The following is a 72,089-nucleotide window of genomic DNA, read 5'->3' on the forward strand; positions in this document are numbered from 1 at the left end:
AGCTACCAAAGGCAGATTGACTGATTTGCAATTCCCTACATCCTCCTTCTTTCCTTTCTTAAAGATGGGCACTATCTTTGCCCTTTACGAGCCATCTTTACTCAACTTTCATAAGTTCTCAAAGAGGATAGCTAATAGAAGACTGTAGTGAAAAGGACAGGGTAGATTTTCACCCTATAGATTCTTGAACCAGAGCTGTAGAGCACAAGTTTTCACAAGCAGTTCACTTACTTCACCAGACATTACTAAATAGAAAACAATGATTAGAATACAAAGGGTAGGGAAGTGGGGCAACAAGGAGACGGCACTGCTGAGAGAATCAAGGTGGGTAGGAGGTTTTTTTCACTTTGCTTCACACCTCTTGGCTGATGCAAAAGTTGCACTCCCTGTAGATGTGCTCATTGCTATTGAGGACTGCCTCCTTCTACAGTGAGCACTCTCTGATGGCAGTTCACCAAACAGATTCCCTCCCCACTTCCCCTCCCACCTACCTTCTTCCCAGTTGCTACATATTTCTGTGACAGGAATAAATGGTTTGCCTGGTATATTTCTGTCCCCTGCCCCAAATGAAAAACAGTGATGGGATCTGCTTTAAAACCCTGTCAGGGAAGGCATGTGGACAGCCATGGTTCATCATGCCCATGTCCTTATCATCCACCCTGACATGATCTGGAGGTGCTACCTAGTGGCAGCAACACCATAATAAGCTTGCCTGGCCTGACATACTCTGTATAAGCTGTCCATCACCAAGAGAACTGGTGACCTCAAGCAATGGCTACTTTAGAGGGCCCTGGCCATGGGTACCACTTAAACAGCTGCCCATCCTTTCTGCAAGGAGGAAGTGGAGGAGACTCTCCCCCATGCCTTGTTGGATTTCCTCTGGCTGTAGCCACCCTCTGCTGCCCTCAGTGCCCTCTTTGGTGTGTTGGACTTGGAATTCTCCAAGGCTATTTACATTTCCCCTATCCTATACCAGCTGAAGGTAGCATGATTGTCTGGTAAAACTTCTTGCTTGGCCAGGCCATGATAATGACTCTGAAAAGCTGCAGAAAGTGGCCCATGGGTACCAGTTCTAACAGTGCCCTCCAACTCTTCTGCATCTTGGACCAGGCATGCATCACATTTGAGTTTGGTCACTTCATCTTGTGACACAATATGGCACAGTCCCAGGGGCTGCAGACAAGCAGAGTGGATTCCTTAACTCATTTGGCCTTCTAACCACTATTCCACGCTCCTCAGCCATGTGGGCACAAATGACACAGCTAGCTGGATCATGCATGAGTGACTACAGGGCTCTGGGGGCTGGTTAAGGGATTGGGGGCACATGTAGTTTTCTCCTCTGTCTTCCAGGATGTGGGCCACAGGCCTAGAAGAGCCGGTTTATTGAAGAGGTGAATCAAAAACTCTGGAGATAGTGCTTCCAAGAGGGATTGGACTTCCTTGACTACAGGACACTTCAGAGACACTTCTGGGAAGGGACAGTATCCACCTCATGCCAAAGGGGAAAGCTCTTTTCTCAGCCAGGATAACAGACCTCCTGGACAGGGCTTTAAACTATGATCACCAGGGGATGGGGGGAAGAATGAGCGGAGCAAGCCCAGGGACCAACAACCAACCAACCATTACAATAGGATACAACAAGAAGGACACCACAGCATTAGCTGAGGGAATGGAGCTTCTTCAATGTGACAGGAAACCAAGGACCTCCAAAGGAGGACTGAAATACTGGTATACAAATGCCAGGAGCATAGGGAACAAACAGGAGGAACTGGCCCTCCTGCTCTTCAGCAGGGACTACGATATCATTGGGGTAACAGAAACCTGGTGGGACTCTAACCATTATTGTATCATAGCTATAGAGGGTTACACCCTGCATAGCAGGGATTGCATAGGGAAAAATGGTGGAGGTGTAGCTCTATCTGTAAAGGAGCCATACAGCTCCTGGAAGCTGAAATTGGAAGTAAGGAAGGGCAACTTGAGATTGTCTGGGTCAAGATACATGAGGGACATAATGAAAGGGTCCTAACAGTCTGAATATGTTAAAGACCTCTGAATCAGGATGAGGAGGTAGATCTGGAATTCTCCAGAGAACTGGAAAAGGGTGCAAAAGCATGGGATATGGTTGTCATGGGCAACTTTAAGTACCCAGACATCTCATGTGAAGAACACCTGACCAGATCTGAGTGATTGCATTGTATCAATGAGCTTTACCTGTCTCAGGAAATATATAGACCACCCAGAGGAAATGCACCCCTAGATTTAGATTTAAAGGGGATGGCCTGGTGAGTGATCTAAAAATAAAGGGTAACCTAGGCTACAGTGACTAAAACACTATCACTTTGACTATCTATTCTAGGGCTGGGAAATCTGTCAGTAAGGTACACATTTGGTAGCATCTCACAAATATATCAGGGGTGAGCATGAGGGGAAGGCAAACAGCTATTCACCAAAATTCCCCAGGGAAAAACCAGGAGCAATGCTGACCAAGTTTGCTCTGTGGGGCTGGCAGCTGGGCAAAGGCCAGCTGCTAGGAAGTAAATGGTAGAGACAGCAAGGTAGGAATGACCATGTGGGGAGGGACTGTCCTGGAGCTAGTTGCTCTGAAAGGGTGCAGGCCCCCCCAGAATTGCAACTGGCTGAGCTAAGCAGCAGAGGAGGGCAGGCTGATCATCAGGCCCAAGTGGAAACCCCTATGTTTTACAAATGTATCAGGGGCTAGGTGAAAAACTATTCACCAAAGCCTCCCAGAGGAAAGTCAGGAGCAGTGGTCATAAACTCCTAGAAGAAGGTTTCAGATTGGATATAACGGAACACTTATGTGACCTGACTCTGGAACAGTGGTGGTGCAGGCTCCTACCTTGGAGATCTTCAAAAGGAGACTGGAGGCGCACCTAACAGTTTTTTTTTCCTGCCCAAAATGGGGAGCTGGACCTGATGAACTCATGAGGTCCCTTCCAGCCCTAAAGTGCTGTGAATCCATGAGTTGCACTGAGCCATCAAGGGGGCACTCTGTAAGGTAGAGAACAGACAGTCCTAAATTTTTAACCCCTGAAGGGCATGAGGAAAACAAGTTTAATCTCTGGTAATATGGTGTTTCATGCTCAGGTCCTGGGAAAGTACACACATTTCAATTTTGCCTTTTGTTTTTAATATTTTTTGAAAAAAATTAATAAAAAAGAAAAACAAAATCTTTCTATCTCTCTTCCTTCCTCTCCTCCCCCCATGAGTTGCTGCTACACTTAAGTTTTCAAAATTTTATTTTTTTTATCACTGGCATTCTTACACGTGATTAGCATTTAGTTGAGGATATTCTTAACTGGATACATATACACAAATTAACCAAGTTCTCTGTCAAAAGAAAAAAATATACAAAAATCAATGGAAGTTGGTACAATATGCATACAGATCTTTTAAACACCCCATATTCTTCACATATTGCTGTCAGTATCAGGTAACTGATCAACCACAGCAGTAGCCTTAAGGAGGACCTGTATTGCTGCTTTCCCTTCTGCATCTTGTCTCTAAGAAGGAGGAAGTTAAACATCATGTGATTGAAAAGGAGGGCAAGAACAAGCACTGGTATCTTGCCCAACAATCCTTCATTTAATAAAATCATATTTTAATGTCTACTGTGGTGGTTAGAGCGATTGCTGGGTGCAAACCTTCCAGATGAAAACTAATAAAAACAAATTGTATAGCTGTTCTGCTGTTCATATAAATTAAAAAAATGAATGGAGAAAAGCAATTGAGAGAGTTTACACGCAAGCTTTCCAATATTATCTATGATGTTAAAATAATGAAGGAAAGCAAGGATGGAAAACAAACAAAAGATATTAAAGTTATGCCAATACACATATATATTTTAAGAAGCATTTTAAATAGAAAGGGGGCTACACAAACCAGCAAAAACTGTACCCCTCCGTCATATGAGAGAGAAATGCTAGAGATAATGGAAAATGAACTAGTAGCTCCCTTCTTGAGTGCATAGGGTTCTTGGGTGGGTGAAATAAAGCAACCTAGCTTCATTGCAATCAATGATGCATTCTCATATAAATTAATGATCTGTTCTCCTTTATGTAAGATGGGTATATTTGGGACAGTAGCATAACAAGATGAGTTCATGGGGAATCAGGCTGAGGCACTGATTTGGATGGGTGGGTGCCAAAATGGCAACCCCTGGTGAGTCTGTAGCAACACAGCAACAGCCTGAACACAAGGAGCTCTCACCCATGTAACCAGAGCTCACATCACCACAGCAGTAGCTGGCACCATTGTAGTGTACGTCCTGCACTTAGTGAATACAGTATACTTTCTTTCAAAGTCAGGCAGCCTCTAACACAGGGGCAGGAAATTATTTTGGGTGGAGGGATGCTTAACAAGTTTTGATGAGGTCTCAAGGGCCGTGAAGATATCCCCACCTCTTGGCAGGTGCCCTGCCCACTGGTCACCATTTTGTGATTGAAAGTCATAGTTTCATAGTTTCTAGGGTCGGAAGGGACCTGAGCAGATCATCTAGTCCGACCCCCTGTCATGGCAGGAAAGAATACTGGGGTCAAACGACCCCAGCAAGATGTTCATCTAACCTCCTCTTAAAACCCCCCAGGGTAGAAGCCTGCACCACTTCTCTTGGAAGTTGGTTCCAGATCCTAGCCACCCTGACCGTGAAGTAGCGCCTCCTGATAGCTATCGTAAACCTACCCTCTGCCAGCTTGTGACCGTTATTCCTGGTCACTCCTGGCGGTGCTCGGGGGAACAGTGACTCTCCCAATGCCTGCTGATCCCCCCTGACTAGTTTATAATAGCCCACAAGATCCGCCCTCAGCCTTCTCTTTTGGAGGCTGAACAGGTTCAGGTCCCATAGCCTCTTCTCATAGGGCCTGCCCTGTTGTCCCCTGATCATACGAGTGGCCCTCCTCTGGACCCTCTCCATGCTGTTGACATCCCTCTTGAAGTGTGGTGCCCAGAACTGGACGCAGTACTCCAGCTGCGGCCTGACCAGTGCCGCATAGAGGAGGAGGATCACTTCTTTGGACCTGCTTGAGATGCATCTGTGGATGCATGACAAGATATGGTTGGCCTTCCTAACTGTCTCCCCACACTGCCAACCCATGTTCATTTTGGAGTCAATGATGACCCCAAGATCCTTTTCCGCCTCCGTGCTGACAAGGGGGGAGTTCCCTAACTTGTAGATATGGTGCTGGTTCTTTCTCCCAAGGTGCATCACCTTGCACTTGTCTGTGTTGAAACCCATCCTATTCTCATCTGCCCACCCTTGTAACCTGTCTAGGTCTGATTGTAGCCTGTTGCATCCTTCCAGTGTGCCCACGTCCCCCCACATCTTAGTGTCATCAGCAAATTTAAACAGGGTGCTTTTTACCCCCTCGTCCAAATCACTGATGAAGATGTTGAACAGTGCAGGCCCAAGGACAGAGCCCTGTGGAACTCCACTGCCCACGTCTTTCCAGGTTGAGAAGGACCCATCCACTACCACACTCTGGGTGTGGCCCACCAGCCAGTTGGTGACCCATTTGACTGTGTGGGTGTCTACACCACAGCCCCCCAGTTTCTTAATGAGAACGGGGTGAGAGAGAGTGTGAAAAGCCTTCCAGAAGTCCAGGAAGACTATATCCAGTGCTACCCCTGCATCTAATGATCTGGTGATCTGATCATAAAAGGCCACCAGGTTGGTCTGACAGGACCTGCCACTGATGAACCCATGTTGGTTGCCCCTAAGCTTGCAGTCCCCTGCTGGCCCCTCCTGGATGTGTGCCAGCATAATTTTCTCAAACAGCTTGCCTAGGATCGAGGTAATAGTAACTGGCCTATAGTTTCCCGGGTCCTCCTTCCTGCCTTTTTTGAAGATGGGAACCACGCTGGCCCTCTTCCAGGCCTCCGATACCTCACCAAGGCACCATGAGTGCTTGTAAAGCCATGCCAGGGGACTTGCAATGACCACAGACAGTTCCTTTAGAACTCTGGGGTGGAGATCATCTGGACCGGCTGACTTGAATACGTCCAACCCCTCCAGAAGCGCCCTAAATAAATCCTCACTAACCCATGGCTCAGGTGTGCCTCCCCTGGGGCCCAAGGGGGGCCCAGCAGGGAGGTGGCTGTTCTGGTCCCTACTTGGGAAGACGGAGGCAAAGAAATCGTTAAACATGTTAGCTTTGCTGTCTGGTGTGATGACCAAATTTCCCAATGCGTCCTGCAAGTCCTGTGCTCTAACCCCTGATCTTTGCTGCTGGGAGTCTCTCCCCCTGCCCAGGAAGTACTCCTTTTGAGGTGGAGGGCAGTTTGCTTGTATATTGGGTGTGGAGGGGTAGGGGGTGTGTAGTTGGGGGAGTATGAGGTTGGAGATGTGTGGGGTGTGGGTATTATGTAGGTGCAGTGTGTGGGGGCATAGGTTTATGTGTGGGTGTGGGGTGCATATGGGTGTGGTTGAGGTGTGGGTTGTGTGGGACTTCTGTGTGTGCGTGTGGATATGGTGCAAGTGGGGTGTGTTTGGGGTATCACATGGACATGTGTGGGGTGTGTGGAACTGTTGGATGTGTGTGTGGGTAAGATGAGGAGGTAGGATGTGTGAAAGGGTGTGGGTGCATATGTGGGGAGTTGTGTGTGCTTGAGATATGGGTATAGTAGGGGGGTCAGCACTTCCCGGAGTGCTGCAGCAGGGACAGCTGCTGCTGCCACTGCCCAGGGAAGTGCTGGGCTTCCCCATCCTCCAGCAACTCCTCCTGTCCCTGCTGCAGTTCTCTGGGCAGCAGGTAGGGAGGGGAAGCTGCAACATTGAGGGGAGCGGGGCTCTGCCTGACTCTCACTCTGGTCCTGCTTGTGCACAGAAGGGGAGTATGTGGATGGAATGGAGTGGGTGTGTGCAAGATTTCAGCTGCTCACAAAGCCCAGATGGGTAGGCAGGGACAAAAAGGAGGGGGGAGCAGCAGGAGGAGCCAGTGTGCACTTGGTGCAACCCTGCTGGGCAGGCAGGTGAGAGAGAAGCAACAGCAGGGGGAGCTACCACAGGCTTGGCTGCAGCCCTGCCAGGCAGGTGAGGGACAGAGACTAAGAGAGCTGATGATGCCAGGCTGGGCTTCTTGTTCCCCCTCCCCTCACAGAGGGGCTTTTGTTGCTTCTGGCAGTGGAAGCTGCTTTCCTGAGTTGCTGGAGACTGGGGGATCCCAGCAGTTCCCTGGGCAGTGGCAGCAGCAGAAGCCCTGCTCAGAAGCTGTGCCTGCTGGTGGGGGAGGCTGATCAGATGGCAAGAGAATAGGCTTTATGAAGAGAAGCTGGACTCAATGATCTTCCGAGGTCCCTTCCAGCCCTAATGTCTATGAAATCTGAAATACATTTGTCATACCTGACCAAGGATGAATCAAGTCCACGGAGAGTATAGTTTCACCCCACTTTGATTCCTGGCCTACCCAAAGTTTAAAACCAACTGCCTAACAATGGCAGTAGCACTTCTATTCAGGCAGCCAAGACACTTGGCTTTGTGGCTTATTATAGTCTACTTGATTCCTTCTAAACAGTTCTTTTCACAGGTTTTAATGACCATTTCTCCTTTTTTTAAATGGCTTTGATATTTTTCTAATTAAGCTATCCTTTCTTCTACAATTCTGCTGTGTTAGCTGTTCCTCTTAATGTGTATCACACTCCTCCTATTTCACAGGCCTACAAACTGTTTTTAACTCTAGCTAAAATATTAACTCTAATGAACATCAACTCAGGTGTGACTATAACTTGCAATGAAGCATTGGATGCCCTGTCAAGATGATCAAGAAGGCTACATTTTGTTTCATGAATCTGAAATATATGTACATTTAATTCTAATGCTTATAGGGCTAAAGAAACAACAGCTTTCAGTTCCCCTAATTTGTTGTGTTTTATACATAATATAGAATATAGCAAATGAACACACATACCAATAAAGTTATATTTGTTTTTGCTTTGACCGTGAAATTAATAATATATCCCTAAGTCTCTACCATCTTAGTATAGCTTCTAGCTTTTTTTTATCTGGAGAAAAATGCATGTTAGTTTGTAAGTTATGATGTACAACACCATCCACACCCTCTTTTTCAAAATCTTAGATCTGCCCATATACCTGACACACACACAGAAATCTTGACATATGCCACTCATTGTTTTGTGCAGTGTTGGGGGGGAGGGTGGAGAGGGAAAGAAGGGGGAATGAAAGTTGCTATCCAATCTAGCATATCATGAGAGAGATCTATATTCTATATTTTTTCTCAATACTACATTCTCTGTTCTATTTAAAAGTAAGCAAACAATATAAGCTTTAGGTAGGCAATGCTTTGATATCCTGCTTGCTACTTGTTGTTTTTTTTCCTTTTAAGGTGCTAAAAATAAACCTAAAAAACTACTTTGAAACTAAATACAAAAATGCAGAACAAGAAATGTTTGCTGTTTAAAAAATAAGTAAATTAATGTTTTCTTAGCATTTATAGAAAAATCTGTCTACTTTTTCAAGTGGCATCTTTTTGGGAAAAACAAAACACCACCATCTATTGAAGTTTTTAAGAAATGGTTGATGGGTGAAATGAAGATGAGAGAGCACCCTTAGTGACTGTAAAAGTTCAGTCCCTCATGTTGGGCTTTTCTTATACTCGCACAAGTAGTAACACAGGTAAGAATTAGTTGTTGACATTAATTTCCGTTTTACAAGTTTACTGAAAGAAAAGAGTAAATAAAATTCCATTAAGCTGGTACATATGTCATGAAGTGTGTATGCATTCAAGGAATCAGTGTGACATAATATCATATATAAATTGTGTTACTTTAATTTTCAAAAAATATATATTATGCTCATTAACTCTTTAGAACGTATTTCTGCATTTATAATTTTTAAAATGTGCTAATTTTCTTGTGGTTATCAAAACTTGAAATGATGCTCTAGAATTCAATAGATTACTTGAGTCAATGAAATCACATCTTTAATAACAGAGATGAATTTCACCTTAGTGACCAGTAAACAGCATTTTTAATCAGTTAATTATAACAGGGAATTTCTCCTTCCCTTGATCTGATGCAGGGACTTAAAATTTATTTGGCCCTTTGGGCCAAGCTGAGCCCACTTCTGGTGGCAGGGCAAGCAGTGGTGGTATTTGCCTTCTGGCAGCTGTGAAGATTAAATTGCCAAAAAACTGAATCCCCATCATAGTATCCTAGAAAAATATGGTTGGAAGGGACTTCAGGAGGTCATCTAGTCCAACCCCTGCTCAAAGCATGTGTTGACTTGACACACATCAGATCAACACTCGGGATTTCAATATTGTGCTGTTAGGCAGGACAGCATGACACAAAATTGTATACACACAAGCTACACCTATGACACTACATGTCTACATACATACAGATATACACAAACATGCACTTTGATAGTGGCTGTGTGTTAACACTAGGGGTTGCTAGGGGTTACTTGGTGCCCTGGGTGGAGAACCTGGGGGAAAAGCCAGGAAGTGGCAGATCAGGGAAGGAAAGCTGGGGCCAGAGAGCTGGCTGGGAAGCTGGAAGTCGTGGAGTGGGGGAGTAAACAAGGCTGAGAGGTGGTAGAGATGGGACTGGAGTCAACAGAGCAGGTAGGGACAGGGCTGGAACCAGCAGAAGAGGTGGAGGCAGTAGGAGGAAATCCAGGGGTAGAAAGTTGGGCCAGGGAGCTGGGTGATAGTGGGGCAGAGGAACTGGGAGGACCAAGGTGTAAGGCGGCAGAGCTGGGACAAGCTGGGGATAAAAGCCAGGGGCTGGAGCCAGGAGGGACTGGGGAGGTAAGACAAAACCCAACTCGGGGTTCCAAAATAACAGTTTTATTAGAGGGGCAACACACTATATAGCCCACAAATGTATTGGTTCCCATTTGCACACACACACACAAATTCCCACATACACTCACACAATGGTAGCAGGAGAGAAAAGGCCCAATGGAGGGACTGAGGTCAAGGTGTGCAGAGACAGAACTCAGGTCCCTTGCTTGAGGGAAGAAGGTGGGTGATAGCTACCCATCTGGGCTGAGTTGATCCTCAATGGCCAGTCATGGTCTTCCCTAGCAAGGTGTTGTCCAGAAGAGGTTGCCAGCAGGGCCTCTGGGTAGATACGTGATGTGGCATAGTGCTGGTCCAGATGAAGAGGGCATGCCAATGAGGTCACAGTCTACTACCCCTTTTCTGGGGTTAGCTACCTGTGACTCCAATGGGAAGGACATGCCCAGGTAAGGGCCAGTCTTGTTCAGAGGAGGCCATACAGTTCCTGGTGTCCTCATTGTCCAGTGGGATACAATGGTGGAGTTGCTGGTTTCTGTTCTGTTCTTTGTTTCCATGTTGCTGGTTTCATGGAGGGTCTTTATCTTTCAAATATTGGGTTTTGTCTCTGGTCCTGGGAATAGGTCTGTGGTTTCAGAGAGAGTCAATGCAAGGCAGTGGGCTGGTTGTTAAGTCGATTGTCTGGTCATTAAGCTGATGGTCTAGTCATTCAGCAGGAGCTATTTTTAGGCCTGCTATCATTATGTTTCAAGTACTCTCATTCATCCAGGAACCAATTTACATAGGAGGGGTAGGTATGAGTCATAATTGCTACATAATTACAATAGGGTATGCCCGTGCAGGACACAAAATGGAGACTTGACGTTACAAGATGGAGAATTGACATTACTTTGGCTAACTTTACAGAAACCAGCCTAAATCGTACAATGCCAATATGAAACAGCAAAAATCAATGCAAAAATAACAGAACACTATTTACAATGATATATGGACAATATAAAAGGGGCTTTTTACAACAGTGGCATACAACATTTGTCCTATGTTTTAACTTAACTATGGCTTATTATAACTACTTATAAGGGATAGCAAGGACAGAGAGACAGTCAGAAAAGATTGGGGAAGATGAGGGAATATATTTTTAAGTTAAAAGAAAAAAAAGGAAGAAAAACCTGGGGGTTTTGCTACACAGGACCATCCCCAATACATCATCCCAGCCAAGGCTTTATCTAGCCAGGTCTTTTTATAACCTAGAGGGATTGATATTCCAGAACCTCTCTGGATAGTGTTTTCCAGTTCTTTACTACCCTCTGAGTGAGAGTCTTTTTCCTCATATGTAACCTAAACTTCCCTTGCTGCCATGTGAGACCATTGCTCTTTGTTCTGTCATCTGCTACCACTGAGAACAATCTAGCTCCATCCCCTACTTTTCAGGTTTTTGAAAGCTGCTATTAAGTCCTCTTTCAGTCTTCTCTTCTCCAGACTAAATAAGTCCAGTTGCCTCAGTCACTCCTGAGAAGTCATGTTCTCCAGAATTTTCATTGCCCTCCTCTAGACTCTCTCCAATTTGTCCACATCCTTGGGTGGTGGTGGTGGGGGAGGTGTAAAATTGGACACACAATTCTACATGTGGCTTCACCAGTGCCAAATAAAGGAGCATAATCATGTCCCTTAATCTGCTGGCAGTGCTCCTACTAACGCAGTGGGCCATTAGCTTTCTTTGCTACAAGATTAAACTATTGGATCAAATTCAGCATATTGTCCATTGTAACCCCCAGGTCCTTTTCTGCAGAGCTGCTGCTTAGCCAGTCAGTCCCTAGCCCATATGGATGCATAGGATTGTGCCATCCTAAGTACCAGACTTTGCACATATCCTAATTGAAGCTCATGAGATTTCTTTAAGTCCAGTACTCCACTTTGTCTAGGTCTCTCTGAATCCTAGCCCTACTTTCCAGTGTATCTATTACTCCCACCATCTTGTTGTTATCTACAGACTTGCTGAGGGTGCACTCCATCCTATCATCCAGGTTGTTCATGAGGATATAGATCAAAACCAGCCCCAAGACCAAACCCTGGGGCACTCTACTTGATACTGGTTGTCAGTTAGACAACAAGCCATTCATTACTACCCTCTGAATCTGATGATTCAGCTGGTTTTGTATCCATCTTACAGTCCATTCTTTTAACCCAGGCTTCCTTAGCTTGCTTGCAATAATGTTTCATAGATTTCATAGATTTTCATAGACATTAGGGCTAGAAGGGACTTCAAAAGATCATTGAGTCCAGCCCCCCGCCTAAACGGCAGGAAGTCAGCTGGGGTCATAGGATCTCAGCAAGATAAGCATCCAATTTACTCTTGAAGGTGTTTAGTGTTGGTGTTTGAACCACCTCTAATGGCAGGCTGTTCCAGACCTTGAGGGCTTGGACAGTAAAGAAGTTCTTCCTTATGTCCAGCCTGAAACACTCTTGAAGTAATTTCTAACTATTTGACCTTGTCATCCCTTGGGGTGGTCTGGTGAACAAACTTTCCCTCAGATACTGATGGTCACCCCGATAAATTTATAGGTGGCCATAAGATCACTCCTGAGCCTGTGTTTTTCCAGACTGAAGATCCCTATGGCTCTCAGCTTGTCATCGTAAGGTCTGTTTTGCTGACCTCTGATCATGTGTGTGGCTCTTATCTGGACTCTCTCAAGCATCTCCACATCCTTTTTGAATTGTGGACCCCAAAACTAGATGCAGTACTCCAGCTGTGGCCTCACCAAGGCCGAGTACAAGGGGAGAATGATGTCCCACGTGTTGTGGGAGACTGTATCAAAAGTCTTGCTAAAATCAAGGTATATCATGTCCGCTGCTCTTCCTGCACCTATAGAGCAAGTCATCTCATCATAGAAGGCAGTCAAGTTGGTCAGGCATATCTTGCACTCGGTGAATCTATGCTGACTGTTCCTGATCACTTTCTTCTCCTCCAAGTACATACAAATGAATTCTTTGAGGAATCACTCCATGATTTTTCCAGGAACTGAGGTGAGGCTGACTGGTCTGTAGTTCCTTGCATATTCTTTTCCCTTTCTTAAAGATGGGTGTGTGACTGCTGGGTTTCGATTCCCTGCTCTTGGGTCATTCTAGTTCTGTAGGTAGATGATGCCCTTCTCTTGGGATGACTTCGGTATCGGAGCAGTTCTCTCTCGCCCAAGTCCCCAACCTTGTTCTCGCTCGGCATGACTTGATGTTCTTCAGTGTCAAGGTCGGTTTGTGGTACACTCCGTGGCCCAGGATCCCTCGGCAGTCACATCACGGGGCTCCACCACCCCTGCACTCTGGCCTCACGCCACCTTTAGTGCGTTCTTCTCCCACAGGTCCAGTTCCCCAGCCGTAGAATATTATTCCCCACCTGACCTGCCCCTGTCGTGGTGCTCACCAATAAGCTTGGCATACGGTCCTCCTTGCTTCCTCCTTGTTTGCCCCTGAACGCAGTTTCAGCGCAGGCTCTGGCCTCACTGAGACACCATCAACCTCCTTTCTGTGGGGATGCTACCTTAGCTCTCCCTCCCCAGCCGGGGACATCCAACAAAACAAAACAAACCTAAAAGCCTGCTACTCAGCCCCTTGACATGCTGAGCATCCGAACTGGACCTCACTGGTCCTTCTGGGCCATCCTTGGCCCCTAGCTTCCCTAGTATCTCCACCAATTGACTGCACCGTAGCTCAGCGGCGATACCCACCCCAGCTGCACCCTCTTGGGGCTCTCCAGGGGTCTCTCCCCCTTTGTGTGACTGTCTCTACGCGCCATTGCTCCGGCACTCCACCTGTGGGGCATGCTGTCTTCTGGCTTGTGATCCGTCATGCCTTCCGTGGCCATGCCTCCCACTCCTTCCTGAGCTGCCTCCAGCCACGCGGTCTGTCTTCGCCCCTTTGGAGCCTCTTCTGTCTCTCCAGCTGCCATGCAACTGGTTGTCACAGTCACCGCCTCTCTCACCAGGGCTATCCACCCCTTCCACTGCCGCAGCTGCCACTTTTAACTTTGCCAGCTGGTGTCCCTTTATGACGTCAGTGGCTGGGCGTACCCATATAAAAAGGCGGCTAACGTGCCATGTGGGTCCTTTCTTTGGCATCGCGTGCTCCTCATCAGGGTCTGCAGGTAAGTCCAGTTTACTATTTGGCTCCCTGGGACAGGGCACTATATTTGTGCTTTTCCTATCATCCAGGACCTCTCCCAATCTCCTTGTTTTGAAAGCTAATGGTCTGTAGCTTTGCAATCAAATTGTCCATCTCCCTCAGTACCCTTCAGTGCTTCACATCTGGCCCCATGGGCGGGTACATGTCCAGCATTTCTAAATAGTCCCTAACCTATTCTTTCACCACTGTTGGATGCTCACCAGCACCTCAAACTGTGCTGTTAGATGCAGTAGTCTGGGGGTTGACCTGGCTTCTGAAAATTGAAGTGAAAAAGGCATTGAGTACTTCTTTCTTTCCTGCATCATCTGTCACTAGATTGCCTCCTTCATTTAATGAGGATCTCAGACTAAGAATTTGGTGGTGGAGTAAGAATTGTGGCATTAGGGGTCCAGGCCCCACTGAAACAGTGACTTTGGAAGCTGTGGGGGGTTAATGCTACTATCAATCTTCATGCCCTACAGATTGTATGTAGAGTTGGGTGTGAGGGACCATAAGAAACACCATAAGCCAGATATCCCACTTTTTTGGTTTGACACCCCGATCTAATGTATTATGCATTGAACTGTGAATCATGAGATGTAGCTTCAGTTTCTAACTGAGCCTCAGACTTCTTCTGTGCAGTAAAGCAATCCACTTAATTTATCTTGTATTTTAGGTTTTCATCTGGAGGGGAAGAGGGGCCATCAGGGATAATGTATCTTTTCCTCATACAAATGATGTGAAGGTAAAATTCATGGATTATTGTTAAATTCTCAAAGAGTGTGGAGGGTCTGAAAGCCATGTACATAGACATTTGCTTAAGCATTTACTGAGCATGGTTTTCCCTTGCCATCATATTTCACATAACTTACAGATGAATGACAATGTTTCACCTAGTTTTCTCATCTTGCTAATGATTTTAATTCACAGGAGGATGATAAATACATGATGGAAATGTACTTCATAGGCAGACAGTGCTCAAAAGGGTGTGTGGGGTTAAATGTTTAAGCCTTATACTTCCTTAACATTACCAGACAAACAGAAAAAGGAAATTCAAGAAAAAGCAGTGTCATTTTTTCCCCAGCTCCAAAAATCCAATCAAATCAAAATATACCAAGGGTTGAAATACCCTCATCACTCCATCTATTACTGAAAATGGTTACTTGTAAAAACAAGTTGAAAATTCATCAATTTACATTCAAATGAAGCATGGAGGTATTAGTAAAACCCAGTGTAATTTTTCTACAAGAAGATTTGGGACATGCTTACTGCACAGAGAGCAAACAGTAAAATTATTGTGTGTGTTGTGACTATTTCTGTACCTGAATGTCATGGAAACAGGCTATATGAAAAATGTTATGCTAGGAAAATGTTCTCTGTATACATCCAGCTACTGTTTTGCTGTCAATGGATTTAGGCTAAGAAGGTTGAGTATCATTATGGGCTTTCCACTATATTATTTTATGTCATTAATAGTTCTGCCAAAACCCTGCAAAGGCAAATAGGACTGGGTCATTGAGAATGGTGAGGAAAGTACACATGTGCTAGAACCGTAGTTGTGAACAGGTTCGTATTGCAAAGCATGCACATGTATAGTGCATAGTAAAAAAAGATTTCAGTTCTAGTCATATAAATCTGTCATTTCCATCCAAAGGCAATGCTTTATAATCAAAATAATACTTATTTGGAAGGTGGCAAATTGGATAAAATTGCAGTGAATCTTCTGCCATCTTTTTAGTGTTTTGGACCTTTACTATAAAGTTTTCTGAAACTTCCATGCTGCCATGGTTTGTAAAACAAGTAATAAAGTGATAAATACTTACAGACAATTTCCGTTTATAGCTGTGTGTTATTATAAGCTAAACGAAAGAAAAAAAAAACCCTTTTGCTCCTATTACACACAAAATTTATTTTAAAGTATTGCTCAGGTTAGAGTGTTTATGGAATATTGATTACTTTGTATTTTTATGTTGTATTAAATAGAATTACTTTTCTGAGTTCAAGAAAACTAGTGAGATTTTTTTAATTAAAGTGTTCTGGATATCATTTTTTATTTTCTTTAGAGATCATTTTATAGTTCAGACATTCACCAGTGGGAATGTTTGTACACAAGAAAAATAAATACTCTACAAGTTCAAAGAGAAGCTCATACTATATCTTCTACTAGCAGCTGACAAGCCCATGCCAATCTAATATGGCAACTTACAGAAGAGGAAAAATCTGCAGTAAGTATAACACTTCAGAACATAAACCTAATCAATTAATTTTTCATTTACAAAGAGCTAATCCAGTGATTTCATAATGTAAATCCATTTTAGGAAGGTTAGCTAAAGAAAAAAAAATGTGCACCAGGGATGTCTTTCTTGCTTTCATAGTAATTTATAAGAAAATTCCACACTGGCATCATACTATTACAACCTACTCTCCTAATGATGCTGACTTTAAAATATTTGAACATTTCATTTCTACCAGCATTATCAATTAAAAATACTGTTTATCTCTTTTAATGAAATAAAATTCATGACATCTAACTGATGTTTTTACTGCATTTTACCTCAACAATTATATACCCTTAATGTATAAAAAGTGATAAATGTGTTGTGTGCACATAAATATTATGATAGCATAATAGAAATTTGTATGAAGTGAAAGCAATTAGGTGTCCATGCTCAGAAAGGCCTAAGAAAGGTCACTTGTTTATTACAATACTAAATTCAATAAAGATTAAGAGGAGGGAGGAGGGGATAATTAATGGCTGTCAAATGTATAGAATATATCCAGCCTAAAAACAGGTTCATTCTCCCTCCAAATTGTCACGTCACATTTTCCTGCGTTGACTCCATAGAAGATATTATATGATACCCAGTGGAACTTCACAGTTAGAAGAGAAAAAGAGATGAATTGCTGTCCTAGTCTAGCGACACACATCTCTTTAACAATCATTGTATTGTGTATTCTTAGTTGTTCACAAATTCCTAAACCTTTTTCTCAATACAGAGCCAATCATAATCGTGTTTTATAAATGCTTTGTCTCCTACTTGTGATTACATTTATTATGTAATTTCTCTCCCTTTGGAAATATGTAAATGGAAAAACGTTGAGAAATTACATAAACGAAAAAAAATATGGGAAACATGCTTAACATTTGTGACTGGTTTTTACTTATATTAATAGTGACAAACAAGAAAAGTATTGGGAACTTGTGACCAGTCAGCTGTCCATGAACCACAAATGAGTGTCTGTAGACCATCCAGGTTCAACAGACCACATTCTGAGTCGCTGCTCTAGTTTATAGTAATTTTAATTGGTAGCCATGTAGGTTAGAACAATGTACTTAAGTAAAGTCCTGTGTCTTCCTTTGCTTGAGTTGGGTTATAAGTGGATAGCTTTGCTTTTATATACGTATACATGATAGTATTTGATTTCGTATGTTATATGATTGCATGTTTATCAGAATATTTTAATATTTGATTATCTGTTACTACAGTGTTGCCTGTACCTTCAGATGCCTTAAGATTAGCTACTGAATTAATACTTCTTTCTCTGCTCTTTGTTTTAATCAATTTTCTTGTGGCTTTAAAAAAGTTTCTGATTGCTCGTTGTTCACATTTTATTTTTGAATGAGGCACTGTGCTCCCATAATATGAGTTGCCAGAAATACAGATTGGAGCACAAGGGTGTTATAATTCGTTCACATCTATGATATAAAGTAATACTTCATCAACAGTACTTTTGCTCTTATAAAAAAAGTGCTTTCATGGTCCATCCCAAAGAGTTTCGTGTATTGTAGATACATGAGCTCTGTGTGCAAAGACACTTGTACAAATAGTAGCATATGGAATCTTAATGACGAGTGGGAAATAAGTGCCTTCAGTATGCTGTCTGTATAATCAGGAATATATAATGTAGGTAAGAGTTTTTCTGTGAACTCTGTTTGACTATTAAGGAGTTTCAAGTAGAACTGCTTCTGTGCATTTAAGAGTAAGATGTTTTCAGTTTTGTGGTAACTGACTAAATAAAACTTTCTGATGGATAGATATGCTGTCTGAATTTTATTTTTTTTGAGGAGAATATCTATGGGGCAGTGTTAATTTTGGTGTGACATAATTGTATATTTCTTCCACTCAAATATTTGGATTTATCTTAACTTATTCCTAATTCCAGATTAACTGTGTTTATATCAGATTTTCTTTCTTCCTCTCTAATGTGAAAAGGTAAAAACCTGAGCAGTGTATGAAAATCATATAAAATCATAGAGGGTATGGCTAAAGTGAATAGGCAGCTGCAATTTACCAAGTCCCAGAATATGAAAGCCAGGGAGCACCCATTCCCAACTCAAGTTACCTCACAGTCCCCCAGTACCCTGGATGCTTTGTAGCTCTGGGCTTTTTTATTTACTCCAGCTGAACAGGACTGGTCCCACCCTTAGCTGTCACAGATCTAAGCAAGTAAAGCCTCTGTGCCCTAGCCTGCCTCCTTCCTGTACCTGTCAGGAAAGCACCTGTGGTTAGGGATTTCAGCCTCTTACAGCCTGGGAGGTGAGCAGGGATTGACCCTGCCCTGCCACCTAACCAGCTGTCCACCTCTTTGAGAGTCAAGAGTGGGTAACATATGCCCCTGGCCCAGCACTCCCCCCCCACACACACACACCAGTGGAGTCTGCATGGAGTGGGGAAGGAAAAGACCCCAAAGTGGAGACTTTTCATTTCCCTGCAGACTGGCAAGCCAAGCTGGGATTGATCCATCCCTGCTGCCCCCCGTGCTCCCTGCATTTAAGAAAGGGGGGAGGCTTGGGACTTTCTACCCTATGGCATGCAGACTCTGACTAGGGTGGGGCAGTTCTGGATGGGGGGTGCATCAGGGAGGCAGGCAGTTAGTGAGTGGGTGGGGCTGGAGAAATCCCAGCTCAGCTTTCTGGGCTTCAGGGAGATTAAAAGCCCCCATCATGGGGCCTCCCCTCACCCCCAGGCCATGCAGAACCCAGCTGGTGGGGCACTGCCAGGCCAGGCAGCTGTGTTCCCCACCCAAACCCCCTGCATCTCAGAGAGGTGGGTGGCAAGTGGCCAGGGCTGGGGAAAGATTGTCTGCTAGCTCTCCCACTGTGTGCTGCTGGCCACAGGAGGTGGGGGCCTGTGTCCAGCAGCCAGTCAGCAGTGGGCTGCCAATCTCTTGGGTTCAGCAGCCTTTGACAGTGTTCAGTATGAGTGGTGGTATGCATAAGCACCCCTGCTCTCCTGGCTCTCCTCTCACAGGTTCTCTTTCTTATAATCAAACAAGAAACTTTATTAGAATAGGGAGAAAATCACATTAAATCTTATCTTGGTACAGGGAGAAGTGAATGTGTGATACCACGCTCAGTCATGATTCCTGGTTCCAAAAGAAAAGACTGAAGCCAAACAGTTTTAAGAGTAAGTAAAAGTATTAATTTCCTCCCTTGTAGAAATACCCAGTTGTTTCCCCAAAAGTGAGTAATATATGCACCAAAACAAGGATTAATTTGCTAGCATTAATTAACCTGATATCAAATTAATAGTATTCATAGGGAATATCTAGCCCAGTACTATGTCTCCAGCAGTGGTACAAGTGGAGGAAAGCATATGAACAGGACATATCTAAAATGATTCACCCCACGTTACATCTTCCCTGGCATCTACTGTCATTGATTTAGGGATGTCGGCAGATATATTTTTGACTGTTCTATTTAATACCTATTTAAGTTCTACACAAAATGGAACAGATCCTGCAGGAGTAAGTGAGATGCATGTCCCAATAGCAAATAGCCCAAGGCCTCAGGCATGTAACTGGAATGTTGGAGAACCAGTTCCACAATCCTGTTCTAAATTAGAAGAAGTAGGGACTCCAACATGTCCTCCATGTGAATGCCTTCCCATTTAGAAATACTTAAAATTCCAGAAATGCCTTCAAGAACATGGCATATACACAGATTTGCAACATGTTACATTGCAAGAATTTTCTACTTCATCTGCTGCCACAACAACATCACTTTCAACAACTGACTCTTCCTCTAAACCATGGGTAAGGTTACGGGCTAAAAAATGGTCCCTCCATATGCCAATCTCTTCACAAAAACCACTTGCAGGAAAAAAGGTAGAATACTGCACCATCAGACATACACTACACCTCCATTACAGTAGATCAATGACAGTAGATGCCAGGGAAGATGTAACATAGGGTGAATCATTTTAGATATGTCCTGTTCATATGCTTTCCTCCACTTGTACCACTGCTGGAGACATAGTACTGGGCTAGATATTCCCTATGAATACTATTAATTTGATATCAGGTTAATTAATGCTAGCAAATTAATCCTTGTTTTGGTGCATATATTACTCACTTTTGCGGAACAGGTTCGCACCTCTTGCAGCCCCAGCAGAGCCTGCTCAGTTGCCAGCTCCCGCAGGCAACCCAGGCTCGACCGCAGCTACTGGCCCCGCTCTCCCCAAGACAAAGCGTAAGGTGTTTGTTGTGGGAGACTCCATCCTGCGGGGCACTGAGGGGGCAATCTGCCGCCCCGACCCCTTAGCCCAGGAAGTCTGCTGCTTCCTGGGGGCCTGCATCCGAGACATTGCGGAGAGGATCCCGCAGCTCCTCCGGCCCACAGACCACTACCCCATGCTCCTTATTCATGTGGGCACCAATGACATGGCTCGGAGCACCCCCAGCCAGGTCATGAGGTGCTACAGGGAGTTGGGAGCGGGGCTTAGGGGTCTGGGAGCTCAGGTGGTGTTTTCCTCGATCCTCCCAGTCTCGGGCTATGGGCTGAGGAGGGAGAGGAGGATCCACGCGGTGAACCAAAGACTGCAGCACTGGTGTTATCAGGAAGGCTTTGGCTTCCATGAGCACAGCCCGCTCTTTGGAGAGAGAGGCAGCGAGCTGCTGGGAAGAGATGGCCTCCACCTCTCTCCCCTGGGGAGGAGGCTCTTCTCAGCCAGGCTGGCTGACCTGCTCCACCGGGCTTTAAACTAAGCCCGCTGGGGGATGGGGGGACTACTGCCCCTGCTGGCCCGCTGAACGGCCCTTGCAAAGCCAGCGGACCAAGGCACTTAAGGGGGCACTTAAGGGAGCCCACCCCTGCCCCAGCCCTGGCACAATCTGTGGGCAAGGCAAGAGCCCCCAAGGGCACACTTGCCTGCCTCTACACTAATGCCAGGAGCCTGGGCAACAAGCAGGACGAGCTCGTCCTCCTGCTCAGTGCAAAGAAATATGATGTCATTGGGATAACGGAGACCTGGTGGGACTCCACCCATGACTGGACCACGGGTATAGAGGGCTATACCCTGTACAGGAGGCATTGTGTTGACAAAAGGGGCGGGGGTGTAGCTCTCTATGTGAAGGAATGGTACATGTCCGTGCAAGATGATGTTGGCGACCGGCATGGACAGCTAGAGACCCTCTGGGTAAAAATTCGTGGGGAATTCGGCACAGGGGACACAACAGTGGGAGTCTACTACAGACCTCCCACTCAAAGTCCCGAGCTTAACCAGGAGTTTGCCCGGGAACTGACTAAGGCCACTTGCTCCAGGACCTTGGTTGTCATGGGTGACTTCAATTACCCGGACATCTTGTGGGAAGATCACTCAGCTAAATCTGAGCAGAGCTTTCTCTCATGCATGGATGACCTCTACCTGACCCAAGAGGTCTATGGGCCAACGAGAGGCAAAGCGCTGCTTGACCTGGTACTGGCTACGGGGGATGACCTAATCGGCAACCTAGTGATCAATGGGAAGTTGGGTGACAGCGACCACGAGCTGATCACCTTCACCATCCACCGTAAAGCTGGCAAGTCAGTCAGCAACACAGAAGTCCTTGACTTCAGAAAAGCAGACTTTGACAAGCTCAAGAGGCTAGTCGGTCAGGCCCTCAGGGACCATGACCGCAGGGAGATGGGAGTTCAAGAAGAGTGGTTGCTTCTCAAGGAAGCCATCCTCAGTGCACAAGCTAAATCTATTCCAACACGGAGGAAAGGCAGCAAGAAGGCACAGCAGCCCCCCTGGCTCTCCAGAGACCTAGCAGACCTACTGTGGCTAAAAAGGAAAGCCTACAAAGGATGGAGGAAGGGATTCACCTCCAAGGAGGATTACTCCGCGCTGGTCCGGTCCTGCAGGGAGCAAACCAGGAAAGCCAAGGCCGCAACTGAACTCCAACTAGCTTCAGGCATCAAGGACAACAAAAAGTCCTTTTTCAGGTATGTGGGGAGCCAGAGGAAAAGCAAGGGCAATGTTGGACCCCTGCTAAACCAGATGGGGCAACTGACAACTGACACCCAGGAAAAAGCCAACCTATTAAATAGGTACTTTGCGTCAGTCTTTCATCAGTCACACGGGATGCCCATGCCTGCTATGGGACAGGGAAATCTGGGTGAGGGGGATCCCCTACCCTCCATCAATGCTGACCTCGTGAAGGAACACCTTGAGAAGCTGGATACCTTCAAGTCAGCTGGCCCTGACAACCTGCACCCCAGGGTACTCAAGGAGCTGGCGAGCATCATAGCCCAGCCCCTGGCACGGGTCTTTGAAAACTCCTGGCGCTCTGGTGTAGTGCCCGAAGACTGGAAGAAGGCCAATGTGGTGCCGATCTTCAAGAAAGGGAGGAGAGTGGATCCGGCTAACAACAGGCCCATTAGCCTGACTTCTATCCTGGGGAAGATCTTAGAAAAGTTTATTAAGGAGGCCATCCTTGAGGGACTGGCCCAGGCTAACATTCTAAGGGACAGCCAGCACGGGTTTGTTGTGGGTAGGTCTTGTTTGACTAATCTCATTTCCTTCTATGACCAGGTGACGTATCACCTGGACAAGGGAGAAGAGATTGACGTCATATATCTTGACTTCAAAAAAGCTTTTGATCTGGTATCCCATGATCACCTCTTGGCCAAACTGCCCAGTTGTGGCCTTGGCTCCACCACGATCCGCTGGCTGGGAAATTGGCTTCGTGGTCGGATGCAGAGGGTTGTGATTGATGGCAGTCATTCATCATGGTGCCCTGTAACCAGTGGGGTCCCACAAGGCTCTGTCCTGGGACCCATACTGTTCAATATTTTCATTAATGATGTGGACATTGGAGTTAGGAGTGGACTGGCCAAGTTCGCCAATGACACCAAACTTTGGGGCAAAGCATCCACGCCAGAAGATAGGCGGGTGATCCAGGTTGACCTGGACAAGCTCAGCAAATGGGCAGACGAGAACCTGATGGTGTTTAACACCGAAAAATGCAAGGTTCTCCACCTTGGGAGGAAAAACCTGCAGCACCCTTATAGGCTTGGCAGTGCTACGTTGGTTAGCACTACAGAAGAAAAAGACTTGGGGGTCATCATTGACCACAAGATGAACATGAGCCTCCAATGCGATGCTGCTGCTAGTAAAGCGACCAAAATGCTGGCGTGCATCCATAGGTGCTTCTCGAGCAAATCCCGGGACGTCATTCTCCCCTTGTACTCGGCCTTGGTGAGGCCGCAGCTGGAGTACTGCGTCCAGTTTTGGGCTCCACAATTCAAAATGGATGTGGAGAAACTTGAGAGAGTCCAGAGGAGAGCCACGCGCATGATCAGAGGTCAGGAAAACAGATCTTATGATGACAGGCTGAGAGCCATGGGACTCTTTAGCCTGGAAAAGCGCAGGCTCAGGGGTGATCTGATGGCCACCTATAAGTTTATCAGGGGTGACCACCAGGATCTGGGGGAACATCTGTTCACCAGAGCGCCCCAAGGGATGACGAGGTCGAACGGTCACAAACTCCTGCAAGACCGTTTCAGGCTGGACATAAGGAAGAGTTTCTTTACTGTCTGAGCCCCCAAGGTCTGGAACAGTCTGCCATTGGAGGTGGTTCAAGCACCTACATTGAACACCTTCAAGAGTAAATTGGATGCTTATCTTGCTGGAATCCAATGACCCCAGCTGCCTTCCTGCCCTTTGGGCAGGGGGCTGGACTCGATGATCTCCCGAGGTCCCTTCCAGCCCTAATGTCTATGAAATCTATGAAATCTATTACATAGATAATAAGATATTTTCATCACCTGACTGAACACTTAGACTCACTTATTGACTTCTACCACAGGCTTAATGACTATCACCCCTCATTCAAACTTTCTCTGGAATATTCTTATACCAAATCAATTTTCTCGACAATACAGGCCAGATCTGGCATCTACAAACTACCACATACAGGAAATGCAAAGAACACCATGCTTATATCCATAAGATCAGCAATCATCCAAAATAATTTTTTAAAAAAACCCCATGTACTGACCTGTAAACTATGGTCAGCTCACCAAGGTACCACATCTGTTCTAGAAAGAAATACTTGTGATGCCCACCTGGCAAACGTAAAGTCTGCCTTCAAATGACAAGGACACTCCAGTACAGAAATAGACCATATTTTAGAAAGAGTCACCCAAATACCCATAAGTAACCTACTACAATACAAAAAAATGACTGCAGATCCCTGGTGGTCACCTATCAACCCACACTGGAGTTGATTAGAAAAAGAGATGAGTTATAAGTGTTTATAACTTCTCATCTTCTTTATTTGCCAGTTAGAAGAAAAAGACAAGATTTAACAAATGGGAGCACTCATGGAATTCCTGGTGGGTTTTGAGAAACCACTTCTTAAATGCATATCTATTCCAAGGCTAAATATTGCAAACTTTTGGCCAGTGTCATTTGTGTGAAGAAGAATACACACTTAGAGAAAAAGAGGATACAGTTTTCTGGCAAGTTAATGGAAAAAAATGGGGTCAGATGAGTAGGACAGAATACATTTCCTCAAATGGTTATCATCACCCATATACAGTAGAAGAATGTATTATGGTGGAGCAAGAATGGATGCAGGGGTATACAAAACAAGAGTTGAGGGATCACAATCCCTGTTGGTATTTTTCTTCAGAGAGTTGAACATGTGATGTGTACATGGAAATATTTTTTACCCTCTTAGCACCAATCCCACCCCCCCAAAAAAACCCCCACAACCAAATTAAAGGACTGTGACTGTTTTTTCTTAAGAACCAGAATTCAGATACATTTCAGTTTTTTCTTTTATAATTAAATTAGGTCTCCACACTGATGTTATGTGGGTGTGTCTACATGTGCATTTAGCGTGCAGTAACTTACTGTACAGTATGTGGGTTTTAGACCAGCTTCTACATGGGTAGGAATTACATTGCAGTAATGCTGTGTGTAAACGGACTTGGGAGTAAAGTTACTTCCAAGTCAGTCCACATAAACAGGGTTACAGTGCAGTAAGGCAACTACACATGCCTTACTGTGCAGTAACTACTTGGGAGTCGGCATAAATTGCCATCGCTACTGTGCAGTACAGGCACTCATATGTAGACATGAGCTCATACTGCATAGTAATTTTCAGTTACTGCACAGTAACCTCAGTTACCGCACAGTAACAGTGTGTTTGTAGACGCACCCTGAGTAAACTATGAGGTAAGCTTAGGTTATGAATTTATAGCACATCAGCTAATGTATATTGGCTGCCCATTTATACACTCCCAACTCACCATAAATGAGAGGTACCTTATCCCCAGAGAAAGTTTTATGAGGTCACACTCTAGGTTACTTTGCAGTAACTTGTCCACATGCTCATGCTCTTAGTTTAACTAAAAGCTTAAAAATTAGCATACCTGTCCTTAAATTGTACCCTATGGAAAAGTCACGGACCAGAAAGTCAACAGTCATGCAATAGAGGTTTTCAGTACTTAATGTCATCACCCATCAAATCAAGTACTAGATTATAATTTACATGTGCTTTTAATATTTAACTTGTTATTTTAACAGTTCACATTGGCATTATATAGTCATCTGTCCTTTTTTTTAAAGTGCAGAACACTGTCTAACTTTTCCATGGTTTTAACCTAACTAAACATAAAATAATTTGCTTGTATTTGAGCACCGATGGTTTCATTTTTTTAATTGATTTTTACATTAAATGTTCATATCTATGTTCATACATAAAGACATATTGGGATTGATTTTTCATATATGTATTGCCAGTGGAGTCAAGGAATAAAAGTCAGTTTAGTGCTAGTTCTTGGGAAAATCCTGTTGGCTCTGGATTTAAGGACCCAGAGACCTTGTTCCAGGGGGGACCCACCCTCAGACCAACCACGGCCTTTCCGTTCAATAATAGGCACATTTCTGATACATAGTGATAATAGAAAAGAAACAATAGAAGCAATCAAGCAACTCTATATATCTACCAAATCCTAGGGCTGTCAGCAGAGTCAAAATATATCTGGTCAGGACACAGTCTTTATTCTGAGGGTCTCAGGTTGTGACAATTTTTCACTGCTCCTGGAATATTATACCTATTTCTGAATAAGTGGAAGACTTCAATCTCCAAGAAAGTCATTATAGTTATTTTCACACACACTAACTGAAAAAAAGGAAAAGGGGAAAAAGGCAAATAAAACCATTCACACACATTTACCACTTGGATTATTGTAGAAATAATTATTTGTCCCTAAGAGTAGAAACCATTAAAACACTGATGATTACTTGATGGCCATTACTACATAGCTGTCAGTTATCTCCTATTCTAAGTATAGAGTAAACTTGTTATTTTTTTCCCCAGATACTGCTGTGCAGAAATGGTTGGCAAATGGCTTTTTAATAGCAACCCACTGTATTTGTTAATAGTTATTTCTTTCTTTGGTAGTAAAGTCAACAGTCTTCTCTCTGTTCATTTTACACCATATATTGTAGAAAATGCTAGAACTATGATGGATTGTTTGCTGTCTGTTTTATATGCTCGACTTCCTGTCTGGACAGGTCTCCAAACAGAGTGCCTATCTGCAAGAAGAGGTTCTTCTCATCTCTGTATGATTGTTCCAGTGATGGGAGGAATTAAATGAATCATTGTTTTAATGTCTTTATCACATCTCTAAGTTAACTTAAGTTGATGAGGTCCTGACAGATCTGCTGACTTTTTGCCAGAATGCCATTTTCAAGAATGATTCGATTACATAGAAAGTAAGTGTTTTCCTCTAGAGGGAGTGCAAGATGGATAAAAATAGCCTTTCTAGTTTTTTACCAGATCACTGGAAGGAAGATTGCTCACTTTAGTATACAATCAAACAACTGTTTGAAAAGAGTTTCATGGCCAAGATAATATATATTTTTTTCCCTTTCAAACACATTTATTCACTAATTACTTTTGGAATTGGATCAATTCAAATGCCACTTTAGATGCCCCTTAAGGGCATGTTGCTAGAGTTCAGTTTTATAAAAAGAGGAGCAATGCACAATGCCAATTTGCTACTAAACTGCCTGTCATGTCTTAGAAATTACATAAGCAATTATGCAAGGCAAAATTGATGTCATTTTAATATCAAACATTGCGGTGCTCTTTTTTAACCTAATGGTAATAAACATGTCCATCACACAAGTGGCATGATGCCTAATCATTCTTATGCTTGGTTAATTCATATCTTTTGGTCATGCTTGGTCAATATTTCCTCCTCTAATACGTGGCTGCTAACCAAATTATTTAGAACCAAGTTTCAGTCACATAAACCTTCAAAAATATTAAATTCAGCAGTTACTTCACAACACATGCAATATTCAACATTTCCCCAGAGAATTAAGGAACCAAAGGTGGTTTTAATAGTAAATGAAGCTTGAGTTTACCAAAACTAGAGAACTACTAACGTATTTGTAGGATTTTCAGGGATGGATACTAGGGCTGTGTGAAACTTCAGCGGCTGTTTTGTTTCAGAGGTGTTTCAGACCATTTTGGCACCCAGAACACCGAATCTGAATGAAATGGAAGGCTCCAAAACAAAACCATCTGAAACATTTTGGAAATGTTTTGGATGTTTCAGAATGTTTTGGAGATGGGCTTTCAGGGAAACAAACTCAGAAGAGGAAAGAGGAAAGGCAGGGGACAGAGGACTGCTCTGATATTGATGTCTGTAGCTGGCCAGTGTCTGTGATCTGTCCCTGAGGTCGTTTCCAATCCCAGTGCTCTGGTAGTGGGACAGCAACCTGCTGTCATCCTGCGTGCAGATCCGGGGGCCTGCACCCCCCAGGAAGAATCTGGCACAGCCCCGCAGCACTCCTTTTACAATGACAGGAGGCTGAGCCTGGGTAGGGGATGGGGCTGGGCCGGGCAGTCATGGGGGTTTCTCCCATGGCTCCTCCAGCTGTACGTGCCTCTGCCCCAGTGCAGGGAGCTGCAGGAGAAGTCCCCATGCCTGCCCTGCTTGGCCGTACCCCCACCCAGCCCCAGCCTCCATGCCACTTAAAAAAACAAAACAAAAAGTCCCGCACTCACTGGCTGTAGCAGTGGTGATAATAGCCTCTGGGGGCTCATGGCAGAGCCTCCCTACACAATGCAGGGTAGCAGGGATCACCCCCTGCCCCTGCTTGGCACTTGCACAGCAGTTGTCACATCATGCAGGTGCAGCACAGTTCAGCAGGGTGCCACATGCTGCCTGGGAGCTGGGCAGCTCCTCCTGTCAGCTGGAACCCAGTACCCCTCAGCCCCAGTCGCCCCAGCTCCCAGACAGCATATAGCACCCTGCTCAGCCATGCTGCACATGCACCATGGGGCAATTACCATGACAGTGCCAGGGGGGCGATCCCTGCTGCTCCCCGCTGCCCAATGCCATGTGGGGAGGCTCTGCCACAAGCTCTCAGAGGTTGTGATTGTCCCTGCTACAGCCAGTGAATGCAGAGCTTTTGCTTTTAAATGCCAGGAGGGCGGGGGATGGTGCCGGGCAGTACAGCCATGTGGACTTCTCCCCTGGCTCCCCCAGCCCAGGGAGAGGCAGGAACAGATGGAGGAGCTGTGGGAGAACCTGAATCCATCTGGCTGTGCCTGCCTCTCCCTGGCTGATCTGAATCTCTGAAAGAGCGTTTCAGCCTAAACAGATTCAGCTAAATCAAAATGAAACAGTGATCCAAAACACCGAAATGAATCACTGTCCCTCTAAAATGGTGAAATCCAAAATCGAAACAAAACATAGACATTTCACACAGCTCTAAGAACAGGAGATGAAAATATGTATAATAGTTTCTTATGTCTGATATGTATATTTATACTATTTATACATACATTTTTCACAGAAAAATTCAGTCTTTTTAGCTTAGACAAAAGATGAAAGAGGTTGTGTTGGAGGGCTTTAAAATCATGAATGGCATAAAGAAAGCTAATAGGGACTGTGTCAGGGCACTTCATTTGTCTTCTACTTTAAGAGGTCAGACAGCCTGCTGAGCCACTGACAAGTGTGGGGCAGGGCTAATTGCAGTCAACTGACCCAGGGATTTGACAGGTGAGGCTATCCCTGAACAAGGGCCTGATTGTAAGGGAGTCTCCTGTTTGGAGGAGGGTTGGAAGTAGACAAAGCATAAACCCAGACCCTGAGAGTAGGGGCAGTAATATCTTGGGAGCTGGTGAAGGAACATTGCCCAGTAGGAAGGCTACAGCTCCTGATTGCCAGCAAGGAGAATAACTTCTGAAATATCTGGAGGTTTGGGTAGGAACTAAGAGGATGTAAGAGGTTCCGGGTTACCCGGTGTGGGGTCTAGAGCCCTGAGAAAGGGGATGAAAGTCTGTGGGCCTGTTGAGGGGAAAGGAGAGCCCTGAGAGAAGGGTTGAGTGCCTGGGCCCAGGCTAGATAAGTCTGAAGATAGGAGCCAAGTGCACGGGGACCTAGTGAGAGACCAGGCAAGACCTGGGAGAGGGGCTGAGAGTTGATGGGCCCATTGAGAGGCTGTGAGGCCTGCTGGTTAGCAGCTCAAGAGGGGCATTAGACATGTAGGGCGAGCCCAGAAAGGGGCAAGCAAGATCAGGTAGGCCTGAAGACCGGTCCTGGGTAAGGCCTGAAACTGCACCCTGCTGGAGCTAGTGTAACAGGGAACCCACATTTGTACACTCCCCTTCTGGACATTGATATAACAGAAACTTCTTCTTGCCTGCATCCCCCCACCTTCCCTTTTGTGTGTTTCTTTTTCCTTCTAAGTACTGGCAGAAACCTAGCACACTCATTGCATGGGTGTGGCAAGGCTCAGAGCAAGACAGAAAGCTGAAGTGGCTTTCTGTAGGAGAAACCCACATCTACATATCAATAGAGCTAAGTGTCACTAAAGAAAACAAAATAACTAAAATATCCACTTCAAAGCAAAGCCTGTAAGAGACAAGAAAAGCCGAGGTGCATTGAAAACATGACTGTAAATATATCCTGGTGAACACATTCCCCCTTTGATTAAAACCTTTTTCTCAAAGCAAACTTCCCATATCAGTTTAGAGTTGTATGCTAAATCAGTCTACATGACTGCATCTGAGCTAACTCACATACTGTCCCTAGTACCTTTGATGCTCACTACTTCACATTGCATTTTTATATATTCCCCACAGTGCATTTTTATATATTTCTCACAGTGCATTTTTATATTTCATCTGTCTCATCTTTGCCCGGACATTCTGTATTTTATGTTTTATACCTTTTAACTTTAAAAAAATGCATTCTTTAGAGTAAGTCAGACCTTGTATTACTAAAATTGTTATAAGAATGCATTGGAATTATATTGCTGTATTGGGCTGGTCCCCTGAGTGAATGAGAGTATGTATGAATCAGTAGGTCATTGAATAACAAAGCAAGCACCTCTGGCTATTAATTGACAGTAGCCTAGCCAGAGAAACTGACCATTAAAGAACTCTACTCTGCTAGCCATTTTAAGCTAATCAAGCCACCTGGAACCTGCAACAACATAGCCATTGAATCAATCAAGAGTAGACTCCCAAAACTGCACCATTAGGAGGAACCCCCAGTGACTGATAACTGTCATACACTACTCAAGACCCATGTGGGAACAGCAACCTCCAGATTGGGCAGCCAAGGTGATGCTGGAGGATCACAGAAGTCTTCCAGAAAGGGATAAAAAGCAGTGAAATGTGACCCTCAGTGGTGCCCTGTCATACAACATCTGACCTACTGAGATGGAAGGACAAAGCTGGTGATCTCCTTCTGAAGAAGACATTGCCTTGGAGGAAGCTGACCATTGACAGCAGACTCCAGCACCTCAGACAGGTATAAACCAATATCAGTGCTACACTACTATTGCAGCAATTGTGTGTGTGTGTGTGTGTGTGTGTGTGTGTGTGAGTGAGTGAGTGAATGTTAAGGTAGCCAGTACCCCTTCTAACTCAAAGTTTTCATTCATGGTTTGTACTGGTAACTTCATATCCCATACAATAAATTAGAATTTATTATGGACCTGTTAGTCCTTTGTAGTCAACACTGGTTAATATGGTGAGGCTTTCTATGGCAGAGTAGCCCCCATGAAATGCTGCACATGGGCCAGTGCAGGCAAAGGTGAGGATGGGGTGCCAGAAAGCCTCAGTGCCCAGTGCCTTGATGGTTGTTGCATGGAAGGGAAAGGCTATGGGATCACACCCCAACAGAAAAGCACTTGGTGGGGACATCACATGGGTCCAGAGGCCCAGTGGGCCAGGTGGGTCTGAGGGCCTGGATAGTGAGGGCCATTGAGGGGCCTAAGGATCATAGTGAGACCCAGTGGGACCAGAAGGGCCCAGCAACTCACCAAGGGACTGGGAATTGCATATGGAGCTGAGATAGGTCTGAGGGCCTGAAGAGCAGCTGAAAAAGGGAAAAATAAAAAGGGTCTAGGAAAAGCGGCAAAGAGAGCTGCTGAGAGCCCAGAGAGAGGCCAGGAGGGAGACCCAGAAGTGGTTGGGTGACACAGAGGGGTCTGAGGGCCTGGAGATGGGCCAGAGGAGAGACCAAGGGGCCTGGCAACTGGAGTGAGGCTGAAAGGCCAGAAGGCCCAGTCAGGGGCTGTGTCAGCAGTTGATTGAACATCGGTAACAATGTCATCTGTAAGGCATGGGTCATGGTATAGGGAAGGTATGGAGCCATGCAATTATTCCACAAGTCCACGACCACAATCTGGGTGGTCATTATAGTAAGATCAGGGCAGCCTCCCTATCTATCACTATATTATCATCAAGGCGTTGCAGGTAAGACAGGAAAGTGCCCTAGGGTCACAGTGTGCATGGTTGCAGAGCCACCAGTGGGTATCACAGCCACCCCGGGACCCTGACCTTGTGACAGGGACTTACTATTTACTGGGCATATCTACATGTGCAATTAATGTGAGGCAATAATCTACAGAACAGTACACTCCAGAGTTTATTGCCATTTGCACATGTGCACAGGATTGCAGTATTCTGAGCCAGGTCAGAGCTGCTCTGGCTGCAAGGGGGCTCGGGGCAGTCGAACTGCCAACTTGGGTCTGCTCCCTCCAGCTCAACAGGGAGGGGCTGGCTGGGGCATGTGGAGGGGACAGCTATGGCATGAGGAGGCTTCAGTGCAAATGGCTTCACTGAAGCACCCTCATGCCCAGACACCCAAGGCATCATCTACACATGAGCTACTGCAGAGTTTTTAACCTCGCAACAGGATAATACTTGTAAGTACTGAGGAGTAAATTACTCTACTCCAGCCTAACTGGAATACATGTGTATATGCTGAGATGTGTATAACACACCTAGTTATTCTACTGAACAGTAAATATCTCACATAGACATTCTCACTATCTCACAAATACTAGAACTAGGGGACATACAATGAAATAACTTAGGTTAAATTTCAAAGCAAACATGAGGAAGTCCTTTTTCACACAGAGTATAATTAACTGGTATAACTCATTGCTACAGGATGTTGTGGAGTCTGATAATTTAACCAGGTTTCAAAGGAGAAGGACAAAAGCACAGATAATAAGTCCATCAGCTGGTATTAAACATAATAGGGGTATAACCTCCAAATACATTTTTTTAGGTCTCTGAAGGCTGAAATTTTGCCTTCAAAAGAGAAGGGTGGGAGATGGATCACTCTGGATATGCTCTGTTTAAATGTCCTTCTTAATATTTACTCTGCCACTGAGAGAGACGGGACATTCCCTATGGCCTGACTCAGTATGACATTTCTTATGTTCTTATTTTGCTAGAAGTTAAATAATAGAAATAGTATTAGGCACTGATTCTGACAGGACCAAAACCAACTAGTTTGACCCTTCTCCTATTTCTCATGAAGGCTTTTCTACTCAAAAGCATTTTTACAGCACAATAATTCTGGGGTTAATTGGAGTAACATATATGTGAAGGGGTTAACAAATCAGGTATATGGATTAGACTTTCTAAATGCAGTACCCAAGAAAAGCAAAAGCAGTCAAAATATAGAGCTCTTGGTAATCACTTTAGGATTTACAATGACCATCACTGTATTTTCTAATAATGTCAGTTAATCAGAATGCAAGAGTTGAATGACTAGAAAATATAAAATTGTTGACCAGTAACTATAAAGACCCTATGCTCCAATTGGCTTATAAAATTTCGTTTTAGTATAAAAAGAAATAATGTCTTTTTATTAACATGTATAACATTTCTCATAATGTTAAAATGGCATAAGGTTTTATGTATATACAACTAATTGAGAGCATTTGCGGTATAGCACATTTCATGTGCATTACTGCTATGCCTCGTGAGTACCAGAAAATAGCCAAATCGATAATCACTGTATAGAACATTTAGTTAGCTTTAACTTTTAGCTTCATGAAGCATTTGTCAGCTAGTCCATTACTTGCTAATGTACTAAGCTTTTGGAATTTTCCAATGAATAATACAAGCAAATGAAATATATACAATTTGTACTGGCTTCAAACTTTCATATAGCTGCCATAAAAGGCACTTTTCTATTCATATTCATAGCATCTATTACTTTTTAATTTTTTTTTTTACTAAGAGCAAGGATTCTTAGGGTGATATCTTTTATTAGAGAAACTGTGTAGTTGGGATATAGTTAGACAAGCTTTCCAATTTAAGACATTTTTCCTCAGGCCGGATCACAATGAGCCAGGCACAGCATAGTTATGTATAGTTATGATGTGCCTGCTTCCTTTTGATCTGACCTGAGGAAGCATATCTTGAACTGGGAAGCTTGTCTAACTATATTCCAGCTATATTTCTGGTCCAATAAAAAATATCACCCTAAGAAATCCTTGCTTGCATAATTTCTATTATGGCTACAACATCACACTTATACTGCCGTTTTCCTTACTGAATCATGCAAACAAGGTTTAAAACTTCCTAGGAAACAAAATGTTTTGTGTGGTATACCACCCGTATACAGAGATGATTGTGGGTAACACTAGCAGTGAAAGTGCGGCAACATGGGCTTTAGTATGAGGAGAGAGTGTGCAAGTTCTCTTGAAGTTTTGAACTGTTTGCCAGTGTAGCAAAACCGTTTGTACCACATTTACAATGATAATATTTCCTGTCATAGCTAGATAAATATAAAATTGAGTATGCTGCCACATGCTGCAATCACATCTTGGTCTGTAGACATTCTTTTAGCTTATAATGTGATAGGTATGTTTCAGATATTAAAGGAAAGATGGTTTCTGATTCTAGGTGCTTACATTCTAAGGATGAATAGAAAAGTACTAAGAAAGTAAGGAAGAAAAGAGACAAATAAAGAAAATAAAGAAAGAAATGTTAAATATATCTCATTTCCTCAGACATCTTTGAGAAGGACCTAAGTGTATACAAGATAAGGAGTTTAATGGTTCGGTTTTTAGGCCACTTAGGCAGGCTTCTTCTGGAAGTGGTTGTGGGAGGTTCTAGCAAAAGGATCAAGTAGCTGGGTATGTTCATAGTAGAACAGAGGTAATGTCAGTGTATATATCAGCTTTGGAACGTAAGAAGGTAGGTGGCAAAGTGTTTTTAAGTGTTGATGATAAGAAACAAGAGATTAATATCTGGAATAACCAATAGAAAGATTAAGGAAATGACATGAGCAAACATATTGATTGTATTTTACAAGGTTTGAATGCCTAATAATTTTTCTTAACCTTTTAATTCTCTATGACCTTTTTTTACCTAAAATTTTGCCTTTTTCCTCATTTCCTTTTTATTTTGGAATGCATTTTTTCTCCTTCTCTGTAGCTATGTGTCTCCTTTTTTTTTTTTTATTCAGCATTAATTATACTGTTGAATTCCCTGCCTACACAGATGTTACCTCTGTGTCTGATTTTGTTCTAGTTAGAATTTTAATAGAAGTATGAAAACTTGTTTTATAATTATTATTTCTTGGTTCTGTAGTTTTGCCAAATCTTTAATTAACCTTCTTATTAATTTTAATATTCAGTCATTTTATTAACATTCTAACTGCTTTTGAAGGTTTAAGAGCTATTTTTAAATGAAACCCCTTGTGTTTCTATAAACACAAATCCACAGTAATATAAATCCACAAGTACACAGTAATATGAATGATCACATATTCTTTTAAAAATATATAAATCTGGAAATTATCAAAACAACAGATAAATAAGTAGGCCAGTGACATATTTACATAGAAAGATGTGACACGATTTGAGGTATACTTTGCAGAACACTTTCTCTTTAAAATGTAAAGTGATGGTAACTGGAATCTGAATGCATCATTGAAACTTCCTCACTTCTCATGTGGTTCCCCCTTCTTATATTCTTAGATTCTGCTCAATATCAGAAGTTTAATAATGAACCTATAGGAAAATGTCTAGAATACTTGTACTTCCTGCTTTTATTCAGAAGAGCAATATTAAAGCTGACATGAAATGCAGATCCCATAAGTTCAGAAGATGCTTTAATAAATAATTACACCAAGGTGTGTGATTGGTTATGTCAATCAAAGTTACATCTGTGTTTTATTTGTTTGACATACTATTCATAGACAGTGCTTTTCAACTTTGGAAATTTGGCTCTGCTTATGTAAAAATGTCACTTCCTTTATGACAAATCTATTCAAATGTGTTGTATTTTTCTTATTAATGCATTACTCCCCAACTCATATGATATCCTATCATGTAATATGTTGGAAAGAATATACACATGCTTTAATTTTAGAAACAGAGACATTTAAAATAGTAGTGTGTCACAGGGCGGGGACCCAGGAGTGGCAGTGATCTCTCCTAACGCCCCCCACCATGCCAAGTTGGCGATCAAGCACCCTCGTTCTTGCCCACCACATCTTTGATGATCAAAGTATTATAAGGGAGGCTGCCTTTATTTGTCCCCTTGGACATGGTGCTCTTATTTATACTGGCCCATGTTATGTATAGATAGATTTTGGTGCACCCAGCCTTATGGGCTATGTGTGGCTTCTACCACCCCTTATACCACACCCCAAGCCTCTCATATGTACCAAACGTTGTTGAGTCAGTTTCTATAGCTCACGCCCTTGTGGACATCCTCTGGGCTCGCCTCTGTACGCTCCCCCTCTCCAGGGCTTCTCCCAGCACCCGCACCCTCTCCGGGGCTTAATGGAATACTCCCACCCCCTCTGGGCTTCTATTCATGCACACCCTCACTGGGCTTCTATTCTTGTGTGCCCCTGGGCTATTCACGTATGCACCCTCATGGGCACTCCCTAGCTTCTCCTGTGGCTGCTGCCTGCCCTGGGCCTTTTCCCCGTGGTCTGTGTACGATCGCCTTCCCTGGGGTTTTTCCCCGTACAACAGTGCCCTGTTGGGCCTTGCTCATGCTTACGCCTGCACTGGGGCCTTTCTCTGCGATCACGCCACCCGCACTGGGGCCTGGCCTCACGGCTCCCGCAATTGAGGCTCAGATGGCCGTAGCCGTGCCTGACCTCCAGACCCCCTTTTCGGGTCCTACACCCCACTGGGGCTTCCCACAATCGGGCTCAGGCAGCCTCAGCCTTACCTGGCCCTCAATCCACTGAACCCCCTTCTCAGGGTTGGGGTCAGTGCACCCCCTAATTGCTGTGCTGTCTCTGGCACCAGGAACCCCCATGCTACTGGGGAGCACCTGTGAAGCTCCTCCAACCCCTTATAGCCTTACCCAGTCCTCCGGTGTAATAACAAAACAGAAAACTCCCACTCCTGGGCAACAATATAAACTCCACGCCAAACTGGCTATCCATCATTCTATCATCAACCCTACCAGGGTTTCCTCCACCCCATACCATCTCGCGGAACGCTGCTCAGGCCATCAGGCTTCTCTGCTATGCCTACTCTCAGCACAGCTCTCTCTTTCTCAGCTGCCAGAGGGGAACTGCCTGCTTGACCTCAGCTTAGGCTGTTTATATAAGCCGGGCCCTGCCTCCTTCCAGTCAGCTGACCCTTGTGGTTGCCCCAGCAACCAACACCTGTCCTTCTCTAGGAGCAGGCACTTCAGTGTACTGCGACATAGTGCAATGGATTGTCTTTCTCTTCCCATCTTGGTTGCATGGAAAGGCGTCCTGGGACATAGGCAGACAAGGTTCTTTGGATGAATCTGATATCATTTATTAATAAAAGATTAATAAAATGATTTATTAATAAAAGGTATCAGATTCACCCAAAGAACCTTGTCTGCCTATGTCCTTAGGCCAACACAGCTACAACATACACTCCTGGGACATGGAAACTTGAAGTACTTCTTGTTGTTGTGATGCTGATGCCTGAAGCTTATTAAATTACAAGGGTTCTAGCTGCCTTAAAAGATGTTGGATTTTTGAGAAATGTGGGCATACTATTTGTATTTGGATCCATGTAATAGTCATAATAGATGTCTGAGAGAATGTGTGTGTTCCAGGTGGTGGCTTGCTAATGAGGAAGCCTGTCCTATCCAATATGGGCAGTTGAGGATCTTCAGGATTAAATTACATCAGGGCTGTCCACCTTTAACTGTCTGGAGGCTCCATGATCCAAGGGTCACACCAGCATGTCACAGGTTCTTCCCTGCCCTACACTGTGGCAACACCTCAGCTTCCCAACTGCAGTTTCCCCAGGGTGTGGGCTTCCCCAGCCACATGGACTGTAACATCCCACCCACCTCCTGGGGCAGCAGCAGGATGTGGAAGCTGGAGAAGGGAGGGGGAGCCTGAGACCCTGGCTGCTGTTACAGCTGGAGTGATGTGGGAAGTGGAGGCCAGGTGGGAGCTTGGGTGCTACAGGTTAATCCCTCACAGGCACCAGTTGGGCAGCCCTAAATTAGATGCAGGTGTCTATACAACATGATCTGACCACCTTTTAATGTTTTCTGAGATAAACTAAATAGACACAATATCTTAAAACTTCTTGGCATAAATCAGATATTGCAGACCTCAGGTGACTGCTGCAGTAATTCACTAAAACCTTTCCAGTTTTTTAATGAACTTTCAGAAGTGTAGATTCCAGAATTAGGGGCATGGTATTTCAGTAAGAGTTGGTTAAGTGCAACAGAATATCACCTACAATATATCAGTTAATATTTTTCTGCATGAGGATGATCATGTTTTCTCTCCTAATTGCAGTATTACAGCGAGGATTCAGGTTTGTGTAGATATCTATCATGACCCTTGAGAACTTTTCCTGTAAGAGCATCGTAGGATAGTCTTGTAAACATGATCTACACTCTTTCTTCCTAGATGTGTAATATTGCATTTGTCTGTACAAAAATTATGTTAAGCCATTTTATCAAGCAGTCCAGGGTGGCCTCTCTAATTACCACATTTTCTTACAAGAGACCCCAGAATAATGTGCACCTTGCTTCTGAAAGGGAGAATGAAGTGAAAAGTACGTATTCTTATGGTGAGTTATTGAGTAGCAGCAGCTAGGGAGAGGCGCCTGCTCATTGTTCTGCTTCTATGAGTAGAATACAGGTTTTACTTTCACTTTGCCCATTAAAGCATAACCTGCTTCTCATGGCATGCTTCGCCCTGCTTCTCAAATATCACGCATCCTGTAGTTTCCAGTTGCTGATTTTTGGAAAAAAGGTACAAGCTGTATGCAAAAAGTGATAAAATTAAACTGTTATCATTACTTAACCACACCACCATTTTTTCTCTTGCACAGTTTAGCAACAAAGAAGTTGCTGTTGCTATTGTTATTGTTATTCATTACATTATTAGATATTGGGAGGGAAAAATATTTCTTCACCGTTAGAAAAGTAAGGCAGTGTAATAGATTGCCTAGTGAAGTTATGGGATCACCAACATTGGAGGTGTTCAAAAAGAGGTTGGATAAGCAGTGGTCATGAGTGATCCAGGTGTAGCTATTAGGCCCATGCAAAGCAAAAAGTATTGACTTCAGATTTGGATTTGGCAATTCAGGGGGACAGTGATTCGGTCACTGTCCTGGTTCAGTTCAGCCAAATCCAAATCATCTGAAGATATTTGGTGCCTAATCTTATTTGGCCATAGACTATACAGGCAAGCAGTGCTGGTGGGAGCAGCTGGGGAGCAGCCATACGAGCCCTGGCTTGTACCAGCAGCTCCTGGTTTGATTTCCCAGTTCCCGGTTTGATTTCCCCCAGCTCGCCGATCATCCCCTTGGATCCCCTGTGGCTTCTCCTGGGGCTGCCAGCACTGCCTGACTCACCCCAGTGCGGGAGCAGGCAGATGAGCCATGGCTTCTCCTGGGGTTGTCAGCTCAAGCTGGGGCTGGTCTGGCTGCTCCCCCAGCTGCTTGTTCTGGCACTGCCTAGTGCCTGCCTGTACAGTCTATGTCTAAATCTTTCTGAATCAATTCAGAGGCTTCCAATGCAATTTGGAGAGATTAATGGGTCTCCTGATTCAATTTAGATTTGGAGATTCAGCTGTCAAATCTCCTCTAAATCGAATCGGCTACCAAAGCTTTGCACAGGCCTAGTAGCTGTGGTTATGCCATATTATGGGTGTTTCCCATATTTCTAAGCTTTGCTGGTTGCCAGATGGGGCTGGGAAGGAATTTTTCTCCTCCTGTTGCTACACATGTCAGAGTCCTTTTTAAAATCTTTCTCAGAGGCCTTAGGTCTTGGCTGTAGCCAAGCCTGGGGATATTGACTGGGGTGTGCCAGCGCTCCTGCTGGGGACTATTCCTGGGAAATTCCTGCTAGAAGGCATTGCCTTTTTGCTCAGGGTCAGACCTATCATCCCATTTTACCTCATGGTCACATTATTATGTACTGTGGGGGGGTTTGCCTTCCTCTGTAGATTAGACAAAGATTTGCTTGCAATGGTTTGGATAGAAATGATCCTGCCTCAGGCAGGGTGTGGGACTAGATAACCTCTAGAGGTCCTTTCCAGCCCAAATTTTCTATGATAAAGCTATTGGGTCATGAAGATATTTTCTTGGTGTCTAAAATGATAATTATTCATTTACAGTAACTTTTTTAGATTTATTGGGTAAACTATTTTTATCCAGTTGAATATGTTCCACATTGATTTTTTTCTTTTTTTTGTAATTCTGTTAGATGTTTTTCCCCAATCAGAATGTCATGCATTATTATATTTGATGCATTACAGAACTCTAAGTGTTTTATGTCAATATTTACCTTGACCAGAAAAAAATATGATCTCATAAAAAATATATCACTTATATTTTTATGAACTATATTCCTTAAATCATTTTATAATATCCATTTTCTATACATCTGCAAGTTTAGAGTGAGGTCAAGATCCTTGTCCCAGAGTTGCTTTATATCTTTTACTCTTTAAAAAAAATGTATAACATTAGTTTTTTCCAGCCTTGTTGCAAGATTTATTTTAAAATGTCATTGATGATTCAGAAAGACTTTTTTATCTGTTATTATAGATTTAAAATATTTAACTCTACTGGTTGCTTTATGAAATCTCTCATCACTGAAAGAGTAAAAACAAAAATATTTCATTCTCACTATGTAATATGAATACATTATCCAGCTTCTAGAGCAGCAATATTAATTACATACTTCTGCTCTTTCTACGTCATAAGTAACAATTTTATAATCCTCATATAGTATTACATTTAACTCATAGCTTGATTTTCTTCATTCCTACTGACCAGGGATGTGGGTTTTCCATTTCCCACAGACAAATAGAGAAAAACTTGGAGTCCCCTTTTAGCTGAGAAAAAAAAATCTTTTTTTTTTAATTTAACAGAGAAACACGCAGACTTTTATACTTTTGTAAAGTTCCAGCCTGCAAGGAGCTGGGGGTAGTGGAAAGAAGATGGTCAGGTGGGGGGCACCATGCACATGTATATGCATGTGGCAGCCAGGCATCCTGGAGAGCAGCTCCTGCAGGTAAGTCTGGGGTTGGGGTGGACTTGAGGCCCCCGTAGGGAGGTAGGAGGTTGGGTGGGGTTCAGGCTGGGGCTGATGCCCAACTGGGTGAGGCTTGGGGCCCAAGGACCAGAATGCACAGCCACAGGGCCCTGGTGGGGAGTGGGACAGGGCCACACACACGCACACACACACACACACACACACACACTCACTCACTCACTCACAATGGCAGCAAGAGAAAGAGACTCAGTGGAAGGGTTGGAGTCCAGGTGAGGAAAAGAGGCAGAGTCCAATTCCTTGGTTGAAGGGGGGGGGGGTGATAGTTACCTATCCAGGCTGGAAAAGGGTCCTTGTCCAGCAGGTGTTGTCCAGAGGGGGGTCGCTAGCAGGGCCTCTGGGTGGATAGGTGGTGTGGCATGGTGCTGGTCCAGATGGAGAAGGCATCTGAAAGAGTCAGTCTTCACTACCCCTTTTTATGCGGCAGACTACCTCTGATCTCCTATGGGATGGCCTGTCCAGGCAATGTCAGTCCTGTTCCAGAGGGCTCCAGGTGTTCTTACTGAGCATGTGCAGCCCTGGCACCTCATCTTTTGTTTCTTGAATGCTGAGGGTGGTTCCAAGGGCTGGGTCATTGGTCCAGGTATTGGTGTTGATGATTTGGTCATTCAAAGGGAGGTATTTTTAGATCTATTGCTGTTGTCTCTCAAGCACCCATATTCATCCCCATCCATTCAGGAACCAAGTTACATAGGAGGGGTAGGTATAAGTTATGGTTTACACAGCCAGGCCTGGGGACAGGACAGAGACTTGACAAACAAAATGAAAACTTGACATGGCTTATGCTAACTTACATATGTAGGCCTAAATCATATATTATCAGTAAAACAGTAATATAGAACAGTAAAAATCAATATAAGCATAACAATTATGCAATATAAAGAAGGAAAAAAAAATACAACTTGCTACCAAAATAAAATGCTGAAACTTGTCCTATGTCTTAGCTCACTTATACGTATCCAAAGGGAATAGAGAGGGAGAGACAAAGTCAGAAATGGTTGGGGGAGGGGAGGGAATGCATTAAAAAAAAAGAAAAAGAAAAACTGGGGCTTTTTCTTTTTTTTTTAATGCATACACTGTTAACGTTCTTCAATAATTTATACTCATTGCTATAGGTTTCCCATTTTTCTGGTGTATGTATATTTGCTCTTTCACCTGTTCTTATAGCTTGTTTTGGGGGTAAAGAGTAGGTGAAATCAGGGGGCTTCTCCCCATTTCCCCCATGATTACAAAACTATGTTTTGAAGCATCTGATACAGATATCTGAATGAATTCACAACTTTCTTCCATGTTCTTCCTTAAAATTTTTCTTTGACACAGTTTAGTACTTGGCTGTTTTCAGCTTTGAAAAGTCAACAATTTTAAAATGTGAAATAAATAGATTTCTGGCCAGTATTCTTCATGCATTGGTAATGAAATTAGACCCTGGCTGCTTGCAGCAAGTCAGCGATAGTGGGGGGGGGGTTTCTTTTTTTTTTTTAATTCAATAGCCAGTTCATATTGACCTGTTAGACATGAAGTCTGTTATCAAATTATTTAGTTATAATATTTCTTGTAAGCAGGATACGTTCTGTTATTTTTATACTATCCAATAACATGCCATTACAACAAAATTTACATCATAAATTTTTTAGATTGAAATTCTCTATAACAATTCATTTGACATATTTTTTCCTCCATGTGGATGGTCAAGAAGCCATTCATCTTGATCTCTTATCTTATCTGGTGAGCCATAACACAGCCTATCTGAATCTCATCATTACTTGATTTAGTACATTGATTCATTACCATTACAAACCCTGTGCTTATGAATTTTCTATAATTATAAAGCAGATGTTACATCTCTGATGTACTATGTTACACCTCTCCATTTTTGTTCAGTCATCCTTTACTAAATAGGGTCTATCAAGGGATTTTAGCATTTTAGCCATGTGATACAACCCAACAGATGTCAATAATATCCACATCCTACCATAGGTTTATAGGTATTTAAAGAATTTATCCTCCTTTATTTGACTTTTTATATCTCCTGACTTTCCTTTTTTATATGTTCATGCTATATTAAATCCATATTGTGTGTTACAATATATGCTATGAACTTATTTTATAATCCATCCCTTCAGAAACTACTCTGCTGAAATAGAGCTGCTTCTAGCTATGTATCCCCCTCTTCATGCAAAGAGGTAGCTCAAAATTCCACAGACCCAAAATCTTTACTAGGCCTCAATTTCAGAGAAAAGTGGTGAAAATATAGACTATTAAAATATGTCTCAGGTGGAAACAGATGTTGCCTGAGGTCTCACTTGTGTTGCCATAACATTTTTGAGCATTTCAACATTTTGCTCGTAGACTATAATGGAGAATCAAAAAAATGCCTGTAACTTTTTAAATTTCTTTCCTGATTCAAATAACAACATCAGGGATGATAGCTCTTGCTGAGTCTACAAAGCATGCCAAGTCTTAAGGAGATAGGTTTAGGGGTTTCTGAGAAACTGCAACTCAAACTGTTTAGAGAAAAACTCATATTACTTGTAAGTGTGAAGGTGTAGGGGGATGAAAACTTCAGGCATGAGAGCCCCTGCTGAGGCCACAAAGCCTGCCAGGTTTCAAGGAGATAGCTGCAGGGGGTTCTGGGAACCTGCACCTCAAGTTGCTAACAAGCAATACTTATGTCATGTATGTGTGTTATGGCAGAATGGGGTGAAAACAGCAGCATGCTGAGGTCATGAAGCCTGCCACATTTCAAGGAGGTAAGTGCAGGACTTTCTGGGAAATGGCACTTTGCCATGGAATAGGGTCCCTAGAGATGGCCATGATATCCCTAGGTCCCTGTGACTGTGCCAGCTCTACCCTGTGGGCACCTTCTCTTCTCACCTGCTGCCCAGTATTGGAAAAGATAATAGAGAGGCTGCCCTTGCATTTCAGCTCATTCATGTTCCTAATGTACTCCACTAAACCCTGTAAGCTCCTGGACTGCTTGCTGGGACCCGCTCTAAGTAGGTACCTCAAGGGGAGACCCTAAATCTTATGGGATAGGTGCATGGCTCCAGCCACCCCTTACCACACCCTAAGCCTCGCAGATAATAGATCAATATCATTCCTGTAATGAGGTCTCGGTCTCACTCTAACTTCTATTGTCACTCGGCTCTCTATGCCCCTGTCACTGTGACCTCACTGGTGCTGGGGCCCCTACATGACAACAGTAGTGTGCCCCAATGTGATCTCTTCCTCCCCTACAGCCTCATTCCAGTCCACCACTTTAAATAATAACAGGTAAGCAGCACAGTAGCACTAGCACCAAACTGTCACAGTTCCTCTCTTTCCTTTCCTGAAAGAGCTTCTTATCCAGCAGCTGCCATAGTACTTTCCCTTCCAGCCCCAGCCTTGGGGCTAAGATGTGCCCAGGGCCCTACTTCCTTCCGGTCAGCTGACCGGGGACAGGTGCTAGGAGTGTAGGTTGTAGCCTTGTTGGTCTAAGGACATGGCAGACAAAATTCTTTGGATTATCTGATGTCTTTTAGTAGACCAACTGAATAGTTGGAGAAATATATCTTAGCAAGCTTTTGGGTTGAAAAACCCTTCGTCAGGCTGAGGAAGCACCTGTAGTTGGTGTGTGCTCTTCCTGGATGGAAGGAAAAGTAAAGAAGCCAGAGGCTGGCATGCAGGCAAGAAAGTGAGTCAGTGAAAATGGAAATGGAGGTGCCAGAGGGTAAGAGAGAGGCTGTGGTGGTGGAAAAGGTAGCAGGTAAAAGTGGAGAGGTACCTGGGGAGTCAGATGTCTGGTATGTTGTAGTGTGTCAGAATTCCAATGTCTATACTGAGTCCATGAGTTTCTGTACCTAGGAGGTTAATGAAATGCAGTTCATAGGCTCATCTGTGAAAAGTGGTTTGTAATTTCAAGCAAGCATTAAACCTCACTAACCTCATCATGAGAAGCCAACTTCCTACAGCCCAAAATGCACTGAATGGATCCAAACCATGCCATGACAAGACATGCAACAGCTGCCAACAATATCTCCAGTATGGAGATATCTTCACAGTATGTATTTCCATCAGGGCACCACTTGCCCTGATGGAAAATACGTAAGAGACACCAAGCAAAAACTGCACACCAAGAAACAACTGTGCACACCAACAATCTATCAAAGACAAGAACACTCAACTACTTGTCTCCAGTCTCTCAGGCCTGATCCTCAAAGGGATTTTACAAACCACTTTTCACAGATGAGCCTATGAACTTCACTTCATCAACCTCCTGGATACAGAAACTCATGAGTTCAATATAGACATTAAAATTATGACACACTACAGCTTCCTGGACATCTGACTCCCCAGGTACCTCTCCACTTTTGCCTGCACCACTACATCCTGCTGCCTCCCAACCCAAGCCTTTCCCTCACCCCCTGACACCTCTATATCCATTTTCACTGACTGGCTTTCTTGCCTGAATTGCTTGCCAGCCTCTGGCTTCTTTGCTGTTCCTTCCATCCAGGAATAGCAAACACACCAAGTGCAGGTGTTTCCTCAGCCTGCCAAAGTCAGGGACACCTAGAAGGGGAACAGAGCTGCCACCCTGCATCCCCACCTTTCCCCCATGGTTCCAAGGTGGCCTGCCTCTGCTCTGGGGGGACTGGGGCTTTGGAGTCAGAGGGGAACTTCTTTTTTGGGCACACTTCCACTGGTGCCAGGCTGAGGAGGACAAGGGCAAGGAAATGGTGCCTGTTGAGATGCATCAGCATCCCCGTGATGCTCATGAGTTTCACTCCCTTGCCCCAGCTGCTTTTCACTCTGCAGTGCAGGCAGGTAGCTTATGTGGGATAATCTTCCAGCTCAGAATGATCCCAGACCACACTACCTCTTCACTTCTGGGGTGTGGGTAGATGTGTGGATGCTGCCTTTCCCCCCTCTTCAGCAGGCAGAGATACAGTAACAGGAGGAGCAGACTCAGCTGAGTCACTTGCCTCCACAACATCTACCTCAGCCTTCTGGGGAAGGACACCTGGCTCTAAGGGAAACTTAAGGGGTGTGGAGCACAAACTTGGCTTTCAAGGGGTGTGGAGCATAAACTTTCCTTCACTATTGCACTCATATCCAACTCCAGCTCTTCCTATGGCACTAGAAGTTTCAGGCTAAGAAGTGAAATGGGGGTGGAGGAGACTGTCGTGCTGCTGCTGCTTGTTGTCATGGTGTGGGGGTATGGCTGGTGCTATTGGAGGGTATGCAGACGCAGGCAGTGGCACTATTCCCCTCTCCTTTCTGCCAGTAGAACCAGAATCTTCATGCCTACTAGTTGTAGGAAAGATGCTGCATTTCAGTTGGGGCAGGGGGACAGATGGGAACTTACAGCTCTGCCTGTACCTCTCTTCTGTCCCTCCCTGACTGCTTACAAGCTGCCTTTTCAGCACACTTCACAGTGTGTTTGGTGTGCTGGAAAATCTTTATGTTCTTCTGTAATGTAGTATGTATTTATGTAGTATATGTAGATAAGTGGATTTATGTATTTATGTAATGTATGTATGTATTTATGTACTAAATAAAATAAAAATATATAAATGTATGTAGGTGTTCCTGTATACATTGGATATTATAATATGCAATATATGTTGTGCTCTTCTGTACAGTGGATGGTATGCACACTGTGAGACAAAGCACAGATTTCTGGGGAAAAAAGAATCAAAATAGACTAACAAAAACAAAAAGAGGATTTTTGGGGAGGAATAAATTGAAAGGAATTAACATAACAATAACTCATATTAGGAAAGGAAAAGGGATTGGAGCCTACTTGCTAGGAACAGGCTAGCAAGTAGGAATTGATAGCACTGGATTGGAAGGGATCTCAGGGAAGGATGACAGTCACTAACCAGCTACACAGCCAATATCAGAGCAGTCCTTCCCCCCTCTTCCCCTTCCTTCTCCTTAGTTTCTGTTTAGCTGCAATCAAGCCCAGCTTCAAAACTCAAAATATTCTGAAACTTTAGAAACATTTTGAGTGCCCTCATTTCATTTTTAAGCTGTTTTGAAGCCTTTCATTTTGTTTTGATTTCTCTGTTTTGAGCTTGAAATGCATCAAAACAGCTTTGAAATGAAACACCCCTCGAAATTTCTCACAGCCTTAGATAACATCATCCCTTATTCCATACTATCAAGGGTGGGACAAGGGGTGATGTGTGTTTTACAAAACACTTGATGGCACAGCTAATCTGCTTCAGCCTTAGTTTAATTCTGTTTTAATAATCTATGTAAACAACATAATCTATTGCAACCAAAAAAATATTCTAATTAAGACACTAACTGGGAACATCCTGAAAATTAAAAGCCTTTTAAATAGAACAGTTACAGGTTTTCTGGTATTTATCATTTCTGATAATGAACAATAAAATATAAACAGGCTACTCTCCCCTTTCACAATCTGCTAATCTGGGGACATAAAAATGAGTGTGTTCACCTTTTAATTTTGTATTGGAAATAAACCTTTTAAGTGTATTGGAAAAAATATCCATGATCTCATGTCACCCAGTCCTGTTGGAAAGCTCCTGAAGACAAAACATTCTCATCTTGTATATGTAAATATGAAAATTGGTTGACTTCCTCATATTTATCTTCAGATTACATAATTTGTCTAGAAAATAAAGTATTAGAACTATAATATATAACTTATTATTACATTTTTATCATATACTTTGACCTTTTCATTATTCTAATATTGATAAGATAGTCATTTCCTTTCTTCGTCATTTCCTTTCTTCGTTCTTTCCCCCTGTATTTCTTTCAGACTGACTGTAAAAGAGGAATGGGGCATCCATTCAATCGGAATAGAGACTATTGAAAAGGTCAAGATCCTATGGTACATGGCCATCATCTTCAGAATATATTAGTCATTAAAATTCTGGTAACTCATTGATTTAACAAAGACTAAGATATGATCTTATGTGAGTGAAATTTTCATGGTAGGAAACCACAAATTCTTCCTAATTTGTTCTTGCATTCTATAGTATGTTTAGCTACTAAACTTTCACAATGGGTAAAATTTACTGCCTTGAAGGAAAACTGGAACATGCCTTTAATGCTGCCAGACCACCCAGTACCTTTAAATGAGGGGAGAGGGTGAAATGGCCACCTGAATTTCTTGGCATTCAAATGATTTAAGCTCTATACATGTAGTGAATAGTTTAATGCAAAAAGAAGAATGAGGGGAGGAAGGAAAATGGCTTGCAAGAATGGTAAATAGATGAATATAAAATTATGTTTAAAGTTTATAGACTAGTAAGACTTGCCAACATGGCCTATGTGCTATAGAAGCACCTGCACAGAAGTGGTATTTCAGCACTCTGACCTGCTTTTGGGTGGAGAGATGTAATTATTTTTTCTCACAGTCTGCCTGGTTGTTTTGACAAAGCGTCTCTTACATTTGACTCAGATACTTCAGATTAAGCCCTGAAGTAAGTGGGCAACTGGGCAACCTGTAGGAGGCACAAGGAAGAGGGAGGCACCAGGGGAGGCCTTTTCAGTCTTCCTGAGAAAGCAGGGCAAACAGCTAGTTACTGCAGCAAAACCCACAATTTTTCTTTCTTTCTTTTTTTTTAAATTTATTTTAAAATGTGTTCCCTCCCCTTCCCCAACCATTTCTGACTTTTTCTTTCACCGTTACACCGTAAGCTTTCCACTGGGGTATATAAAGGTTTGTAATGCTGCTTCATGCAAAATACAGAGAAAGACAGCTATGTGCAGGCTTCCTTGTGTGCTACCTGTTCTCTCAAGCTGTATATTGATCTCTTTGAAATTCTTCCAGCATAACTCAAATTTGAAAAGTGATTAGCAGATGTTTAATACCTATTTAGATCTATATAATATTTTCAGAATATTATCAATATGTTTGGAAAATTCATTGTTGCCAATTCTCATGCATTTATCCCTAGCATAAGGATCAGATGTTTTTAATAAGTTTTTATCTACTGTGTAGCAAAACCCCCCCGTTTTTCTTTTTCCTTTTTTAGTGCATTCCTCCTCATCCCCAACCATTTCTGACTTTTTCTCTCCCTCTCTATTCCCTATAGATAAGTATAAGTGAGCTCAGACTTAGAATAAGCTTTAACATTTTTATTTTGGTAGCAAGTTTTTGGTTTTGGATATCCACTGTTTTATATTGTATAATTATTAGGCTTGTATTGATTTTTACTGTTGTATATTGTATTATTATCATTTTTGTATTGATTTTTATTGTTTCAAATGGATATTTTATGTTTTAGACCTGTGTTTGTAAGTGAACTAATGTCATGTCAAGTTTCCATTTTATATGTCAAGCCTCCATGTTCTGTCCTCTGCCTGGGCATCCCATATTGCAACTGTATGAGGCACATACACCTCCCATGTAAATTGGTTCCTGGATGAATGAGAATGATTGGGCATGATTGAAATACAATGGTAGCAGGCCTCTCCTGAATGGCCTGTAATGACTGGGCCATCACCTCACATTGATTCATCCAGGAAACATGGACCTTACCCAGGAACACAGACAAGAACCCAGCATTTGAAAGACAAAAGACCCTATAGAACCAGCAACTCTACCATTGTACCCCACCATTACAGACACCCGAAACTGCACTTCCCTGCATGGAGCACACATGCTCAGTATGCCAGGGGCTGACCCTTGCCTGGGCATGCCTCCTATCACTAGGGTCACACAAGGTTTTCTCCCTATAAAAAGGGGCAGTAAAGACAGACCCAGTGGGCTGCCCTCTTCATCTGGAACAGCACCATGTCACACTACCTATCCACTCTGAGGCCCTGCCAGCGACCCGCCTCTGGACAATACCTACTGGACAAGGACCCCTTTCCAGCCTGGATAGGTAGATATTATCTGCATACCTCCTTCTACAATTTGGACTGACTCTCTCTGTCTTTCTCTCTCTCCTCCTGGACTTCAGTGGACTTCGGCCCCATGCACCATTGTGTGTGTGTGTGTGTGTGTGTGTGTGTGTGTGTGTGTTTGAGTGTGTGGGTGCAAGGGAACCAATTTGGCATTTTGTCATCATTTCCCCTGTTCAATAAAACCACTGTCATTTGCAACCCTGAGTTAGGTCATGTTTTACTGAATCCCAGTCCCTTCCCTATCTTAAATTCCAGCCTTGTTGTCTCTCTCTCTCTCTCAGCTCCAGTCCCCACCCCACTAGTTTTCCGATCTCCTTCCAACAACATCTCCCCTTTTCTGCCACCTCTCAGCCTCCCCTTGCTTTCAAGCTGTCCCTGCTGCCTTTCAGCCTCCCATGCCATCTACAGCCTTTTCCCTGTGACTTTCTGCTGCCTTTCTCTGCTTTCCCACTGCCCTGCCACCTTTCAGTGTCTCCTGCTGCTTTTCCTATGATTTTCTGCTGTCCACCTCTCTGTTTTCAAGCTTCCCCCACACCTTCTGTAGTCATCCCCCTCCCCGCTGCAGCTTCCCAGATTCTCGTGGCTGTCCTGCAATTTTCTCCAGCAACTGAAGCCTGTGGCAGAAAGCCACCTTGGTTTCTCCCCAAAATCTCTGCCCTGTGACACTGTGACTAAAATCTCTGAGCTGCCACCATTTGAGTAGGGTGGGCCCTTCACACAGGGGACCGCACCCTCAGCCTGTCTATTTAGGTAGCTTGAGCTGGCTGCATTCCTGAGGGAGGGGGGAAACCTGCTCCCTCTGCCTACGTGACTGGTACCTGGGTGAGGGGCATCTACCTGGTGGGCTGGGATCTGCCCGGTAACAGGTGATGTATTTCAAATTGGTTGGCTGACAGCCAACCGGGGCTGGCCCCCTACGGGCCCGCCTCACGTGGTGGCAGTAGTAGGATCCGAATAACCCTGGAGTTTTACAGGCATAATTTGGGAAAAGTAATAGAGTCACTGAAATCCCTTGAGCAAACAATTTCTAATTTGGCATCAGGTCGATTGGATAGTGTAGATAGCCAGGATGGCGGAGCAGTACGCCCAAAAGACCATGCCTGAACTGAAAGAGCTGGCAAAAGAGAGAGACCTTCATGTGAAGAAAGGGCTAAAGAAGGAGGAACTGATTAACCTCCTGTGTGATAATGACAGCCATAGAGCAACCTCCATACTTGACAACTCCTGAGTCCTCCCCAGAATCCCAGGGCCGCATGCCAAGTCCGCAGTCCCCAGATAAATCAACCCCTATGGAGGAACGCTGGAAGTACCAGATATGGCTAGAAGTTGATGAGCGTGAGCGTGAGAAGGCACAGCAGGAGCTGGAGCTGAAAAAGATGGAGATCGAAGCCGAGCGGGAGAAGGCAAAGATGGAGATGGAGGCCCAGCGTGAAAAGGCACAGCTGGAGAAGGCAAAGATGAAGATGGAGGCCCAGTGTGAGCATGTGGCAGCTCAGCTGGAGCTGAAAAGGATGGAGCAGGAGGAGAAAAGGATGGAACAGGAGGTGAAAAGAATGGAGCGGGAGGCCCAGCGTGATGAGGCCCAGCACAAGCATGCTTGTCTCCATACCTCTGTGAAGCTACGGATCCAAGCTTTTAAAGGAGGCTGGGGGGGAAGTGTGGCAGAAAGCCACCTTGGTTTCTCCCCAAAATCTCTGCCCTGTGACACTGTGACTAAAATCTCTGAGCTGCAACCATTTGAGTAGGGTGGGCCCTGCACACAGGGGACCGTACCCTCAGCCTGTCTATTTAGGTAACTTGAGCTGGCTGCATTCCTGAGGGAGGGGGGAAACCTGCTCCCTCTGCCTACGTGACTGGTACCTGGGTGAGAGGCATCTACCTGGTGGGCTAGGATCTGCCCGGTAACAGGTGATGTATTTCAAATTGGTTGGCTGATAGCCAACCGGGGCTGGCCTCCACTGGACCAGGTGAATGAGGTCGCAGGGGCTATATAAGTTAGGGGGGGAAGGAAGCGGACTCTCTCTCTCTTCGGCCATGAGGTGAAGCAGCAGCCATGTGGGGGACACAGAGGAGCTTTACCATCTGAAACTAGGCCTCTCTCACCCCAAAACTCATGAGCAAGGAACTGCCTACCTCCAAAAGGAAACTTCACCTGCCTTTGGAAGATGCTTGTGAGTAAGCTACTCAATCTGATTAGATATTTAGCTGGCAGTAACACAGATACATGATCAAAAGGTTACCTCAGCCACACTGTTTGCTCTTTAGGATTTCTAAGATATTGCTCAATCCTGTACCCTAGTTTACCCTACCCCTTGTAATCAATAAAGTTCTCCTTTTTGACTGGTGTGGGAGACTTATTGAGGGGTGGGTCTAAATTATGCCTAAGAGACCCCTTAGGTCTGCAGACTAAGGGAGACTTTACTTTTTGCCTGACTTGAGGAAGTGCCCCAAATGCCTGTACTGGGTTGAGTACCTGTTGGACTATTAGGCCTGTGTTTCCCCGAGGATGCAGGGCCAAGACAGTCCCTTCTCGGGGTGGTGGCGGCCACGTTACCCCCAGACTAGCGAGTGTGCTCCGGGAGAGGGGTTGGCCAAGCATAAGGCGCCCATAGGGAGGCATTTGGAGCCTGGAAGGTGGTCAGGCGCAGGGAGGTGGGCGGCTCAATGCAGGAGCGCCCCCTACTGGCCCGCCTCAGGTGGTGGGAGAGGTGGAATATGAATACCCAGCTATTTTACTGAGGTGGAATCTCTGCACCCGCCACAGAGCCTTTCTCTGGCTCCCAGCACCTACTGCCACTCCCTGCAACTTCTTTACCTGCCCTGGAGCCATCCTCTGGCTTCCCACAGCCAGAGCACCTCTTTATCACCCACACTTTCCCTTAGTCCCATTTTCCCCTCTTCCCACCTACCTTTTCAGCTCCCCCATAGCTCTGGCTCCAGTCTGGCATTGCTTCCCTGTTCTGCAGGCTTTGGGCATTGTCTTTTAATCAATTAAGATCAATTAACATAAAGTTACCCCTGAGCCTCAGTTCTTCAGCCTAGGTCTTTGTAGTCTACCAGTTCTAATCCTGGTCCTGGTGACTTTCACTTCCAGCAACTTTCACCTCCCACACTTCTACTTTCTTACCTTAACCTTTCCACAGGTATCCCAAGTACACCAAGCATGTACATACACATACACATCACAACACCCAACTTAAGAACTCACCTGTGTGTATTCATAGGTGGGTGGTATGTGTGTGAATTAATGAACACACACACACACATATATATGAGAGAGATCATTGTGTGTATGTGGTGTATGAATTAGTAATCCACATATATGTGTTGGATGTGCAGTTGTTGGTAACTGATTCTGTCTAAATTTGGTGTGTGTGGCATGTATGGGCTTAAATTGGTGATAAGTGTGTATGAACCTAGACTGGTTATTTTGAACATGTGTGTATCTGAGGTGCTAGTGTGTGTGTGTGTGTGTGTGTATACATATATGTGTGTGTGTATATGTGTGTGTGTGTATGTATATGTATATATGTATGTATGTATGGCATTGTGTGCATGATATATGAATTAGTGATCTATGTCTAACTTTTGGGGTATATAGTGTATGTGCTTGAATTGGTGACAGGCAGACAAGGTTCTTTGGGTGAATCTGATATCTTTTATTAGACCAATTTAAATAGTTGGAAATTATAATTGTTTTCCAACTATTTAAGTTGGTCTAATAAAAGATATCAGATTCACCCAAAGAACTTTGTCTGCCTATGTTCTTAGACCAGCACGGCTACAACCTACACCCCTGAATTGGTGATAGGTATGCACGTGCCTAGGCTGGTTTGGATGTGTATGTGCCTGAGTTGGTAGTGTGTGTGGGTATGCACCTAATTGATTTGCATGTTTGTATATGTGCAATTGTACACTACGCCTTCCTGTCTAACAGTGCAATATTGAGATCCAGAGCATTGGCTTGACCCCTCAGGGCAAAATTACTTCAGGTTCTTGTACGTGAATGCATGGAGCTTGGGAAACAAGTAGGAAGAACTGGAGGTCCTGGCATAATCACAGAACTATGAAGTGGTTGGAATAGCAGAGACTTATTGGGATAGCTTGTATGATCGGAGTACTGTCATGGATAGGTATAAACTGATCATGAGGGACAGGCAGGAGGGAAGAGGAGGAGGAGTTGTGTTTTACACAAAAGAGTGTAAAACTGGAGAATGATCTGTTGAAAGCCTCTGGGTTAGGGTCAGAGGAGAGAGCAACAAGGGTGATGTCATGGTGGGCAGGGGTGGCTATATACCCCTCGAACAAGAAGGATGAGGTACCTGAGGCTTTCCTCAAACAGCTGGAAGAAGTTTCCTGTTCACCGGCCCTGGTTCTTGTGGGGGACTTGAATCCCTGTGATATATGCTATTCTTTAACAAGTTCCTGATTCCAACCCTTTGCCTTTATTTTAAACCCTTTGTTTTCTGTTTTTAAAGCTCATTTTCTTTCTTCAGTGAGTGTTAAAACATTGTACCTTTTAAATGTAGTAAAGGAAAAAGATCCATGGTATCTATATTAACATTTATTCCATAAAATTTGCTGAACAGGTGATTCCATATATATAAATATATCCTATGTGTCAGGAGATTTGTTAAGGCCAGTTGATTTGATAGAGTGGTATAAAATCCTTCTACTACACTGAAGAAATGTTATTCCTTTATATCAGTGCATATAATTATACCAGACAACATAAAAGACCGGAGTCCAATGTCTTCAAGTAAAAATGAAATTGTAGTACTGTCTACCTAGACACTTCTATTTTCTTTTTGCTAGTTTTGTCTACAATGATTTCTGTTTCTTAAATGGTGCTTTGGGCTAATTTGGGGGTCTGTTGATATCAATAGGAATTTTGTCATTGTCTTTAATGATAGTGGATATATTATCCAGTAAGGCTTTCATTTCTCATCTCTTTTTTAGAAACCAACTGTGTAGATATTTTGAAGTAAAATTTTACAATTACCTTGGTTTACAGATATTTGATATGTGATATTCTTTTATATATGCTTACTTTATACCTACACATAACTGCAAAAAGCTTACCAGAAAACATTCTTTATGGAAGGCTTTCCTAATGAGGACTTTTGATACAGTACTCCAGATGTTACACATTTTGAAGTGGCTAAAAGAGCTCATTAAGTCATACCAATTAGCAGGAAAAAAAGCTAAAATGTGATTAATAGGAGGAAATAAGCTACAGAATATTCTTTTTTTCTTTTAAGTTAGGACTTTCGCTTTGTTTAAGATTTGCACAGTCCCCTTTCACCATTCATTTTATTGTCACAGAGAAAGGGGGTGCATTTTATGATGCAATCCTTATGTTAGACAACATTCATAAGAATGAAATTCTATTTTCCTTCTTATAATTCATATTTATTTGAACATTTAATAAAGGTCCAGTGAATGACAAATAACCATATTTGCCAAATCACCTGATTTTTCTCCACAAACAGTGTTGGAACCTACACTCACTGAAAGAACTGCAAATACCACCAACCAGCAGGGACCTTCATCCACCAAACCATCCAGCTGTTGTGGAGGACCAATCAGATCCATGCACCACCCACCGAGGTGAGTTTAGATCCCCATGCCCTCACAAATCCATCCATCCTCCTTACACCATGGCCCCTCAGTCTAGTAACTCTAGTACAGTTAACAAGTAGACCAGGGAGAAAGTAGTGGATGACAGTACCATCTGCGGTGACATCAGGAATCAGTGGGTGCTCTGGTCAAGCCACCAAAACAAGGAGGTCTATGAATGGATTACAGAGAAAATGGCAGCTGGGGACATGTCATGCCTGAGCCCAGTGTCATTCCAACTGCAAGGTATAAAAGCAGTAGTTTGCAAAGACACATACAGCAACCACATGTTGGGCACATGCAGGGTTATGTGCACCCATTGTGCAGAACTGTCCTACATCTTTGCTGTAAATGACATAGCCATGTCTAAAAACATGATGAACACAGTGTTCCATGCTGCCCAGACAGCAATGAGAACTCTGAAGTGCAGGCTAGTCCAAGATGCACAGATTAAATTGAAACACAAGTGAACAGACCTCTAACTTTTGATTCAGGAGATGCAGCCGTATGCCTGCAGTGGTTCAGGCCAGAAGCTGGGGGTGGAAAGGGTGTGCTAGAACATGGCTTTCTGGCTGTGTGTTCACTTCTTCTTCCTGCTACCCCTGAGGGCTCTGGAATTTGCAGTCCAGAATTGCAGAAGCAGGACTCTACAGGATTGCTCATCACTTCTTCTTCTTGCTTCCGGGTGCCTCTGAGATCTGTAATCTGCAGTTGCAGCCAGCAGTAAATTTGACTGGAGGAAGGAGTTTTAACCACCCCCTCCCCGGCCCCAGACCCCAGCTGTGGTTTCCCTGGTGGAGGAATTCTCCAGCTGGGCTTGGACCCTCCTCACCCTGTTGTCAGCCAGCTTGCAGTGCTCCAGCTAGGGAGCAGAGGAGCAGGAACTGCCCTGCTCTCTGTAACAGACAGCATAGCCCAGCCCAAGTCTGGAAAGCATGCTGGACTGTAATTTAACTTGAACCAGGAAGGGGTCTGGGACAGAAGTTTCATAAACCAGTTTCACCCAAGTAAGTCTGATACTACATTCAACTAGGTTTATCTTAAACTAGTTTCAGCCATTTTGAAACTGGTTTATGTGCACTGAATTTCTATTATGTTACATGTTTAAACTATTTTCTGATCACTTAAACCAGTTTATGTATAACTTTTGTCCCTAGACAGAGAGCCTGGAACATCCCAGCCAGCCAGCCATCTCCCAACATGGATTGGTGCCCCAGAGTTACTAGACCATGACAGAACAGTGGGGATAGTAAGTATCACTGTTAGGGTTGGCTTAGGGGAGGTCAGGCTATGGTAACTCTTGGGTGAGGAGCTGGAGTTCTCAGTGACTTGCTGGGCCCCTGGCAGTGGCTGAAATGTGACTCCCTCCTGCCTTTCCTCAACCCCCTGCAGAATTGCAGTTTGGGGCTGCACTGGACCTGCATGGCTGTGCTTAGGGACTGTCCTCCTATACCCCCTTTACTCCCATCTCTCTTGAAAGTGTGATGTGCTAATAGGTACAATTTTAAACAAAGTAGGTAATTTAAAGGAACCAACATTGTTTTTGTAGGGGTGTCACTATGACATTGGTAACCTTAATTGTTTTATGAGTCCCACTTCAGTTAAGTGGTCAATTAACTTAAACCTAATGCCTCATCCTTCCCTGTACCAGAAACACAATAGGAATACTCACTTTCCTATCCCCTTCAGCTTTTTGCCTTGGCTCTCACTCTGAGAAAATACCATCAATGACCTTCACGCCTATGCAAACAAGTCATTAAAGGTAGATAAAGGACACTTTATTACAGGCAACATGTTGCAAGCCAGGTAGCAAGGAAATGAGAAAACAAGCAGTTTTTGAATCATCAGGTCTGCTGTTAGGTCTAACATGACAGATAACTGTGGCAGTTCAGGTTTCCCTGTAAACAGTGGTTGCACTGTCCTGGACTCTTCTAAATGGTGCCAGCCCTGGAAATCAGTCTGAGCTCCATCTGGTTCCCTTAACCTAGCCAACTCAGTTTGTCCCATCCAGGGCCATTTCACAATGGGCTATAGGGTGGACTAGGAGTACTGAGGCCATGCAGGGTTGGGAGGGGAGAAGGTGGCAGAAGGACTGCACCGTTAAAGGTTTTTGGGGTCCTGATCATGATCCTTCAATATACCACAAATTTCATAGGGTTATACACTCTTCACAAGAAAAGTCTGCTAATCTCCGTAAGGCAGAAATAAATAGGGCAGGGAGATGCCTGCTCCTTTTGCATGCCATGTGCTTTCAATAGTGAAGTGGCCACCTGTCTGCAGCCTTTGTCATTTATTAGTTAATAGTTAAGTTAGTGACAAATTGATGGTCCTGCTCATGGTGTCCCAGTCTGACTTTCATAGTGGAGGGTGAAGTACACCATTAGGCATTCCCTGACATTTCAGGGCAGAGCCAAATGCAGTATTTTAGTATACCTGTCCTCTCCACAAGTCATAGTCACCAGGGACCACCATCTCTTGCAGTAAGAGGCAAGCAAAGACCATTGGATTCCCTTACATAGATGGACAAGTGCTGCTTCCACTGCAGAATGAAGTGGATCAGGGTTTTGGGGCCATGCAGTTATAGATAAGGGGAATTAGGAAGTCTGAAGTCAACAGATCATGCTCCACAGACTCCCTCACCCCGACTGACCTGCTGTGTTTCACAAATTCTGTGGTCACAGGCCCTAACTGTATCCAAAAAGTCCTTGAAGTACCCTGTAGCTGCTTGATGGCTCCTCAAGCATGGCCACCTAACTCCCACTTCCTTGACTATTTAGGAAGCATAGGGGAGAGTGAACTTGTCAAACTGAGAGTCTTCGGGTGAAATAGCCTGTCCACTGATGGGCAAGCTGAAACTTTTGATGAGGAGTTCTTCATGCTATCAAGGTAACAGAAAAAAAAATGAAGTTCTGTTCATCCTCCTCTACTTTCAAGCTGATCACCCACAAATAGTTGTGATATGGCACCTTGGGACCAGAAAGTGGTCTAAGGATGCAGTCAGAGACAGGTGCCCATACAGGTTCCAGGGAAAAGGAAGACCAATGCCCATACAAAGATGGGCATCCCAGCTTCTGTGGTCTAGATCAACCACTACTGTGTCACAGAAGCCAAATGATGGAGGGAGAAAAAGAGAATGCACCACTACCAGTGTCTGACACAAATCAGAAATAGGATGAAGAAAGGTATTTTTCAAAGCTATATATTTTGCCAGGCAGCATGCAGAGGCTGAAGAATGCTACATCATCATTGCTGAGCACACACATGAAATGCTCAGGGAGTCTATGAGGGTTGAGTAGGAGCTCATGGATTTCCTTTGCCTGTTCTGAACCTGCAGATAGAGGGCATCCTGGGTGCTTTCTGCATTGCAATTTAAATCACAAATGTGACTGTTTAGTGATCCCTGTGGGCACATGTTGTTATCAGTCTTCACTGTTCTACAGAAGTAACCTACAGCATGTCTAAGTATTCCTCATGCATCAGGCAGGTGAACCCCATGGCCTGAACAATCCTTTAGCGGCAGCTGCCACCACCTGCAGATGTACTGTGTAGGATACACTGTGTAGTCATGCTGGGCCCACAGCATACTCATATTCATAGTAATACTCACAATAAGCATGGTTGGCTTCTTGTGGGCTTCCAGACCTATGGTAAGCAGTGGTAGCTGCTGGTCTCCAGCTGCCTATTCCGTTTCTGCCAGCTTGCCCAAGGCAAAGATCTCCTAACTAATAGCAGATGCAACCCTTTACCTAGATGGGACTCTTCCCCTGCCTAGCCAGTAAGACTTTGTCATTGCTTGGCCTCTCTTGCTGTAGTTTTTCTTCTCAAAGTAACAGAAGCCTTTAGCTCTGTGTTGCAGTGGGGTTATGAGCTTCCATATACTGACAACAGCATGCTTCTCCACAGATAAAGGCACCTTGATGTTTTTTGGGTTTTTTTGTTACTGTAAGGGTGGGGAAAACTTGGTACAGATCACCATGCTAGTATCCCTGGATGTGTGGAAGTTCATGTGCTAATGCTCGTTTTCCCAAGTGGCCATGATGATCTGCTCCCACCAGTCACTGCACATCCCCCGGCTCAGAAATGCTACTGCACAATTTGGAGTCACTCCCACATCTGCCTGTTAAGAAAGTGCTGACCTGAGGCCAAAAGGTCTTCAGGGTGGTAGCTACTGTTGCAGACTAGGATCTAGACATGATCCTGATGTTTTTTGGAAGAGAGCACATGCATGAAGTTCTGCCCTCCAACTACCGCTCTATTTGCTAAAACTTCTTGGTGCTAATAAGAGTAGTTACAGTATCCATTGGGGCCTCCTAACATTGCTTTTTCTTCTCAATCTCCCTCATGAGTTCATAATACTGGGCCATCAAGGTCTGCAGGGCAATGACCACATGCAAATCCATCACTGATGGCAATGGAAATTCTTTGTCATAGTCAATGGTGGAAGGCAGCACAAATGTAGTGGAAATACAGGCAAGGCAGGGGTACAAGCCATATGATAGATGACACCAGAATCTGCTCCACACACAGTTTGAACAACCAGTACATGCTTTATTTGACCCTGGCAGTCAGGGAACCTGAGGACACTTTACGATCACTAGGTATTGCTACGTTGTGCGCTCTGTTTCCCAGCTGCTGGAAGAGCCGCGGTGCATTCAGCCACTCTTTAAACCTGCCTTGAAGAACAACCTGTGGCCACATCAGTCCTGCAACTTCTAAATTGCAGAATAAGTCATGGCACAAATATGACATCTGTTTATAACCTTGAAGCCAGTTCATGTTTTCTGTAAGGGTGGGCCAGTTCATGTTTTCCTTTCTCTTCTCATCCTACCATTTGAGTTTGAAAGGGGAATTGCAAAGAGCAACTAGCTGGTGACTCTAGCTGGAAAGAGCAGCTGCAGAAGCAGCCAAACAGCAAACCTCTGAACATTCAAAGAACTGTCTGCAGTTTTGGCTGGGCTTTCGTTATCCTGTGCTAATTAACTCCAGCCCTCCCTCTTAACTTTCACCTGAGCTTCAGCCCATGCCAGCAGCTTTTATTGTCTTCTCCCCTGCCCCATTGTCTTTATATCTTTCCCTTCAATGTCCTCTTTCTTACTTCTGTTCCAGTTTAGTTTGTCTCCTTCAAACTAAACCCACCTTCAAAAGATGTGATGCTAACATAATCTTTTTATACCAATCCCACTGTTCAGTCTTCTAACATGTTCTACATTTTCCCTAGCTGTGTCTGTCTTGCTTCTTCAGTATCAGCATTTTGACTTAGAGGTGCTTTGCTACTCTTTTTTATATGGTGGTGAGCACAACTGGTCCCCATTCTTAGTAGTGAATCAGTCATGAACATAATAATAATATAAAGCCAGTGCAAATTGAAAAGTTGCATAAATTTAGTTATATGTCAGAATTTGTAAAGTATTGATTTTGACATAAAACATTGCTAAAGCTCCATTGCAATATAGTGAGACAAGAAGTTAAGCCATGTTTCTTTTAATTCAACAACTGACAACTCATCAAGATGTCTGAAGGGAATATGTTAGGTCAAGGGTTTAGTTAGCTGTTGTCTCCCAGCGTTGTACTGTTGAATTCTTTGCAAAGGGAAGTAAATTCAACAGGAAGTTGTATGTAATTTGCTTAGTGATGAAAACAGTGGATTTTATATGGTGTCAAACTGATATTTTTATTAAAAGTTTTCTTTACCTTTAGAGAAATGTTTAATAAGAGCTAATGTTGAATTCATACCTCTACCACGGAGGAGGACAGATGAACACTTGGGAGGGGAAGCAAATAACAGGCAAAACCATGTCCTAAAACATCCCTAATGAATACTTCTGTTATTTTCCTTTTTGCTTTTCTGCATTTTAGTTTTGCTTTGAGCTCCAGCCACATCGTATATGAAAATGGGATTAAACTTTTCAACAGAAAATATGGAGGGAGGCTGGACAGCTTCCAGATCATTAAATGATCAACTGTATCCTGCAGCTAATTCAGTAGAGGAAAACGTTTTAAAATAATGTAATTAAAAAGGAGAGGAGGAGAATACAGGTAGCATCACATTCAGTTCTGCCTGCATTTCTGAAGGGCTGAGATATTTGAGACCAGATGGGCTGTCACTATAGTCAGGCCTCACACTGGATCAATTGGAGATTTTAATTTTAATTTTCTCTGTTGTTGGTATTCACTTCTTGCTTCCCATTATGATAATATCGGTCCCCAGGGGGAACTTGCGAAGGTGATGGTAAGTTCACAGAGAGGACTGTCAAGATGTGTAGTGGGGAAATGTCAGCAAGGCTTAAGTAGTAAATTAATCGTCTAATCCAACCGTGCCTGTCCTCATTAGGGAGAAAACTAGCTTTGCTTTTTACTTCTTGAGGTTAAAAAGAGAAATTGTTCCATGGCTCCTGAAACTTTCTGAAGGAGACTTGCTAATAAGTTTTCTGATCAAGTGCATGTGTTGTGCATTGCAAAGTAAAAAACTGAGATCCAGTGCAGAAAATCTGAATGCATGAAAATTCAGTGAACTCTTATGCATGTTTATATATATCAAACATCTCTGTCCCTTGTAGCTCGTGGATGTTTTTCTTGCTCTTCTTAGAAAATCCATTTCTCTCTTCCCCAGGTAAACCATCCCTTACTGACTGGATGTCAGGTAGGAGTGGAGAGAACAGCACATGAAGAGGACTGATGGTAATACAAAGAGGGACAAGTGAATGAAGAAAGTGTGAATAATGAAAAATGAAGTTTTATCATCATGAAGAATGAAGAAGGAATGGAGAACTAGGAGAGAGGGCTGAAGTATATGGGTGAGTAAGTTAAGGACGGGATGTTTGGAAAAGAGGACTTTATGGGAAATTAATGGAAAGAAGCAAAAAAAGGGGTAAGAATGATGGTTGAAGTATGATATAGAGGAAATACAAATTGGAATAAAGTCATAGAAGCAGAAAAACAGTAGGAAAGATGAGATGAAATGGGAAGTAACTAAGTTTAAGTACAACAAATAATGAAAGCATTAATGAAGCAATGGAAGGAGGGGGAAGAGGTCATAAGATGAAAAATGGATGGAATAATAGAAGGGGAGACAGAAGTAGAATGTTGAAACTGATGAAAGTGGTACTATTCTTTATGTGTAATCACAAGGGAGGAAAACACAAAGATTCACGGTGTTCTTTAAATAATTAAATGCATTTAAATGCTGCTTTATAAAATGTTACAATATAACATGTAGACATTAGATTAAGTGAGTAACATCTGCAAAAAGTTTTTACATTGTAAACTTAATGGTAATAAAAATCTGGTTCTGATATTAAGATCTCCACCTCAGTAACAGAGAATTCCTAACAGCTTGTACCATATATATATTTGCCTGTTCCTTTGTATGTCATGATGTCTCACATTATGGGGGGGTTTGTCATCTGTAATATTAGTTATGGATTAGCTTAGTTTTCTGTTTTTTTGTTCCCAATAAGATAAATACCCCTGCTGCATAGCTTCATTTTGGATTCAAATATAAATTTGAACTTTTCCTCTCCTCAAGTTAATTTGGATTTGGAGCTCTGTTGTGAGCCAAATCTGGAATATGGCCCAAGCAGTAAAATGTTTGATTAGGATCGGAGTTTAGATTTGTACATCCAGAGAGCCCGGGAAGGAATGGATCCAGAGCTCTTGCTCAGGTTTGATCTCACTTCTAACTTTCAATTTGTGATCACTACATCTCTCCTTAGAAATGTGCTTTGTATTGAACATTTGATTGTGTTAGCCATTCTGCTACTGCACCTCCTAATAAGGCATTTACACTAATCTCTTTGGGCACATCTACACATGCACTTTACTGCACTGTAGACTTATTTACTGCTTGGTAAAGCAGTCTACATGTGCACGGTAATTGGGCCAGTGTAAACTAATTTACAGCAGCTTCGGATAGTTAGACGCTAGGTGCTATCTGATGGTGAAGCATATTATTCAATTATATTAATTGCATGTGTAGATGCCCCCTCTTATAATATTATATTAATCTGACTTTTCTCCCACTCCTTTGAGACAGACAGTACTCTGAAGTTAGTTTTAGTGTTTTCTTGAGTGCTGTTTTTAACTAGGATTGTTTATTTCATTTTTCTGAAGACAAGTGCTCTTAGGAGGAGGAAGTGATTTTTTTTACAAGAGCAGAGGCAGTGTTGTTTCTACACAGTCCTACAATTCTTTATGATGAAGAGCATGATAGGTTAGCAGAAGAGAGCATAACTTTTATACTTTAGACTGTGTTGAAGTTAGAACGTCACAAGATTTTGTACATGTTGTGGCAGACTTCGTATGTTTTAAATTAATACTGTTGTCTTTGAACAGTCCCAGGTCTTCTGCAAGTTCATGGTTAGATACAGGAAAAAAATTGTGGATAGAAGTTAGATATAGATTTTCAGGATTCTTATACATAAGACAAAGAAATAATCTATCTTGGCTTTCTTTTTTATTGTTTTACTGATGCTATTTTAAGTATGTTTGTTTGTGTGTTTATGCATATGTATAATTTTCTGTATGAGTAGCCATACACAGATAATGTGTGTGGTGGGTACTGTGTTTGTGAGTGTAAAAAATATGTGGGTGTTCATACACACACACAAATACACACACATCACACACACAAATGTAAAATAGTGAAACTGCAGTCAAGCACTCAGATATTCCAAAAATAGGAATTACCAATTGCAGTGATTGTACAATCTTAATATCACCCTTTGTACATAGGTGTTATGCCTTTAAATATATTTTAACATACTATATTATTTTCCTTGCAGAATTAGCTATATTTACTTAATGTGAAGGTACTAAATAATATATTTTATCTCCCACACATTTTTCAATGTGTGTAAACTTGTAAAATAGTAATGCTTAGTGCTCAACCCTAGGCTGAGGATAATGCTTGTACCATTGCCATTGTGCTAGGCAGTGCCATACTGAGAGAGAACTTATTTGCTCTACATGTGCAACTTCCTGAACTGGGTGTAGCATAGCCACTTTTGGGGTAGTTCAGTGGTTTTCAAACTGTGTTCTGTGAAAACCTGGGTTTTCACAATAGGCCATCAGGAGTCCCTTAAAAAGACTGGGAGCAGTGGCAGGGCCAGCCAAGAGGTTGCCTGGCTCCTCATCAGGTCACAGGATAGGGACTGGGGCTCTAAAGCAGAAAAAGTCATAGAACCCTTTCATATCACTTCAGCAATTTTGCATACTATGTGGTTAATAGGCAGAATGCATTGGTGTACATGCAAAACTCACCAAGGTGGTTTAAACTGCTTTTGAATTTGGAGACAATGGGTTTAGCTACACGTGAACATTACTGCAGGTTTGACTAATTAGCTCTGCAGTAAAGCATTATACTCTGTACTAGGGCACATTAAAAGAATGAACTCTGCTATAAGACAGTACTGCATAAGACAAGTACTATCCTACCCCAGAGTACTCATGTTTGCCTAAATGCATATGTAGACTGTGACTGGAGCTGGCTGTGTCTAGGATGTGGAGGCTGCCTACCAGCTAGCCCCTCACTATATCTCCCTTGTGCCCCAGTCAGCTCTGATGCCACCACCCGGAGCCTGGAGCCTGACCCCTGGGAGCCCTTTTCCAGGTCAGCTGCTCCCAGGTGCAATATCTTCACATATGTAGGATTGCCCCAGCTACATCTGTTGTGGTCTGAGGAGCACATGAAGACACTACTCCCAGGAGCATCAGACTGGTGTGAGCTGTGCTGGAGTTTATTCAGGTACACAAATTTCACATTTAGATGCACCCAGTGTGTGCAAAGTGTATGCAGTGTGTCTCAGTATGGCATTGCCTGGCACTGTACTTGAGCAATCCCTTTTCTTCTTTGGCTAGCCCTCAGTAAGAGAATGAAGTCTGCCCCAGGGGGAGGGCAATATATAAATACCCTGAAGACATTTTAAGTAATTGATTCATAAACTGTTCTATAATGATTCTCACTATGGTATTAGAATACTTCAAATACTGTCATTTTCTATTTGAAATACCTTTGTGTTTTATCCCTATTTTACAGATAGAAAATTGAGCTACAGAGAAAGTTAGAAGAAAGAACTCATTTAGAATGCATAATAATACCTAGGAGTGAATTTTTCGTATGTTTGCATTGTATAGCTTAGTGGGGGCAAAACTTTTTGGCAGGTATACCACAAATTAGCCTTGTGCCCTCCCCAAGTGCTTCTCTAATCTCCATGCCTAATTTGCTGCTTTGCCTTCTGCTTCCTGATCTATTTGTTAACTGAGTTTCTTGTCCCCTACTTTTCACCCCAACTCTACTGCATGCCAGACAGAGGTGGCCCATACCAGTTCTGGCATCTGTGCTGCAGGTTGGCCACTCCTGGTATACCCCTTTACACACCTAATGTAAGAGGGGCAGTGAAAGCCTCTCTAAGGGGTCCTGGACCCCCACCCCATGCACCCTGGTACTCACCATAGGGATCCTGAAGAGCAGCAGCTGGGAGGAATCGCAGGTGGTGGCCCCACAATTCTGGAGCTGCCTACAGCTGCAGATCAATGAGGGACATGAGCAGAGCCTCCGGAAACCACAGGCTGCTCAAATAGCAGCTGGGAAAACAGCTGAGCAGTGGCGAACAGCAGGAGGAAGGAATGCTGACTTGGAGACACTGGCAGGGGAAAAAAGAGGACGCCAACCCAGAGATGCTGGTGGAGGAAGAAGAGGACACCAGCTTAGAGATGCTGCGGAAGGAAGAAGAGGACACTGACCCAGAGACGCTGGCAGAGGGAAGAGAGGACATTGACCCAGAGACACTGGCAGTAAGGAGGGAGATTACCCAGCTGAAAGCGAGAGGGGGGAGCCAAGGACCCTGGCGCAGGAGGCAGGAGGCACTGGCAGAGAGCAATTACCTCACACAGGGGGTATGGCGGGGAAGCATGAGCTACCCAGCATGGGAACCACACACCCTTCCAAGCCAGGGAAGACCAGGAGCAACTCCAGGTCAGCTGGGGGCCAGTGCTGGCCAAACTGAGGAGCTGGACCATGGTGGGGCACGGAACGGTGGCCCACTCCCACAGCCACCTGGGCACAGGGACAAGAGGGTGCCTCATCCGGTCCTTCAAGTCTCTTTGTTCCTTTGGACTATAAAAGGGGCACTGGGAGGTGAGATCCCAGGGAAAACTTCCAGTGGAAATCCAGGTGCTTATTTTTGTTGATTTTACTGGAAGCCCTAGCTAGCCCGAGGTAGTGCTTATATGCACTACCGAGCCTGAAGTCAAAGAACAAGCTGTGGTGAAGGGCAAACTGACCAGGAAGGCCCAACCTACTTGGAGGAGGGCAAGCCATGCAGAGAGGAAGTCGTCCTAGGGGTTGCTTGCAGAGGATAGTATCCCTCCTGGCCTTAGATGTGGTAAAGGTGGGGTAAAGGTGGGGTTTGGAGCCCCACAAAGCAAGAACAGGGGTTGAGGCATCTTCATCCTCTGGGGGCCACCTGAAGGGAACTGCCTCCCCAACAAGAACATTGAAGTTGTGACAGGTGAGTAAAGGGCAGCACCCATACTACCCAGGTGGCATCTGAGCTCAAACCTCACCCTAACGTTGCTTGGGAGCAAGGTGCCCAGTAAGAGAAGTCCAAAGCCTTATAACACCTTCCAGCAACACCTAGTCATAGATGTCTTTCATTACACCTGTAGCTGTGAGTACTTAACACTTCTGCAAATCAGAAACTGGGGTTTTGTTTTGCGGTCCTAGGACATGAGGGACACACAATTAGTGGTCATCAATGTAAAGTTTGGTTTAAATGACTTGCCTAAAATCACATAGGAATTCTATGGAAAAGGCAGGGATATAATTCAGTTTTCTGTCAGACAGCCCTTTCTTTTCCAGTCTTTTCTCTTCCTCTGCCTCTTTTACTGCATATTTCACAACACAATGTGACTACTTTCCGGGCAACTCTGAGGGGTTTGTAAAGATGTGATCTAGAAAATCCACTTTATCAGAACTGGTTGAAGCAAATCAACAAAAAATAATATGAAAAAACAATTAACTTTTAGAAAGAATCTAGTCAGTTCTACTTTATAAGAAATTGGGATATTTTCTGTGAATACTCATAAAATTAGTATTTTTTTTAGAGACTGTTAATGTTTAGTGAAAATATATCGGGGACCAAGGTATTTTGCTTATATCTTTTTAAAATGTAATTTCATTTTTTCACTATATTTTATTGGGTTTTTTCTTTTTTCCTCTCCTCTGTCATGTGTAAGTACATACATGCACACAGACAACCCCTACATATTTTAGGTCTTTACAAGCATCTTTTATTTTTTATTAGTTTTCATACACAACGTGTGCTCAGTTTATTGCCAAATATCTAAAGGAGTCAGTATATAATAATTCTCAAAGAATTTCCTTATAGTAATGGTAGAGCTGGGAACATGTGAAATCCTTCCAACAGAGAGATGATAGCATCAATGTTTTTTTCTGTGAACGTATCAGGTATTACAGTTTCTGGTGAAAATTATGAAAATGCAGCTGCCATTTCATTTATTACAACTTCACACCTTCTTAATATTAAATATTTCTTCCTAAGATACTTTCAGCTTTTGAAGTGAACTTACAGTATGCTACCATATATGGTAAATTAAAAGAGTGGTAGTGAGGGCTGCTCAGTTAAAACAGCAGTTCTATTCAGTAACACATTTCCTTATGCTATAAGAACAAAAAGGAGAAACCATAGAACAGTTGTTTAGTTTATTTTTTTTCCCAGTAGTTGACAACAGTTAAGGGATGGTTTAAATTCTTCCCGGATGTTTCTTCATTATTAGCATACCTAGGAAAACATTCAACTCTGGCATGAGTTCCCAGGGAAAGGAAGTAAAAGTTCTCTGGGTAGATGTGTTATCTTTTATTAGATCAACTGAGTAGATGGAAAAATGCTCTTTGCAAGCTTCTTGAAATAATATAGGAACTGTCACTGGGATGTCTTGTATTTTCAGTCAGGCGTTTCTCTAAGGTTTTTCATAATTAATTTATTGTTGGTGAATATAAAAAAATAGCCCATGGTTCCTTCATCAAAGGTTATTGTCATGGTAGATTTGTTGAGTTATATAATGTTGTGTATGTTTCCTTTATAGCATAATCATGCAGGAGGTAATGAAGGGTGTGACAGTGAATAGGCTGTTGCAGAGGGATTAACAAATGCCACATAAAGAATGGCACAACACAATAGTTTTAGATTAGGGTGCACAACAAATGCTTTCTTTTACTCCTCCAGGCCATGAACACTGGGTAGGTGGGAAAGACGCAGGGATATGTGTCATTCCCAGTAGCACAACACACAATGCATGGCTAGCAAGCTAAGTACAGGGAAAGGTGTGTATGTTTTGCTATAATAGATGGAGCTGCATGTGTATCCAAGGTGGAGTTTTGCATGTCTAAGGCCATAAACTTTCCTATCTCACTTTGAGGTTCTGTGCTTCCTTTCTGTAGGGGTATAAATACTATAGCCAGGGGATATACATACCTGAAGACTCCACTTTTTTAAGTGTTATCAGTTCCACCTATGAATTTAGCTCTGACCATTGGAGCCAACAAAATTTGATGCCACTTGCTGTAGATCATAGGATTATAAAGAAGAAGGACTGGAAAGAATCTCAGAATATCATCTAGTCCAGTCCCCTATTCAAGATAAATTCATCCTAGCCAGGTGTCTGTCTAACCTGATTTTGAAAATTTCCAAGCAGGGAGATTCCATACTTCTCTAGGTAGCCTGTTCCAAAGCCTGACTACTCCTAAAATCAGAAAGTTTCTCCTAATCTCCAGACTAAATTTCCCCTGCTGCAGTTTGATCCTGTTGCTCCTAGTCCTGTCCCCTACAGACACAGAGGAAAGCCCATCTCTATCCTCTCTATGATTGCCCTTCATGTACATGAAAACTATTATCAAATCAGATCTGTACTGGCTGCTTGATCTTGGCTCTCTCTTAATTGGTCTTCAGTATGTCCACAGGTTCTGTGAGGCTCCTTAGAAATGGTCACAGTCTTACCATAGTAATAAACTAATAGGTAGCATTTCGCAAACATGATCCACCTGCAGCACCAAAATGAGATGTCACTCAAAGTAAAATAAGCAGCTAGATGACCCTCCCAGCTCTCTTACATGAGGCATGAAATAGTTAAAAGTGTTGACACTTAAATTATTTTCCTTGGATGTCTGACTTAATGTGTCAATGAGACGGATGGTATAGTTCACACCTTTTGGAGCTGTTCAAGACTGACTATATTCTCACATAGATATGCCTTTATCAAATATATTAAGGCCATGGACACATGAATGGAGAAGTTAACCTTGAGGCATAAACCTAAGGCAAATCACACTGGGACAGTTGTGCACAAATAAACAGGTTTTGCATTTTGAAAGCATGAGAAAATTGTCTTTGATTTGTCTTGGGGCAAATATGCACTTGTGAAAGTGGGGTTACATCACTTCTAGGGGGTGTATTGTGCTCAGTTTTTAAAATTAGGACAGCTTGATTTCTAGTAGGTTAACTCATTCTTGCGTCTAGGTCCTTAGTTTTCCCTGTAACTGTAACTGCTAAAGAAAGAGAGAGAGAATGCTGAGGCTCTTCAAAAGAAAGCTAACTTGAGAGCTAACTTGAGAAATGCAGTTAGGAAGTATGTTCATGTATCGACTGATTATAGTTCCTAGATCATCTTTCCTTGCATTCTCTTCATTTGTCATATTTACCTTTCCTAGTTTCACCAGCTTTCCCCCCTTCATCCATATTTCCACATTTTTCAATCCTGCTTCCCTCTTTTGAACTAGTTTTGTCTTGTCTCCCTCTCTACATTTCTTATTCTCATATTCCTGCTTTATATTCTCCTCTTGTTTTACTGCCATCTTTTTTATCCACTATTCTCTGTTTTCTATACCAAATATTGGAAACGTTTTTTTTTATGCTATTGGGAATAGAAAATTCTCACTGTTTACCCAAGACTTTTGTCTTGATGAATTTATAAATTGAGATTTATAGTGATAAATTGTTTTCTGTTTTGTTTTATTGTTTTTTTCCTGATTTAAAGCTCATTCGAGTCATATTTGGACTTTTTACTTCATCTTCTTCAAGATTCAGATGGTAGTAACTAGGAGGAAATATCCATACTAGTTTATTTTTCAGAAGTTTCACTCATGTGCTCTACAAAAGTGACATAAACATTATAGATTGCAAAAATGCTAATTACCTCAGTATAATTGGTACTACTGATTGTATCTATGTAGCTTCAAAGGCCCAGCTTCCTCAGAAGAAAATAAAAGAAAGAATATTCTGACAGTGATTGTTTTAAAATGATACAGCTGTTTATGATGGTTAGTGATATGTCTTTAATATTGAAATTACCACAGATTATGCTGCATCTCAGAGCATATATGTGCCGAATGCAGACTTTCATAACTGATGATGAAAAACAACCAGAAATTATTCAAGGTACTTTTAAATAGGTCTTTTAAAACATATCTGCAGAAGATCCATTTAAAAGCTGCCATTTTCTACTGGGTGCATCTATACATGGAATTAATGCAATAAATGCCAGAGCTGTTTGAGTTGGAGCAAACTGCTCCTGGGTGCTGTGTCTACACACATGCCCAAGACAGCAGCTGGGGCACAGCAGGCCCCTGGCTAGCTGTGCTGACTGGGCACAATTTACAACCATGGTCACCATCTACACATGTGTTTCAGCACAGTAAATTTCCCCACTGCAAGATAGTACTGCCCCCAAGAGTACTGTTAAGTTAATTAGTTTAGTGCACCCTAATACTGGCACAGATGTAGACAGTAATGCTTTACTGCACAACTAATTAGCCTACTCCACAGTAAAGCACACATGTAGATGCACACCCTGAGTTGCATTTACAGGACCAAATATTATTCCCTTGGAAATCAATGGGAAATCTTCATTGACTCTAGTGGGAGTACATGAGTTTCATAATTAGGGCAAAGCTTCAGTCACTGATTTGATTCAGATGAGCTTTGACCCAACTTGGTGGCCAGATCTCTGAATCTGATTCAAATTAGGAGACCCATTTAAAAAGTTTGAATTGAATCTGAAGTGTCTGCATCGATTCGGAAAAGATTTGGATAGATTTGGATATTAGGATTGGCTGGGGACAGCCATGGGAGAAACCCCTATGGCTGCCCTACCCCACCCCATTCACCTCCTGGCCCCAGCCACCTGGCACTTAAAAAAAAAATTCCCTGCACTCACCGGATGTAGCAGGGGCTGTGGGGGCTCTTGGGCCTCCTGGCAGAGCTCCCCTGCACAGGTCCTGCTCCTTGATTGCCAGCCCCACCCGTGATGCATGCCCCCCCCCCCAACACACACTCAGCCCCAGCAGTCTGGATTAGGCAGATAGATCCTAGGATCTCAAAGGATTATTTTAGCAGTGAATAGGTAAGACATTAATAAATAAAATGCTTTGGTAAGTATTAGACCCTGACTCCACGTGGTGCCCAACGACTAGAGAGATGAAGATCCAATTGCTCATGGATCCTGTTACTCATTAGCCAGAGCAAGCAGGGATCAAACACCACAACGCATTCCTTGCAACAGCTTTATTTAGAATGG

At 43.4% G+C, this 72,089-nt stretch overlaps 1 long non-coding RNA gene across 1 annotated transcript; it reads left to right on the forward strand.

Moving 5' to 3' along the window:
• The first annotated feature begins 14,619 nt into the window (after nucleotides 1-14,619).
• LOC149864440 (uncharacterized) lies at nucleotides 14,620-40,969 on the forward strand. Its single transcript, XR_016442514.1, has 3 exons — nucleotides 14,620-14,673; nucleotides 15,992-16,153; nucleotides 40,831-40,969. It is a non-coding gene; the product is annotated as an uncharacterized LOC149864440 (long non-coding RNA).
• The last annotated feature ends 31,120 nt before the right edge of the window (nucleotides 40,970-72,089 follow it).

The sequence above is a fragment of the Crocodylus siamensis genome, chromosome 5 (assembly GCF_052110815.1).
Source record: "Crocodylus siamensis isolate JL-2025a chromosome 5, ASM5211081v1, whole genome shotgun sequence".
Taxonomy (NCBI): Eukaryota; Metazoa; Chordata; order Crocodylia; family Crocodylidae; genus Crocodylus; species Crocodylus siamensis.